Genomic DNA, 72,089 nt, shown 5'->3' with positions numbered 1-72,089 from the left:
TGTGCATAAATTACTTATACTTACTATCCATTAAAAGGAAGAAAAGAAACCTGTAGCTAATGCATGAAAGACCATTAAAAAATAGAACATCTGCATTGGAAAAAAGAAAGTATTGTTTGGATTTAAGAGTAAAACAATGCCATAGACATGTACATGTTCTTGTGAGTTTGTCTGGGAATAATATATACCTCAATATGTCTAATACCTTGTAATTATTTTAAATGTGACAGCAGCCCTCTTTATTCCAAGTCCCTTAATTTCTAAACTCTAAACTTCTAAATTCTAAACAATTCTAAACTATGTACCTTGTCTGGTAAATGTTTTCTGTCCTTGCTCATGTCAATATCTTTAAAAACATTAGTCATGACTGTGGACTGTCCAAGTTAATCATTCCAGGGTGTGGTAAGTCCTTTTTCAGTATCCCAGTTCAGTTAAGTCTAGTATATCAATGAACAGATTTTTTTTAATATATATGAAATCCCTGCAGGACTGAAAAAATATTGAATATTATAGGCAAATTTAAAAAGAATACAGGCTTGGGGACAGATCCTTGTTCTCATCTGAAAACCATCTGAATTGACAATCTTTCAATCTTTATTTTAAAATTCAAACAGTTTTAACTTCAAAGATATTATTAAAATCCTGTAAAATCCATAATCCCCCCAAATGAGCAATGGGTTCTGCTGATATGTTAGACAAGAGGTCTCTAGCACAAATATGCAGTGTTTCTTCCTGCAGAAACAGAAACCAGCAGTGACATTTTCACCAGATAAGGGAACATTCCATGAATGTAAGAGCATGTTCCAACAAGGGTTAACAAAGGACTGCTTACCAATCAAAATTTTAACAAGAATTCATTAATAATAACTTCTTGATGGCTATGGGAAAGATCTTTGATTTTTTTTTTTTCATCCTCTGAGCTTCAAGAACTAAGTTAGAAACCAGAAAGTATTACTTGTGAATTGGGTCTGCTAGGCCAGATTGCACTCTTTGATATTCTGGTCTACTCTATTTTACAATAGATTATTTACAATAGATTACTCTGAAGAATAATCAAGGGATAAATGTTAACACACAAACTTAACAACATAAAACTCATGACAGGCAAAGAGCAGATTTATTTTCTAGAATGTACAAGACCACTTTTTACTTTATTCTCATGAAATCCTTTACAATGCATTACAATGCCAAATAAATCACTTATATCATACCTGATAATATGAGTTTAAAAAGTGCAAATTACTTTCTTATTGTGCTTTAAGTTTCCACATTGATGTCACTTCTTTTGCCCATTTATAGACCTGGCCTATCTGCTCAGATTTAGAGATAATTACTGGAGTAATGTTGGTATATCCATACTAAATTGCTGTAAAATGCAGTTTGGTGTCTTCATATCGTCTCATCTCATGACTAACTCTAATTATAGTCACAAATTTTTATTGAGGTTCAGGCACATATTTGAAAATGAAAATGTCAAGATGGCCATGTAAATCAAAATTAGATGGACAATTATAGTTCTCCACTTGAAACACCACAAATCAACCAACCAACCAACCAAACAAACAAACAAATAATAAAAAGCCAACAAAACCAAAAAACCCAGCATTTCAGTGATGAGGGCTAGCATGTCAGTTCAGTTCTGCAAAACAAAAAAGCATGTTTCAAGATACACAGTACTTGGATAAAATTCATGTTTCAGGAAAGACTTTATTTAAATTTCCCAGACGTAAAAATATTCCTAACTGAACCAATTTTTTTAGTGAAACATAATTCACTTTTATTCTTCATATGGATTCACACTGAAGATCTGTCACTTGCTGTATCAACATAATCTATCACTAATTTGGACAATGAGTTATGGAGTTTTACTGTATTTTTAATAATGAAAAAAGTTTAAAAAAAGTAAATATTGAATAAAAATTGTGAGAACTTCTATCTTCATCTTAGTCTAGCCTTAGTCTGAAATTTTCTCAGACCAGTTAAAAGAAGGACTGAGGTGATCATATATATATATATAATTAAAATATATATTATATATATAAATATATATTATATATATATATATAGGCACATATACATATATCTGAAATAGTGCTATTTCAACAAGTCAGTTTTCTTCCTTGTTTCACTTTCTATGTGTGGACAATGACATTTTTTTCATTATTTTGAGATAACTACTGAAATGGACTAATATGTGGCAATTTTTAATAATGTCAGGTTTAAGAGATGAGAGATAATGGCAGATTAAAGATATACTGTACTGTGTGAATTTCACAATCATTCACTGGTGAATCTGCCATTTTTCCTACAAAGATTGAAGAATTAAAAAAATAATTCTTCATTAAATTGCCAAACAGAGTTTCTCATTTTTATTAATTGGATTATAGCATTCATTTATTGTATAGTACTAACACAGGAAACCTTAAGTATATTTGATATTCTGAAAGGTATGTGAAAGGTTTTTATGACAAACAACTGTCTTTGTCTTTTGTTGAGCAGGGTGGAAAGATAACCTGTAACAGAATCCCTAAAAGGACTAAAATTTAAAGGATTGGGCCTTTATTTTAATTTATTTCAGCTTTTCTCAAAATAAATAACATCTTCCATTTATGCTCAGTTAGTTTCCTCAATAAAAAAGGCTGAATACTTGAAGAAAAAGGGACTTATCCAGAATTATTAGGAACGCAACAAATAAGTTCTGTAAGATCTATTACTTTGGTAACTTGCTTCTTCTGTGTTATCACAGTCAGAAGGAACCTTTTGGATCTAAGTGCAGAAGAAAGGAATCGCTTTGTGAATGCCTTACACCAAGCCAAGGTGACAGTCCATCCTGACATCGTTATTGCCACACGAAGACGTGAAGAAATCTTTGGACCAGATGGCAACACACCTCAATTCGAGAATATCTCCATTTATAACTACTTTGTGTGGTCTCATTATTATTCTGTCAGGAAGACTTTCCTTGGTGCAGGGCAACAGAGTTTTGGAGGAGTTGATTTCTCTCATGAGGGACCAGCTTTTGTCACGTGGCATAGGTATCATCTATTGCAGCTTGAAAGAGACATGCAGGTGAAGTTCCTGTTAATGTTTATGGGTGTTCATGCTATGTTTTGTAGAGCTAAAAAATTTCACTCCATATAAAAATAGGCAAAAAATTATAGCAGCTTTTCCTACTTGTTGAAATGATTTTGCATCAATTTCAGTAACCCATTTTGTACACTAAATTTAATACGGTGCATTTGGGCTTCAGACTATCACTTTTATAGAGATGCTAAATATAATATTTTAATGAGAGCAATTGAAAATGCAAAATTTCCATTAAAATCTCTTGGAAAAAAGATCTATCCTAGATGTAAGACATTTTATTGGACCAACAATGTTATTTTCACTGGTGTGAAAGCTTTAAGCTTTCTTGAATAACATTAATCAAAGCAGCAGAAAGCAGCAAAAATTCTGAGGAAAGTGATAACAGAGATGGCTTTGGGATTCAGAATCATATTTGATTTGTGCAACAGCTAGAGAAATTAGTGTTTTGTTGTTATACTGTGTTCCATAAATCAATTATTCTCTTTTTTCCCTTCTCTTATGAGGACCTATTCATAAAATGGGTATAGTATTTTATGGACCATGATCTTCTTTAAAAAGCAAGAATTAAGTTTTCAATGTCAGGACTAAATAGTGTCTGAAATCACTTTAGTGTTTCCTCTAGCTTTAATTGCTTTACATCAGGCTGAGGCACAAACTCCCTTCCAAGACACACATTTGTCATCTGTGGCATTTCTCTTTGTGGAAGCCCTGATAAGTTCTATCTGTCTGTGATTTAATATATATTCCTATTCATGTCAATAGACTTGATCATTAGTCACAATAATTTTGCCTCACTAACTCCAGAACTGTTCAGCTCCAGCCCATACTAGAACCCAATAATACCAACTGGAAAAGCTGGTATCCCTGTTCTTTACATTTCCTTCAGTTCCACAGATGACCTAGTTATTATGTGAACTACAAACACTGTTCTTGCTGACAGCCATCAAAAATATTTGGAAAATGGGGCCTCAATTATATTTTATGTATTTATTTATTTATATATTTTTAAATGGATTTATATATTAAATGGGGTCTAATTTATGTTTCTTAGTGCTCACAATATGGTTTTATGGAAGAGGTGCTGTCTTATTAGTGGGGGAGATCCATGATTCAGTTCAGCTGTACAGCATTCTCTTCTGTTGAACAAAGGTATCAATACAAAAAGACTACCAAAAGCTTCTACATGAATTTTCCATAGAGTTCTTCTCGTCTATAAGGCAGGTTTTTGACTTTTACTAAGATGTATTCAGCTGTATTTTAGCATTCTCCCAGCAGTAAATATTATAGTTGTCTGTGTCACACACATAGTAACACTGTATTTGTGTGGTTTAGAACATGCTACAGGACCCCACTTTCGGACTGCCCTACTGGAACTTTGCAACTGGACAAAATACATGTGATATCTGTTCAGATGACTTGATGGGAGCTAGAAGCAATTTTGATGTCTCTCTTATAAGCCAGAATTCAATCTTCTCCCAGTGGCGAGTGCTATGTGAAAGTGTAGAAGATTATGAAACCTTGGGAACCATCTGTAACAGTAAGTATGAATGATGGAAAATATCTAGACAGAAAATTCTCTTAATAATAAACAAATATAATAGTTTACATTGCAGTGGCTCTTTCCAGCCAAAATGTCATAAAGTGATTTTTGAATATTCTTGATCCATGTTTCGTCAGTCTGTTGAGTAATACATACTCTCAGGACCTTATAGCAGAAGAAAGATTAAATGCTTTGCCTTCCCTCCTTACACAGTACCAATTCATCTCTTGCACCATAAATAAATATCCCAGTGTTATTTCTTAACTGAAACTTAACTTTTCTTCTGACTACTCCACTTACTACCTTCATGATATTCTGTTCCTAAAATGAGAACACCCAGCAAATCCCCATAATAACTATGTGAGTTTTGAATGTGAGTAATACCAGATTCTAACATACCTACCCAAATGAAAATAGTTTTTAAAATACCAGTAAGTTTCTTATGTATTCATATATCCATTGTCATGGATATGGCAAATGGCAAAAAAATAGAAACCCTCCAATATTGGATTAGTCATTTACATAATATTTTCCCCAGCTACTCTGTCAGGACATCGTCAGTAATCTCGGCCTAGATCTCATCAGGAAATCACATTGAAAATCTGCAGAAAATTTTCCTAAATCACTTAGAGTACAGCAAACTTCAGTAAGAAGCTTCTAGATGACTTTTTACATCCTGGAGCAGAGAATCCAGAACATAGGGCCCCATGAGAATTCTTTGCCCGACATAAGGAACTGACCAGTTAGTTCAGTGTAAATTTTGTTTGTGAGGGATTTTTTTTTCTCCATGATACAGTCATGTGAGTGCTTCATTCTGTGACCTACTGTTCTGCACCTTCTTTTCTCTCTTCCCTGTATTTCCAGGTACTGAGGGTGGTCCCATCCGAAGAAATCCTGCAGGGAATGTAGCAAGACCTATGGTACAGCGTCTTCCAGAGCCTGAGGATGTTGCTCAGTGTTTGGAAGTTGGTGTATTTGACACTCCTCCTTTCTATTCCAATTCTACAGACAGTTTCCGTAACACAGTAGAAGGTAAACATGGCAATTAGAAAGACCTGGATCAATTCCAAATAAGTCAGGGAGCAGACGTGCTACTTTTTCCTGTTGGAAATATGAGTCTTAAGATAGGCTATTGGACAAAAAACGAACATATTTTTCTTAGCATTAAGTATTAGCTCATTATTAAGCAGAAATAAACTCTAGGTAAATTATAGCTATAGCTTATGCCTCTTAAAATGCACAAAAGTCTCAAGAGTCTGCTGCTGGTATACTAAGTAGAAACTGATTTCAGGTCCTTGATGCATAGTTATTAAGTTCCCTTTGTTGAAAACACACTCCTTGCCTGTGGATTGATGCCACTGCAACCCTAAATGAAGCAAACAAGTGCTTCTAGCAGTTATTCTTGTATTTGAATTAAAACAAATAAAGGAAAATAAATTGAAAGCTTTGGTAGTACTTAGTGCAATGATATTGAAATAGTAATAGGATTTACTGCTAAACATGTTAGCCCTACTGTCTGTTCTTCTATAAGCTCTGCACATTTAGATTAAATTCTCAGTCACTGACACCAGAACACACATATACCCCCAACAGAGAAAGCCTAAAGATTTGATTTATACTGTTCAGACAGCATCCTAAGAACTTCTCCTATACCTTAATAATTCAGAGCTTTTAACATGAAAATATTAAACAGCAACAGTTCAAACTGCTGTCTATCAATAAATAAGTGTCCAAACACAGCTTTAGAAAATTAACTGTATGTATCCCTCCCTGGAACAATTGGCCAAAGCTTGAACACAGAAGGAGCTTTCATGGTGGTTCAGATCCTAACATCTGACTTGAAGGTTATGAGATTTTGTGCACAAGCAAAGCTACACTTTATCTTCACTGAAAAAATAAACAATATCAGACCATATGAAGCTTTCAGATAAGTGCTCCCATTAGCAAGTGATAGTAGTGATGTATAGAAATCTAACAGCTCATTAAAATAAGTGGCAGCATACACATGCTTTAGCAAGCAGTTAAAAAACTCATGCAACTATTCTAGTACAGCAAAAGATATGCAGGCCCTGAATAGATACCTCTATTTTCATGCTATGATGCTATTTTGGCCATTTTTGCAGCAGAACCCAGCAGCTTTTCAGTCCACATTCCCACCACTCTTTTATAAATGCTATTTTAATCTGAAAATTATGCATTCCAGAATATTTCTCAAATGTCTGTAGATAGAGAAGTAGCTACCCATTTGTTTTAAGCAAAGCAACATGAAAACATGAAAGCTTTTCACAGAAAACAACAACAACAAAGTATTCATCTGAGACTTCAGCTTCCAAACAAAATCTTCATTGGAATTTTTGTTTTCTTCTTTGTTTGCATATTCAGGGTACAGTGATCCTTCAGGAAAGTATGACCCAGCAGTTCGAAGTCTTCATAACTTGGCTCATCTATTTCTGAATGGGACAGGAGGGCAAACTCATTTATCACCAAATGACCCCATTTTTGTCCTCCTGCACACGTTTACAGATGCTCTTTTTGATGAGTGGCTGAGACGGCATTCTGCAGGTAAGATGTTCCCATGGACAGAGTTAGGATGGGCGGTTGTCAGTCTTTGTAGCCACAAGAACTCAACCCCTTCTTGTGGGACAGCAAGATGACCCTAAATTTAGGAGAGAGGATTGCAATTTTAAGAGTTAAGAGAGCAATCTCTCTCTTTTACCCCATTGACATGCAATTGCAGATCACTCTCTGTAAAGAGACCTGGTCAGAGACAACAGGCATGATTCAAGAAAACAGTATGTTGAAAAACACTGTCTCCATAGAGCAAAGACATTGTAACCCTGGAAGGACATTCCATTGCTGTGTGGAGTAAATAACTATTTCCTTCCTTTCCTTCCTTCCTTCCAGATGCCATACACATTCATTTTTTTGCCTTTGTGACATATTACCAGCATTCAATAAGCATCTCCATATACTTCTAAAGGATGGTTAATGTTTCTGCCTTGCTTTTTTAATTCCAAAAAGAACAGAAAAAGGTAATACAGGAGAAAGTGAAAAAGAGGGAGAAAGGATAAACAGAAGGAAGGATTTGAAAGTAATGTAGGAAAAGAAAAAATGAAAAGAGGAAAGAGACATTAGTGGACAAGGGGGAGGATTCAGTCTAACCCTTATGTCTATGCATCATGCAGCAACTGTATTCCTCCACACAAGGCAGCAACTGTATTCTCCTAGGATAATCTATACTCTTCCTTCTTCTACAGAAGACAGCTGTTGCTGCACAGCTGAGACTTCTTTGTGCAGCGTCACAACCTGCCTCACTGAATTTTTCCACATCAGCTCTCAGAGAGCAATTGTATCCCCTTGTGGTTCTTACATGATCTATCACAAGATTTGGTATCATCTTACCATGAAGTATTTTCTTTCTGTTGTGTTGCTGCTGTTGCTGGTTTAGTCTGGTTGGATTTGGGGATTTTCTGCTTTGTTTTTTTTTTTTTTTTTTAATTTCAGCTGACTTCCTTCTGATTTAGCATAATATTGCAAAAAAATTTCACTGGAATTTATATCAACTGTCATCCTGTACATCACTGCTACAATCAGGCAAAGCAAGAATATAGAAAAAAGTCCTTACCATATTTCTCCCTATGCAAGTGAGAAGAAAGAAAAAAGCCCAACACAGGCAGAATTTTTAAAAATTTACTGGTGGTTTCTATTCAAAACCAGAGATAACATTAGTGGCCTTGGTTCTGGACAACGCAGAGACTGCTTTGTATCTGTCATATTAGAAAATAAATCCTTCTAGAGGAACTGAACAAGAATTCAGGGGTACTCAAAACTCTGAGTGGGAAAAAAAAATGAAGTACTGCAAGTTATTTTGAATTTATTTATGGAAATGTGATTTGACTTTCAAATTTAGATATCTCAACATACCCACTGGAAAATGCCCCTATAGGACATAACCGACAGTACAACATGGTGCCTTTCTGGCCTCCAGTAACCAATAATGAAATGTTTGTTACCGCACCAGAAAACCTGGGATACAGCTATGAAGTCGAGTGGCCAGGTAAACTGTGAAGCCTAGATACTTAATCTCCTTGTTCCCTTTCTAATCTTTGTCTCTTGAAATTTATTCAAATTTCACCAACAATATTTTCTGTCTTTGTAAAGGCCTTTTTCTCCTTTCCTGCCTTACTTTCCCGATATTTGTTTGGGATTTGGTATAGTTACTGGTCAGAGATTGCTCCAGCATAAAGCTCCCAGTACCCACCCTAATTTTAGGGGAAGTTCTCAATTTGACCTTAACCTTGCAGAACATCCTTATTCCTATGTCAAATAGCTTCATTAACTCACTAGAGAGAATGCAAATCCTCACAAACAAGGTGGCAGAAAGGTTCAGAACAGATTTCAGAGTGGAGTAAGATAGACTAAATCTTCTCACATTTTTGAACAAGAGTTATCAAACAAAATTTTAATTACTTCTACTCCCCAACTCAGTGAATAACGACAAATGCTGAGTTTCAGTCTGAACCTCGGATATTTGACATTTACTTTTAATATCTTTGCCTTTTGTTTTCCTTGTTTTAGGTCGGGCTCTCCGTGTCACAGAGATGATAACTATTGCAATAGTGACTGCACTAGTTCTTGTTGCAATTATCTTTGTTGCTGCTGCGTGTATCGTACGTGTCAAGAAAAATAAGGATGAGTTGCATCAGCCTCTTCTTACTGACCAGTATCAGCACTACTCAGATGATTATGATGGCATTCCAACACCAAGCCAGTCTGTTGTTTGAAGAGATGGCACTTTTTTGCATCTGACTAAAACTGGGGATCTTTTTGCTTTATTTCATAAATGGTGGCCACCCACCTGCTTTAAAATAAAGAGCATAAACTTTCAGCTGTCTCAATATGTTTCCTTCAGGTTTCACTTCCACTTCAATCACACCTAGGCATCAATAAGTCATTTTTGCAATGCTAATTCTATATTGATTATAACAGAATCTTTCAAGGGTGACCTGCAAGCCTTTTCCATGCATATATCTGTAAAATCTCGAAAATATTAGGTAACTTGCCAATAGCCAATGTCATCTGACTTTATCTAACCTTTATACCCAGAATTCTTTTATGAGGTACTTTTGTGAAAAAAGCTGGAGAACAGGACAGGAAGAGAATATTAAATACAAGAGTAAACACATTGGCTAGATGAGCAGAATGTGTTTCAAAATAGGCATCATGCCAAACAGAGAGTGACAACGGAATCCTGAGAAGAGTATATTTGAAATCCAACTTTATTCACAAAATATAGTTATGAAGCAAATGCTGCTTTTAAGTGGATCTATGAAAAGAGATTCAACATCAAAGCCACTCCAGTATCTGGACACTTTTAACGGGTGTTCAAACACAGCTGCCTGGAAGACAATCAAGTTGAAAGCACAGCTGGCAGCAGCCTTTGCTTAATTTTTATTTCTATTTTTGATATTCTTGCTCCCTTCCTCTTTCCCACTATCCCCATGGCACAGCATTCTCCCCAGCAATGAGAGACTTTGCTTCAGCTGTCTCATGTTGGAATTTAAACCCACTCTTGTACTTTGAAAGAAGGCCCTAGGCATTAGGCTGTAGAAGAGACTTGGAAAAATAGCCTTAAGCAGCGGTTGTTGAATTGATTCAACATAAGCCAACAGGAGAGCAACAAACCAACACCTGCCTTTTCACCCTGAGGTAGGACTTGAGGAATTTGGCTTCAAGCCTCACCTCCTCTCTCATCCTAACTAGGTACCAATAAATCATCATATTGTCTTCCTGTGATGTGTTATTGAATCTAATTTAACATTCATTAGCTGACAACAGGTATGTTCCTGGTTTCAGGCTATCAAATCCCATACCATGTGCTCAACTTTAGCTGAATGTAACATCAAGATGTCTTTTGTCTCTCTTTCTGTCTAAGCCCAGCTTACAGAAATGGCAAGTGACTTGGACTGAGCTCCTTCAGTCTGAGGCAGCCCTCCTAGACACTACCTTACTAGGTAGAAGTAAGGGTCACATGCCATACTAACCTCAGGGATTTCAGTGGGTACCAGGTACACTCAAGGCATATGCACTTTTTGGCAAGGAGATACATTGAGAATGATGCAAACAGGAAGACAAGTGCTCTTGGCTAGGCAAGTGGAAGATGGGTTATCATTTCAATCTGCTTTACCAAGCATTGAGTTATGGAGAGCAACAAAAATTTACACACATAACTGATGATATTGAGAAAGAAAAATTTTACCTCTAGCACCCATGGCACAGTTAGTTGGAAACAGGAAATTTTTGTTGTCCTCTTGTTTTTACTTACAGTCTAGCTGCTAACTATTTCACATATACAAGCAGCAGCTTGTGTTCTATTTTAAATGTCTTTTCCTGACTTTTTTTTTGTACTGACTAGCAACTTAACAAGTCAACTACTTTATTGATTTCAATGGATTAATGTAGGGTGATCCAACATACTTTGGATTGGGGTCAAGAGACCTGGATTTTATTCTTAGCTGCTACTGATCTGATGAATGCTCTTAGCTTGCACATTTTTTTCCTCTGTGACTCATTTGACTCATTTATTATATATGAAAAAATAGAGTTTCCTTTCTAAAATTATTTTCCTTCAGTGGATGAAAAAAACATAGAAGCTTGACAGAAGAAGAAAAATACCAAGGCCAAATCAGACCTTGAGAAGAGGATGTTAGTCATTAAAGCTGTTCTTAAAGCAAAAGCATACAGTCATGCTTTGAGGAGGGCACAAGTCTTGAGGGTCAGAGACTGAAGACAGTTGCCTGCCAGTTACAGCTGCCACATCTAAATGAAAGAAGCAAAGCAAATTTTCATGACAGAGATAAAATAAAAGGGACAGCAAGCACAGGAATTGGAGAAGAAAAGTGGAGAACTTGTGTGCGTGACCCACTCTTGAAAATAGTCTCATAAGACCTTCCTTTGTTTACTATTTGCAGTACTTGAACTATGTCTGGGTGTGGAGAAGTTCCTGCCATTCATTGAAGTTGCCTGGTGCTTGTTTCTGAACTAATATGATTGGGAAAAAATAGCTTGTATTTGAAATCTGAGAGGGCCAGCACATTAAAAAAAAAAAGAAAAATAAATAAAAGCCAGAAAATTGATTGCGTCATAAGTATAGCCTTTAGCTTTTTACATGGAGACAAAAACAAGTAGGAAAGGTCACAGGAAGAGAGGAAGGGAAAATGTGGAAAATAAATACTAACTGAGAAGTCCTTGGTGCAGCAATTATGAAGCAAATTATATCATTTTCCCCCCCATGACTTTTCCTCCCCGTTCTTCTCCTGAAGGTTTATAGATGTAAGAGTTTAATAAAGCAAGTGTAAATTACACGTGGAAATGGTATACCTGGAAATGATGAGAACATAGAGCTAAGTTGTGAACTGATGACCATGGAAAAAGGAACTGTAACACAAATAGCAAAAAGTTGGCACCATTAAGGAAAAAGTGAAAGAGGTCTCAGTTTTGGATACAAGTACAGTTCTTCAAAGATTTGTCATGCAGGAACTCTCACACTAATTAGAATTGTGACGTTTATTTGAAGATTACTGAATAAGTATTGATAATGGTGCTAAGGGGAACAAAACCCAGGGAGGTAATTGCTGATAGATACTCTTCACACAAATAATTATTGGCCTAATTATATACAATATTATTATTTTTTTGAATTAAATTGCAGTGGCTGTATCACAAAACAAAAGAAAAGCACAAAAACCAACCAAACACACAAACAATTTAGGCCATTTATGCAACCCCTTCAACTGGGGATATTAATGAGTTTTACATTAATTTGACTTCTTAGCTCCCTAAGTTTGGTTTTCAAAATTTATTTCTCTTACAGAAAACCAAACTAGTAGACAGAAATTAGTGAATTAAAATAGTGAAACAGTAATTCAGGTTCTCTCCTGACAACATTAAATGAAAAGAAGTTTTGAAAATATTCAAGACAGACAAGAAACAAAGGTTGTGAATTTTAGCAACAAAAAGAAGACTGCCAAAGATGTATTTGACTTTGGAAAGGAAATATTGAAAATATTCTTTAACCGCATAAATTAAAATGCAATAAATGCAGAGTCAAGATTATCATCATACAGATATATTTTTCCTATGTCAATTATATTCTATCTCTGTTTCTGTAAGATGAACTATGTTTCTTGAACAGAAAGAGTTAAAAGGTAATGGAATGATAAACATAAACTGCCTAACAAGACAGGCACTAAACAATACATCTGCAACAAGACAGCAGGCAATTTTCATCCAAGAGACTAAAAATTACTTACAAAACTGTAAGCCCATCTGTAAGGTGCCTAAATATTTTTATCAGGTCACCTGTTATATTGTGTAATTGGGAATATAAATATTTTTTGAGTAATAGTAAAAATGCTACGTGCAATTACGAACTTAAATTACTCAAGAGCAGACAGTCCTCTAAACAAACCATAGGAATACAATTTGGATCTAACACAACAGATTTATCAAAGTTAGACCATGCTAGCCAGCTTAATACCTTTCTTGGATAAGATAAACCAAAGATTTTATTTATTATAGGAATTATATTGACTCAGGGGCTCATAAAATGCCACCTGCTTAAGCCTGAAAAGTTAGGAACTGAAAGAGGAAGTACATGGACTGGGAGGAGAATTAATGAGAGGAGAGGTAGTAATGCATTACTGAAGATGTACCAGGGCTACAGGTTTAGTTCCTGTAGCAGAATTACGAAGATTGAATCAACCTTATTTAGTCCTTCCAACAGAGATCTGATGCACAAAAATGTACTAAGTGGATGCTCATCCCCCTTAGGTCAGTACAAGAAGAAAACATACAGAGCCACAATGATAACCTGCAAAATACTTTGTGAACTTGATATTTGAAGAAAGGTGAGACAGAGTAAAGCAGCACAGCAATGATATCTCCTCTCCTTCCCTAGATTCCAGCACAATGAATTTCTATTCCCACATCCAAACTCTACCAGTAAGGAATGAAAGTATTGCAAACAAGCTTGCAACAGGAAACTTAATGCCACCAAAGTGATACTTGAGTTAAAACAGCAAAGGCAGTTGGTGCTAAGATTGTTCACTCAATACATATACAGTATACCCTGGAAGTTTAAAAGATTCTATGAATTGGCTGCCCACAATAAAGGCAACATCTGGGGAAAATTTTTCCTTACACATTGGTATTTCTTCATTAAAGAAAAGATTTTCAAAGGGAGATTAAAGAATTTAGTGGAAGCTGCCAGGTGATTAGGCTGTCCACTTAACTTCCTCTTAATGGTCGGCAGTAAAATCATAACTTTTGTAAACATTTGGTTTGGACACAAAGGTGAACTATTTTTGTAACTTAGAGAAACATTTCCAGAAGTCTCACCTCATCTATGTGTGCGAGGGTTAAGCAATCCTTATTAACAATAGCTTTATTGACAGAGAATTAGAATGACTCCCAAAACAAGATTTATTGCCGAAGTGTATTCTGATTGCCAGCTTAATATTTTTAGTGTTTGAAACATGCCTACCAGCTAAATATTTAACTATCAAAAGAGTAATTTGACAAGGGAGCCTGAGTAAAACTGAGATGTTTGCATCCAAAATGTTAATTTAAAAAAAAAAATGTATGGATCTCCTCTATAGAACTGAATTTTAACTTGATAAATCATTTAACCTTCAGTCCAGAATGACAGTGCTAGCTTTAGCAGGTGCTTTGTCCATGTGAAGGGAAATCACATTCATAATATTTGCTTCTTGGTGCTCACTGAAGAGAATTAAACAAGCACAATTTCAACAAAAATAAACCTTGGATTGATTTCTGTGTAGATCATTAAACATAGAGCATATTGTGCATTGCTTTGTGTCATCCTCCCAAACCCACCTTTAATACCCAGAGTATGCTTAGTTAAGATATTTCCAGTTCCAGTGCATCTCTGTTCCCTCTTCACCCCTCAACTGCTGGGGCCAAAGGACTGTATCTAAACAGTAATTTTACAGTATGTTAAGTTTTCAGGCACATAGAAAATAACTTCAAGACCTTTGGCAATCAGCCAAGAATGGATTTAGATTTTATAATTCATAACAGCTCTTCGACGAACACGAGTGGTATCTTGCTAAGTCTGTGCCCCTGATCAGTACAAGAGGGACCCATGCATCTTGCTTGTAGCTAAAAAACCTGCAAAGGAAGACAGAAGTGATGCTGTAGAGCCTACCAACCTTAATTTGAGGCTGACCTGGGGATAGGATGACTGCCTAAGAGAATTTTTAAGTTGACCATTCAACCTGTTGGTTTATCACCAATGTTAAGTTTTATTTTGCTTCAGTTCAGAATGTTTCAGAGAAAACTACTGCTATAGATAAAACGCCTTCTGTTGAAGAGAATTTCTCCAAACAAAACAACTCAAGGGAGAAGACAGAAGATTGATAAAGTGTTTGTATAGAAAGTTGTGCTGTAGCTAAAATGGACTCAGGGTATGAAGCGTGCAGCTTGCAGGAAGAACAATATTTCTCTTTAGAACAAAACTGAAAACTATGAAAAAAAACCCAAAAACTCTAAACCAAAAAAAAAAATCCTCCAAAAAATAACATTGCATCCAAGCCCCCAAGTCGAATCTCATATTCTTGTAACACCTTATAGGAATCAATATATAGGAATACTTCTCAGTATGAGCAGCATAGTTAAAGGCAAAGAATGAAATAAAATTAAATAGTATTGACTGATTGAACAATTATGTCTATAATCAAAAGCAGAGACGTTGGTTTCAGCTGGACTTTGAATGACAGGGATCATCCATACTTGTTTTTTAATTCAAGTGGGAGAAAACCATCACCCTTGCTAACAGCTACTAAGAAATTGCATTTAATAGGACCACAAAGCATGGGTGTAGTTTAAAATAAGGTGAATTTTGCTTACACCACGACTCTGAAACCCCACCACGCTGCTGCAGCCCCAGTGGGGAGCACACAGTGTAGGGTGCGCTGCTGGACACAAGGGACTGCTCCATCCAACAAGCCGGGTCCTCCTCTATTGAGGAACAGAAAAACACCCAAATATACAGGCACTTCAGGTCCTAAACACACTTTTCTGAACGGGTTCTATAATTTGTGTCCTTTCTCTTCCTATTCCAAGAGAAGTCTATCTTCTTTTTAATTGGGACATTATTTATATTGTTGCAGAGTCGCTATTTTAGGAACACAAGATAACAGAAATAAGTCATGCCCAAATATCTCATATCTGTAACTGCATTACTGGTTCACAACAGCAAGCAAGCACTGCCTACTCAGGAAATAAATTATTACTGTTTTTGTTGTTATTATAATTAATAATAATAATAAATTATTTTTTTGACAGGGGCAGAGAAGTGGTTGTCAGTGCCTTTCTTTTTTATCCCTGCATCTCAAGTGATAAGAAAATGGTGGCCTACCAAATACTGACATGATTTGATATTGGCAATTTATTATCTGAATTTGTTACTTTAATACTTATAATAGTTTTTTTTCCTGGCAGTCTTAGAAGACAAACCAGCAGCTGAAGCAGCAGGGCCTTCAAAGAGAGCATAAGTTCTTCAGGTGAATAAGAATTGTCCCCATTTGAGTAACTTTTTCAGATGTTCTGTCATCAGTCTCAGGCTTATTATCATTATCCTTAGTGACTCTTTAAAATGTCTTTTCTAGCTGCGTAGATTTGGGGTCAGAGAAAAGAGTACTTCAAATTTCAGCTTCCCACACACAGAAAATGTGTATTCTGTTCAAAATTACCCCAAAACTATTTCTGACTCAGAGTAAAATAGTCATAAATGTTAATTATGGCTCTTATCCTTCAGGTGTTAGTGAAGTGACAGGAAAAATAAGTCTATTCTCTTAGCTATGGAAGATAAGATAAGGCAAAATGACAGACAATGAAGGATAATGGCGTGGAAAGCAGAGTTCAAACACTGCTCTTGGCAATCAACCAGTAGTGGAAATCTGGAATTAATTCTGTGAATCTTAACATCTCAGGGTCATATCCTGTATCATCCTCAGGGGTTCAATTTTCTATGATTCTGTAATTTTACACCCCATGGAGAAGGAATCTTAGCTTTGACATTTGCTTGAGCCATGTAAGGCTGGAGAGGTTTCCTAGGCCTGACTGGTTGGTGACCAGTGGTTCACCTGCTTTCACTGGTTTGTTTTGTAGGGGTTTTTTTAATGCTTTGCTGCTTTTACTGTAAAGATCATTCTCGTTTTGCCTCATCTCTCAGCCTTTATTCAGGTGCAGCTCAGCAGCATTGAGGCTAATGGGTCAGACAACAGTAGCAGTGAGGGGTTGCTTTTCAAACCTGTCCCCATCTTGCACATTGGAAATCTGCAAAAAGTTACTGGTCATGTCAGTAACAGACAGATGGACAGATGAGAAGAACTCCATAAACAAGGGAGAGAGGAAGACAGTAATTATTTCTGGGGGGAAATTTCCTTCAGGCAGAAATTTATCTTTGTGCATGATGTCTGTTCACGACCTATGCCTTCAAAGGACTTGGGACAGCTGGCATCCAACCTTACTGAAAGCAGCCCCTTTGAATGTGGGTGAATGACACTTATTTGAGAGGACAAATTTGCCTTCTGAAAAAAAAAAAATCAACCAAAGTTTTCATTTAAAAATTTCTATCCATAGTACAATATTAAATGCTTTGCTGACCAATGAAGAAAAATACAGAAAACAAACAAAAAAAAAAAAGATGAAAAGAGGAAAAAAAGAAAATCAAGAAAAGACTATTAAGAAAGCTTGAGGGATGGGAAGCCAGAAAGAGGAACAAGAACTAAAACCTAAATGAGTGTTGCTTGTTTTAATCAAGATTTTGGATTATGTTTGATAAAGAATGAAAGATCATTCCATTATGGAAATACTTGCCTGTATTTAAACAGCTGTAGTTTTTCTCCCCTCTTGCATGGACCTTTCTCTCTAAGTAGCTCTTGCAATATCACTCTAGCACAGTCTTCTTTGCATGATAGCAAATAATCCTGCTCAGTATTTCATATCCATGTGTTTTATACAAAAAATAAATCCAAGCTGAAAAAACAGCCTCTTCTTGTCACCCCCTTCTGCAGGCAGTAGCCTCTCCTACATCCCCAGGAGAAGGCAGACAGGTAGCAGAGCACTGGATGTTCATGGTCATCCCCAGGAGCTGGATGAAGCAGCCTGTGCAGCTATTTTGTCCAAAGCTGCTTTCAGAGACACAGCCTCGGACTTTCCCAACCCTCTGAATCCTGTTGTACAGCCATTAACAAGCAGATAAACTCCAGCCTGTGTGCTCAGGCACTTCTGGGCACAGTTTCTGGTTTCCCAATTGCCTTGTGTTGCTTTTCCAGGCAGAGAAGAAAATGGAGGCCAAATAACATTGTGTTGATGTTCCAGGTATGCAGAGTCTGAAGAGAAGAGGGAAATTTTCATGATCTAAAACCAGATATTGGTGACATTGGAAATTCACCTGTAGCCACCTGGGGGATGTACTGGTGGGATGCCCCGAGAGATGAGCACATGATAGTTGGTATGTGTAGATAAGGCTCCTCCAGTATCTGGGGGAGTGAGACCAAGATACCAGTGTGAGATCATGACTGCAGCTTAGCCTCCTCCATAGGAACAGGGAGACATCTGCTAAGACATCTGTGACACCATAAAACTAGTCAGTGAAGTATCACATTTTTTTCTGGATTTGCACTTAATTCAGTGAGAAAGGTCTATAGATCAAAATCTGTATTTTAAAAATGAGACAGAATTTCAGAGTAACACTTTGAGGCCTCAGAAGCCAAATGCTTTCTTGACTATTTGTTTGATATCACCAAGTATTAACTGAATAGATACTTCCCTAAAGATTTGTTTGGGTTTTTTAAATTGCTTTATCATTGTATAAAGAATATGCCATTACTGTGTTAGACAAAGGACTTTCCTTATGTCTAAAGAGCACATAAGGCCAGCCTGTATAACCTTCAGATTTTCCCCAGGTTGTTTATTGGTATCAATCATGTGCCTGGACCTCTTCTCAGGAAGCATAGAGTATAACTTCCATACAAAATTCCTAAGTAGAATTAGAATTAGGTTACAATTTGGGCTGGCACATTCTTTGCCTATGACTAAGCATGGTGTCCTTCCATCTAAAATGAGTGTTCTCAGACACCACCTCCTAGATACAGGTTATCAGAGAAACAAACATAAGATTGAGAAGATTAGCTATAAGAAAGGTGTCAGGAGATTCTTCTATAACGGTATTTAGGGCTATCTCAAAGACAACAAAAGTATCTCACTTTATTTAAGACACTTAACTACCTGGGAAAATTTGTATCTGTTGGGGTATCATCTGGCTGCAATTAACCTGAGCCTGAACTCAAACCTGATCTTTAGGTTTGGTCACCTCCTGAGGCTGCAATTTGCCTCTTCTGAGGCAGGTAAAGTTTAGTAAGGACCAGGAAATACAAGGTTAGGTGATTCAGTTTACAATCTCTGTCATCAGTACCTGTTAATATTCTTACTTGCTGAACTAAAGCAAGCTATACATTAACCATTTCAATACAGTAGAAGGGTATCAACCAGAGTTGCAAAGTTGGGCATTGTAGGGGCTGCCCTGGAATTTAATGCTCAAAATGCCTTCTGTAAATGACACAATTTTAGGTCTAGGCTAAGGCAAAGCAGTGAGGATGATATCACAGTGCCTGTGTGTGTAATTGCAGATTACTGCTGATGAGCCAAATCCAGCTGGATTTAAATTTAGCTATATCTGCTCAGAAGTATGGGGGTGGACACTGGTAGGGGACTCCAGGAAATGAGGATTACCGGCTTGACCTGTACTGGAGACTTACTGCAGACTTCAGTAATTGTGCACAGTATTATAACTGGTTTGGAAGTCTTCATCCATGTTTTACCTCATTTTATAGAAAACCAGTGAGTTAACTTAATGATGGCATTGGGATTAATACTTGTTCCAGTAGGGAAGACAAGCAGCAAGAATTACTTTTTGAAGAGAAAAGTTTTCAATACTACATGTGTGCTTTGTAGAGACATACATGAGGAACTGTTTTGCTAGTACAGATTAAGGTTGACAGTTCAAAGAGAAAATATTAAACCAAATCAATATAAAAATTAATTAAGAAAATTATAAAAGCCATAGTTTACTTTGAGATCAGGTTTCAAAACCATCATGGACTGTTCCGCTGTTTTGGCAGTCAGAATTAGGTTTACTAGCTGAAAACATCCTATATGCTAAATTTACATTTTGTGTCTTTGGCTTCAGAGCAAATAACACTGCTGGACCCATATACTAAACAGCAGAGAAAATGGATCAGAGTGGTTTAGGGCTGACCATTGGGACTAGGGATCAGTCAAGGACCAAGGTTCAAATAAACACGTAAAATTGGTTATTGGAGGTTACTGGGGGTTACTGGAACAGATCCACAGACTATACTGCTTGAACTTGCTGGCTGGATGGAGAAGAGCAACTGGGAGGAATGGAGATGATGAGGTTGGAGATGTACTGCATGCTTACTTATATTCGGAATAGATCTCAAGTTCCTGCAAAACCAAAGAGCATCACTGACAGAAAATGGTATTTTGTTTGGCCTTAGTGGACATTGGTTATTACCATTAATTTTTTTTATACTTAATAAGGGAAAATTGAAAGTATTTGGATGAAAATTGTATGTAACCAATTTGGGAATAGGCTAGATTTTGTGTGCTTTACCAGTCTAGGCAGGAAATAAATCAGCCTAGGATTTTCAGGGTTTTTTTACCCCTGGCTCCCTACCTATAAAAGATGATATCATAAGTGCTAGTGAGGTTATTGTTAAAAGCTTGCAACAAGAGAGACTATTGATGTCACTGTGTTTATTCCATGTTAAATATTTTCCTGGTAGAACTGGGAGGGATGGAAAGCAATTCAAGACACTTAAAATAATGAGCTATTTCCTCTCCTTATAGCACTTAAAGTAATTGTCTTGGGGAGGGTGAAGAGTCATTCCTGGCAATAATTTAATGTGTTCTCTTCATATTATTCCTTTCAGTGATATCAAGGTTGTGTGTAATGAATGACTTCTACAGCTGACAGCTTTGATAACACTGTTCACTTCCCATAATAAATAAGATCAGCCTTCAGTGCCACTTTCATTGACATTTATCTTGTGACAATACAGGTTTTTCAATCAGTGCAAGGCCAAACACAGACCTTACTATGTTTGTGATGGGTCCTGAGCCTGACTGTATAGCTGCTATTGTAGTGAATAAACATCTGCCCCCTTTACCTAACAAGCAAAGACTAGCTGACATCAAGTGGTGTGCAAACGAAAGAAGAGGAGAAAAGTTGCATGAGCAACATCTTTAAGATGTCAGAAGTGAATCTTTCAACAGCAAGACAAAAAGTAGGACAGTAATCATGACCTGCTTTGCATGCACTTCCTGACCTCCCATGCTTTTCCACTGTCTGCCTGGGGACAATGAGAAGCTCTGTGCTTAGAATAATGAGTGTGGTATCATTCTAGGAGAAAAATTCAGAAAATCCATGCCAGATCTGGGTTTGAGTTACTGCCATTTCCCTTGGAGACACTATTTGCAAAACTCAGCACTGTCTGAAAAGCTATTATTAAGCTATAAACAAAAGGACTGCTGCTCAGAAGACAGAACCCTTCTGCTATTGTCTTGAAGAAATAAGGCTTGCCTTAGTGGAAAGCCACTACACCATTAATAGCAGTTAAAAACACAGTATGGAATTCGTAAATCCAAGCAAATATTTTAGCTTACATACTGAAAGAAATCTACTTCAAGGCCAGATTGGATGGGGTTTTGAGCAACCTATTCTAGAGGAGAGCATCCCTGCCTGTGGCAGGGGGAGTGGAACTAGATGTTCTTCCAGGTCACTTTCAATCCTAACCATTCTAGGAGTCTATGAATTCAAGTGAACTTATAAAAGACTAGAATCCAGAGGAATTAACAAATAAAAGAGTACAATATCTTGTCTCAAAAATCAAACAGTTTCATTCACTTATAATTGTAATGAAAAAATTAAGGTCCATTTTACTTGAAATAACTTCTTTTCAACAGAAATTTTTTGAGACCGGAAAGTGCACCTTTAGAAACTACAAATGAACTGATGTCAAAAGCCTTTGTTTTTAGCCATCCTCTACCACTTATCCCTCAACCACCCCACAGTGGATGGACACAGGAACAGTTGTTTTAGAAAATGGACCTATACCTTTGTTTTCTGCTGATGTTCAAGAAAATAGGAATTCTTCCTAGTAAAGTTAAACATGGAACAGAACAGACTCCCAAAGTTTTCAGCTATTATCCAGGAGCCATGGCCTTGCAAGAGCAACCAAATGTTGAGAGGACTGAAGATCATCAACAAGTCTAGAGATCTGTTGAGCTGCACTGCTCTGTGGAGGGCCCTCCTCCAAAGGAAGGGCTAAGTGGCAGAAGGAAGTAGTGTGAAAGTGATCAGCAGCTTCCTGGGGTACTGAGAAGGACTGACAAAAAGCAAAGGACAATACCTAATTTATGGAGTGCACAAGTTTTTACAGGGCACTTTGTGGGATGGGAACCAATCCTAAAAGAATTTAAACATGCTTAATGGGTGTCTTTGTCAAGCTACACAGTGTCTTCACCATGCTAGGAGTTTTAGTGCGTGGGCCTAAATATTTCGTTCATATACAAAGAACTGGGAAGCACCCTCTCTAGAGACTAAGTTAATGGATCCTTACAATAATACACCTTATCTCCTGCTGAAACTGTGTTGAGTTCTGGTGATATTTTGCCCTTTATTATTGTGATTCTTTTTCTTTGAATTATTTTTGCCTTGAATACATGACCAGATTCTCCTGTTGGTGAAAAAAGCTAATTTTTTAAAATAGCTTGAGGTTTTTTTTCAACAGCCTGATTTTTTTTTCATTGAAGTCTAGAAATATGCAGAATATTGATGATAAATATATAATTAAGAACAGTCCTATCTTCCATTCCTTAACATCATAGATGTGTAGAATACCTTACATCTATGCTGCTGGAACAACAAAAATAGATATGAGCAGTTTGTTCCCTGATATTTTGCTGAAAATGAAAATAGGCACCTTCACATTATTCATTTCTATAAGACAGGAAAATTTCAGAATCCTGAATATCTTCATGGCTCCAGGTACTAGTAATGCATTACAATTAGTTTACAAAGTCAGAAAGTTTAAGCTCACTGTCCAGGCTGAACAAAAATAAATTTGAATGGCTTTACAAGTCATGTGTTCCTTATGAATCAATCTAATAAAAGAATCTTACGCTACTATTTGTTTATTAGTTAGATTGGTACAATTGTTTGTGCTATTAGCATAGCTCTCCTTCACATTTATGCTGTCACTTCACAGGTTTTCCTCTTTTAATTTCTGTAATTTAATTTTTTTTAATTGCTGCTATTTTATGAACCAACAGAATTAATTTCATTTCAATATAATATTAAAAGATGCTTCCATTGTAAATGCTCAAGGGGAAGGTAGGGTGTGGTATCTACAGCCTACTGAGTAAACTGGACCTAACTGGCCTCTGCTTGAACATAATGCTATATAGATGTTTTGGCATTTCTCACACTTCTAGAATGGCTATGTTTCCAGGAATACTTAGTGACCATAAGAGTCCCTTTTAGCAATTCTCCAAGACTTGAATAGTCACACTTTCTGCACTCCAATTCTATGCCTAGCAGCAGTGCACTCTATGCCTGCAGCCTAGCATTCCTTTCTTAAAATTCAGCTTTTCTTTCACCTCAGTCCATCTTGGACAAAGATCTGAAAATTAATATATAAACTTGCAAGGCTAAAAATGGCTAAGGAAAATTAGTTGTTTGAACTTCTCAGCAACCTCCTATATCCCAGAGGTATAACTTCAGCCATTTAATCTTAGTTTGTCTCCAGGGTTAAACCACAGATCCTGAAGCCACAAAATGTTTTTTATTTCTATACATATATTAGAAATATTAAACTGTGAAACAATGAGAGCACCAGATGTCTGTCTATTTCCATTAGCAAGACTGAAACCTGGAACAATATTGGTATCACTAAAGGAGGAAGCTGGGGGTACAAGGGATATCTGAGGTGGCACAGGGGAATCAGTCAATCAGTCACTGACATTTGGCCTGTTGAGCACAGCAACTGTATGTAGCCTCACATGTAAAGTAGTAGATTTTCATGGCAGCTACTTAAATAAGGAAAGATTTAAAGGTTTGGGGTTTTCTCTCTCTTTTATTTTAGCAGAGACATGGAAGAGATTTGGAAACTCAGAAAAACGCTTTTTTACCATGGGATGGAAGTGGGAGACATACCAGGAAAAAAACCAAAACCAAACAAACAAACAAAAAACCTAACAAACTACAAATCTATTTGTGTTTTGTTTGGATATATACAATATTTTTTCTTATAAAGTATTGCTTCCCTTCTAGCAACCCTTGGCTTTCCAAATAAAATATGTGTGATATACCCAAAAATACTTGTAGATATGACTGTTTTTGAAAATATTACCTTACGCATGCTCATCTGTCTTTCTCCATCCTGAACTCCTAAAGCCCTCAATGACTTCTATACCCTCATGCAGCATGCTCCTTCAGTGATCAAAGGGTCTTTGCTATATCTCCTTACAACCACTTGTAATGAAAAGCTAGATGCATCTATCAAATCTGTCAGTAAGTGCTAGGCCAGTCCCTGATGTTTGCTTTTGACAAGTCCAACTGTGTAATCAGATGCCAGAACTCAAAGCAGAAAAGGATTCCTTTCTTCATTTTTACTGAGTCCTCCAAGTAAAACAACAAAACCAAACCAAAACAAAAAAAAAAACAAAAACAAAACAACAACAACAAACCACACAAAAACCCCCCCCCAAAACAGACAATAAGACAGCACCCCTCCAGTCAATCTCAGCCTCCCCTCAAAAAAAACCAAACCAAATAAAACACAAACCAAAACCCTAGAAGTCAGGTCTGGATTAAGGAGACTGAAAGAGACTGAGTGGAAGGGAAACAGGCAGACAGAAAAGGAGTGGAAAAGGTGTTATACAATGAGAAGTGAAGGAGGTTCTGAAGAATTCAGCAGGTAGAGTGAACTAGAAAGGGTCAAGAAAAGACAGATGGAAAATAAATTATTTGTTGGTCTTACGTGATGGTTCTTTATGTCTTGGAGTTATAATGGGGAGTTTTAACAGCTGAGTGAACTGTGAGAGAGGAGAAAGAGAAGAAATTAAACTTTAAATTTTTTTGGCAACCTATTCAGTGTAAGGTGTCCTTCCCCAAGGCAGAAGGAGTGGACTAGGTATTCTTTAAGGTCTTTTCCAAACCAAACCATTCAATGAGTCTGACATCATTGGACTTCAAATGGCACTTCGCTGACAGAATGTAAATTAGACATTCATTCATAAGCTCAGGACTAGCAGAGTAAGAAAAGTAAGACTGAAACAACAAAGCTTAAAAATTGGGAGGAGCTGAAAGACACAAGTGAGAGAAATTGAGTTGAGAGAAATATGTTGAGTCAGAAGGTAATTGAAAGTGAGAAAAAGCAAGATGTGGTTGAAACTAAAGCCTGTGATCACATAATTAAATGCAATATTGAAAAGACAGAGTAAGACAGTTTGAGCTGTGGTTCAAAGAGTTTCTTCTTGCAACACTGTTCAAACTTCTGAGTACTTAATTTCTCAGTTTATTATTGGAGTGAATACTTACTGTTTGCAGAAAAGGGTAATTTTGCTAACAAGGGAAGGGGCCTAAATCTTAACTGAATACTCCTTCTGCCTTCTGTCTGTCCTTTAATTGCAGGTGTTATAGCAGTAAATGCACATTTTCTCCAAAGACTTGAACCAAGGTTTAAAGCCACTGAGTTGCAGTGTTATAAGCCATGTGGTTAAGAATGTTTTCCTCATATGCTACAAAGCTTTAGCATTTTGTCATGTGTGCTAGTCGTGGAAATGGTAAGAAAAATTTGCAGGATTCATTTTCAAAAATATGTTTATTCCATTATTTACCTTCCCAGGTCTTTTTACAGAGAAGGACTGCTTATATACATAGTAGGAAGATATGAAGTTGCACTAAAAAACATAGTTTAGATAACTACTATTTTAAAAAGCAAAGTTCAAACAAAGGAACTGTTTTTCACAGTACAAGATTGTAGGATCATGGAATTGTTTAGGTTGGAAAAGACCTTCAGGATCATCAAGTCCAACAACTCACAGCAGGAACAGAAAGATGCTCAGTGATTGAGCCAAGTGCAAGGAATCTGCCCAACCAAAATTAAAAAATCATTGTAGAATAGCTGCTTTTCCCCACCAGTGATATCCATGTGGAGTGCACCAATGTTGGCAGAGACGCTACAGAGAAATCAAGACAGGACTGTACAACTGATCAGCTTCCTTGGGCTCTACCAGGTAAAGCTGAAGACTCCATAGGCACAGATGTACTTGTACTTCAGCAAATGACCAGGAAGTTTAAAGCACATAACAGAATGCATAAAAAACTTAGACTCTCTGGAAATCTCTGTCCTTGGCCCCCACAAAGCTTCATCGCATTCCTGAGCCAATAAGATTTATTACAGCATTTTTAACCCAACCATGTCCCATTCACTCAATTGAGCCAGGACATAGCACAGGCCTGCTCATGGCCAAGACTCAACTGAGTATGGCTGCATCTGAGTATGTAGTGGTTCTGACATACTCTGAAAAGAAAGGGAATTGGGAAAAGACGTATAAGGTGTAAGTATAGCATGCTCCTATGTGCCCAGGACAAGTTCTCCAAGATAATTTTTGCTTTGTGAATGGATAGTGCATTATTTCTGAGACCACCCTCTTGTATTGTCAGCCAATTCACTTGTTCCCTTTCTTTACAAGTTGTTAAGGAAATTTTAGAGAAACATGCTTATTTTACTGTTTATCTTGCTAGAAGGACTGAAAGTTGTACTCATAGAAACTAAATACAAACTGTTGCTGCATGGAAGAATATTTTTTAGTACTTGGGTGGCATACTTCTGATGCTTTTCTGAGGATACCATGAGCATTATATGAATAAAGACCCTGGTGTTTTGTGTCACAAAGGTGGTTGTGCTTTCATTCACAAGGAAAATCCTTCCCTGTGGACAGAGGTAAACACATTACATTTCGGAAGCAAAGTACCAGAAACCGAAGTAGGGATAACCTCTGATAATAAGAAAATAGTTTATAATTCTACATCTAGATAAGCAGAAATAAGGTTTGAAAGTTTCCAACTGAGAGACCAAGTTAAATTCACTCTAGAGACAGAAACATGATACATAAAGGCCTGAAGCAATTTTTCCGAGAGCCTCAGAATACCTGGAAAGAGAATTATGGCCTTCTAAACACTAATTCAGTATAGAGTATGTTGGTTGATGCACCCTGCTTTTCCCCCCCCGAGATTTCCTCCCCTCTTCAGGACAAGAAATTACCCTTATGCAACACTTCTACATCAATATGTAACAGACTAAAAACTGTCCCACAGATTTTCTCTGAGTTATGGGTAAAATATCTTTCACCTGAACTTTCTGCTGTGGATGCTATTTTCTCACTCAGGTTGAGCCTTTCAACATAATAAAACTACTTATACTTGTGTGTAGGTCTAACTCTGTCAGCAGTAAACATGAAAATGGCTCCAGAAAAGTGGTGACATTTGGAAGTGATGCCACAGTAAAATAACATTCAATTTCATAGCAAAACCCATCCCCATATTCAAGCTTTATGTTATGATGTATCAGTGATGATAGAAGGCCAGACAAATCAAAGAATTTATAAATATGACTAGGCAACTCTCACATTTCCTCCCGTAATGTGTCAGAACTGCAAAGGACGAGCATGACCCACAGGATGTTATTACTTTTCTCCTTCCTTATGTTTCAGATCTGACTGATTCTACAAGCTTAATTTGGGGATTTTTTTTTATGTAAATGTGATGTAGCCCAATGCTTGGGCCTGATGGTTTTGATACAAAAACACTGATGGTTGAAAATTTTTTTTCCCAAGAAAAAAAGCTTTTAAGTTTAGTTTGTTGCATTGAGTAACATTCTCTTGTTCACTTTATCTATAAAATTATTAATTTAAGAGCATTACATTATTAATTTAAGAGCGTCCAAAGGACTCTATTCTCTTGGTGCATTGGGATCACAGCTCAATGAAACAGTTTTTCAGTGTCTTGAAATCCTTGGGATATCTGTGGCCTGCTTCTCAGGCTTCCTTTACCAGCAGGTCTGTATGAACTGCTGTCAGCAGATGTCAAACTACTGTGCAGTGATGGAACTTTCTGCAGGCAAATATTATGAAGTTCACAACTGGGAAAAAAGATTAAACCAGGGAACTTGGAAGTTGTTGAGGTGGCTGCATGCTCTTGGATTTTGAACAGAATTCTACACACAGTGTTCAGTGTTGTTTACAGTCTTATGAAAATCAATATGACTGTAACTCTGAGATGAATGTGTACCACAGCCTTTAAGGTCCTTACACTAAACTTGACCTGTAGGTGCAGTACATTGTTCCATGTGTTTTTAAAGTAAAATCTGGATTGTATATATGGTATTTACAATGTCTTCTCAGGGACAGTAATGACTATGGAAATCATGTACGTACGTGGGTAAAGCAACAGAGAAAGAATATTAACACTTTAGATACATTTCTGTGTTCTCTGTGTGTAATGATTAATGCCTCTGAAGTCAGTGCATAGGCAGTTACTCTAAACACATTGAAAAACTGAACGTCTTCAGTTCTGATTCATCCAGGGTCTTGTACAAGCCTGTAAAACAGCAAATGCAGCAGTCTCATCTCCTCCCTTTAAACAAAGCCAAGAAAATAACAGTCAGTGTTTCTGAATGTTTTACCTGTATTCCTTCTTCCGCTCTCTTCTCCCACATCATGGCAAGGAGTTCCAGAATAGCATCAATATCTTTTAGATATCACTGAGATAGTGTGTCAAAACTGACAGAAGTAAAATGCCCTGCTACTTTCTCACCACCATGTTAATGTTCCACTGTTCACCAGATTTTGGACACTGGACAATTCACAGCAGTGGTATTCCTCCTGAGACTGCAGGGGTGATAACAGTCTGCCAGTGCAAGGTACCTCTGACAGCTATTTCAGACTTTCAGTTCTTTTTCTTACAGCTGCATACAGTCTCAAATTTGGGGAAAGCCTTCTTTGGAGTGAATTCCCTACACAGTGCCAGAGATGAAAGTTCTGAGTTTGGGGTTTATGACCCAAACTTCTCCAATTCTATAATAATGCACTAGGCTTCATTTTGTTAGTGGATTTGAGGAATAGTTACCTTGATGATGATTATTAATACTTCCTATTAGTCTACCTGACAATATTAACTTGCTTTAATTCTAGAGTATCTTCATTCCTCCTAAGGGAACACCTCTGGGTGTTGGTTTGAATAAACAAATAATAATTGCTTCCTAGAAGCGTCTGACAAAGAATACTGGCACTGTGAGTTAACTGGTTGAAAGCAGGAAAGGCAGGACTCCTGTCTACCACACCCTATGTTGTCATGTACTTGGAACTCTCTTAATGCTCCTGCAGCCTTTGAAGACAAGTCAAAGGTCCCTTTTCTGGAGCCCAAACTCCACAGGCAGTTTATTATGAGAAGTACATTACCACAAAATGAGAAATAACTCCCACAAAACTGGCTGTCCTCCAGGAAATTATTTTCCTTTAAAATCCTTAAATATTTACAGTGTGACTTGACATAACTGCAGGTGAAATATCAACCAAATTTTTGCTGCACTATTGGAATCTGCCTGACAGATTAAGGAAATAGAAAACTTCTATAGGCCTAAGGCACCCGATGTCTGCCTTTCTTCTTCCAGCACTAGTTTTATAAAGGTGAGACAGAAATGACAGTATCTGAGCAGTCATCTCAATATGGTGGAGCATTTTACATTGGCCAAAAGTTGAGATGTCTAATTGTCCAATGAGTCAACAGAAAACGTTGAGTAGTCTCTGGACTGGGTTAGTATTTCCCACATCACTGAGACAAATTCATCTTGGATGAATTCTAGCTGAGAGAGGGCCTGATTATAGGTGCCTGGCTTTGCATCTGGATTTGGGAAAATTCCAAAATTTCAGAATCCCATTACAACATTTTTAGTCCTCTAAGATATCCTAAGGACTGTATTCAATATAAATGAAAAATAAATGTATTATCAAGAGATACATTACTATCAAAATCAATTATATAAATTATTTGACCTGCTCTGCCTCATCCCTTAAATATAACATTGCTGTAAATAAATTTACATTTGTTTTGTTGTTTTTTTGTTTTTTGTTTCCATTTTGAAGTCTAGCACTCCTCAATAAACATTATCTTTTATGGAAAGAAAAAAAAAAAGGAATAAACTGAAAAGCCTCTAAGCCCCTTCCTTCTCAAGCTGTCCAATGTTCTGTTCCACAACTTTTGTCCTCTGATTTCCCATGTGATCAGCTTAAGCAATCATTTAAGAGCTAAATCTTATGAAGAACGGCCATTAAAGTAAAAGACCTCACCTTACAGGTTTCAAAATAGTTGCCTGATTAGACTACGTATCTGAAGCTCATAAAATCAAGCTGACAGCATGATCTTTGGAAATACAGAAGTGTTGAATGATGGCACTATAGGGTTTTTAAACAGCATTTTCACTTTCCTGGACAAAGACAGTACCGTGTTTCAGACCTCATGTGTTGAAGACATCAAAAAAGGCCCCAAAATAACAGTGCAACCATTTCAGTTTACTTTCAAAATGTTTAACACAACATCCACTCTATAATTTCTTATGCAAAATCACAGTTTGACCTAAGGCAAGTCTAAGGGTGTGCTTAGTAGAATAACATGAAGAAGATTTCATTCCTTTGGTCTTAAAACCCATGGGAGATGCAGATGATATCACATGACAGTCAATACAGAGCCTATCTAACAAGAGGCTATGCAGTATTGTCACTTATACAAGCATTCACATTTTGTTGGACTGAAATACCAAGACTTTCAGCTACAAAAATAATTGAATGGTTGATAGGAGCATTTAATAAGGCATTAAATTAATGAATATCTCTATCTGAATTAAAAAAAAAAGAAAGAAACAAGCTAGCAAACACTGATCTAAATTACCTTACTTAGCAATTCAAAGTAAGATATTCAAAAAGCTCTAAATCTCATCCAAACAATGGGTGGAGAGCACAGGGCTGAAGAATACAGAGTAATGCAGGAGGTCTACAGATTCAACACTATCACCAGTATTCAGAACTACCTATTCACCAGTAGAGGGAGTAAATTTATGCGACCAAAGCTCAGCTGAAGTCCAAACTGAGTGGTACTTTGAAGGACAATGAAAGTCCTTCTTTTTTAAATATGTTAACTTCAAAAGAACAACCAGAGATAATATTGGTCTAGTACTTGATTAGGTCAGTCACTTCAAAACCAGGACGCAGTCAAAGCAGAGGCATTTATTGCCTTTTTGCCTCTAACATCAGTGAGTCCTAAACCCTCTTTTGGAAGGCTGTGATTAAGGCAATGATAAACTCCCAGCTAGCTCTGAGCTTAAGACTTGCTGCTCCAGCTGGATGAACATAAATTAATGTGGCCCACTGCCACCTACCCCTGTAGTGTACTGAAAAATCTGACTAATGTCACTGCAGAAACTCTCCCCATTATTTCTTCAACAGTGTTTGGAGTCTGAAGAGGTCCCAGTCAACCAGAAGTACAGCAAATGTTCTCCCAGTTTTCCAGAAGTGTAGGAAAGGAAGACTCTAGTAACTAGAGGCTTGTAAGTCTCACTTCAGTGACTGGCAAAATTATGGATAAATTTATTCTGAGAGTTAGTGAAAAATACCTGAGACACAATATAGTTGTTTGTCATAACCAGCACTGGTTCATGAGGGATAAGTCCTACTTTACTGAATTAATTTCCTTTTATGACAAAGTCACCCATTATAGTTGTAGCAGTTGTCCAAGGAAAGGCAGTAATGTGGGTTCTTCGATTTAACAAAGCTTTTGATACTGTCTTTTACAGCGTTCTTCTGGATGAAATGTCCAGCACACAGATACTTAAGTTCATTATACGGTTGGGTGGGGCAATTGTCTGACTCAAAGAATTACAGTAAATGGGGTCATATCAGGCTGACAGCCAATTACCAGTGGGGTTCCCCAGGGCTCAATTTTAGGGCAGTACTCTTTGGTGTTTTTATAAATTATCTGGATGTGGGAATTAAATGTATATTAAGGAAGTTTGCCAGTCATGCTAAAATAGGCAGAACTGTTAACTCCCTCAAGGGTAGAGAGAATTTACAGAAAGGTGTGGATAAACTAGAAAGATGGCAATCACCAACTGCATGAAATTTAACAAGAGCAAGTTCCAGTTCTCAGCCTGGGACAAAGTAATTCTGGTTAAATATAATTGGATGAGAGACTGAAGAGAACCACCAAAGAAAGACATCTGAGGGTTTAGTTAGATGGCAAGTTGTGTATGAGTCAGCCCTGGTGGTCAAAAGACACAATGTGTCCTAGGGTCCAGTGCACTGGGGTAGCCTAGGTACAAGGCTATCAAAAATATTAGAGTGTGTCCACAGGAGGGTGACCAAGGTGGTGAAAGATCTTGAGGATAAGGAATTCAAGAGCAGCTGAGATCACTTTGTTCACCTTGGAAAAGGGAAGGTTGAGGGCTGTCCTTATCAGAGACCGTAACGTCCTCACAATGGGCAGTGGAGGAGGATACTCTTTTACCCTGGTGACAAGTAACAGGATGTGAGGAAATGGGATGAAGATTCATCAAGGGAAATCCATACTGGACATGAGGAAGGTGTTCTTTATCAAGAGTGGATGGTCACTGGAACAGGTTTCCCAGGGAACTGGTCATAGCACCAAGCCTGTCAGAGTCCAAGGAGTGTCTGGATCACACTCCTAATCATATGGTTGAGATTTAGGTAGTCCTGTAAGGAGCAGGGCATTGAATTAAATGATCCTTATGGACCTCTTACAAGCTAGGACACTTTATGATTCTAAAATGAAGATAGAGGACCTGTCCCATGAGACAAAAATGGAATTTACATACTGTTTACTGGTCTTGTTTATTTAAAGAAAAACCTGTTTCCTTGAAACACTTATTAGTTTAGCAAATCTGGTACTCTTGAAGATTTAACAAGGTGACTGCAACATACATGTATCTTTTAATCTTTGTAATTCAAAAGCATACCCATTGACTTGCTAACTGCTATACTAATGCAAGGCCAGTGGGAGGTACGAATCAGGCCATCAGATGGTAAAGCATGAATCCAACTACATTATGTAGCTTACTTTCTGAATGTTGCTTATCCAGAATAACAGAAAGGACTTATTTTTGTTACTTTTATATTATTTAGAGTAGGATTTGGGGACATTTTTTATCAGTGAAAAAACTTTTTTCAATCTAGCATAAATTCTTTGTATTATTTCTCTTCCATTTTCATTTTTAAAAGCTTGATAATACAGGTAATTTGAAATATTGAAAGAAAAATAATACTTCAGAATTTTTCTTAGGTTTCTTCAAGCAGAAGGTCTGAACACAGTTGAAACATGACCTTTTTTATAGGATTCTGCTTGTAGGACAAAGGAGTTCTACAGTTCAATGTTGTAACAACAGTCATGTAAACTTAACACCTTTACTTAACAAGGTGTTCATAGCTCACAGAGTGTGATGCCTACTAACTCACAGAATGGCATAAATCAATATTAACATGAGATTATACAGAAGCTAGTCTGTAAATATCAATATATTAAAATAGAACTCCAGGAAATATTTTGGGGTGGTGACAGTAAGAAAGAAGATTCTTATTTGGTGTGAACAGCTGGTTTTGGTTTTCTTTTCTGAGAAGAATATTAATGGAGTTTTTGTCATATGAACTAAACATATATGACAAATATGAGAGAAATAAATGTTTGGGGTTTTTTTCCATGTGTCTTTCACTCAGCATTTCCAGATGGTTACAGTGACAAAATAAGGGTCCTGGTCTAAATTCAATGCATCTTTAAGATATCAGATAGATCTGCAGATTTTTAACTTTACTGTACTAAACCCTTGCAAAGGTAATCATAATGAATCTTAGATTTTAAAGTACTGATGAAATTATTTCACCAAGAAGTATCCAGTTTGCTGTAAAAACATTTTGTTTTCCCAAGCTCACCATACTACATTTTGTGATTCTAGCTGTTAATAGAGGATCTGACACCTAGAGTTGCTGGCCTCACTTTCCACAACCCCCTTGACATAAGTCAGCTGTAGCTCCGCAGATGCAGCTATTCCTACTTCAGTACACCTAAATGTTTTTCAGTGCCACGGGACAAGGAGCATCGTGGTACAAGGATCAACAGGACACATCAAGCACTGCTATCTGCACAGCCAACATGTGTCTTGCTACCAGTTGGAGCAACGGACTCAGCTTGCAAGCTTTGCTTCTCAAAGAGGAGGAGGACAAAAAGTTATAGAAATAATAAAAGGGGGGTTGGGAGGAATGCACTTGCCTGCAATAAAACTTGCTTGATGAGTGGGATGACTACCATTCACAGCGTACCTATGCTCCTCTCCCTGTTAGAAGGAGTGACTCTTCTCATTTTTTTCCGTTTCTTTTCTTTTTCTATTCATTTTCCTAGTCTTTCCTTTCCTTTCCTTTCCTTTCCTTTCCTTTCCTTTCCTTTCCTTTCCTTTCCTTTCCTTTCCTTTCCTTTCCTTTCCTTTCCTTTCCTTTCCTTTCCTTTCCTTTCCTTTCCTTTCCCTTTCCTCCTCTTTTTTACTTTTCCCCTTTCTTTCCCCCTTTCCTCTACTTCGTCTCTCCCCGCCGCAGTCCCCGCAGAACACGGCGCTCCCCAGCCGCAGTCCCCGCCGTGCGGGGGCGCCCCGCGGCCGTGCCGCGCCCGGCGCACGGGGAGCGCGGTGGGAGGGCCGGGCCGCGCCTCTTCCACTTGCCCGCGGCTTTAAAGTTGCAGCGGGCCGGAGCGCATGATGACTCGGGTCGGGCTGTGCCGGCCGCAGCTGCCGGGGCGCGTTGCGGTCTCGTACGGGAAGCGGGGCCGTTTTGCCCCATCGCTCCCGCCCGGCCGCTCTTGCCTTTCCCCCGCGGCCGGGGAGGGGGCGGGAGGGGCTGGTGCGCCCGGGAGATGCCCGTGCCCGCCGCGGGTGCCCTTCGCGGCGCATCCGCCGGCGCTGCCGCGGTTCTTGGCGCTTCCGCGCTCCGGCAGCGGCCGGGCGGGCGCGGGTAGTGCCGCCGTTACCGCCTCGGGCCCCTGCAGGGCGAGGCATGGAGCCCGGCGCGCCCCCTGACCTCCGCGACGTCGAGCAGAAGCTGGGGCGCAGAGTGCCCGAGAGCCTGGCGCGGCCCCTGCGCGGGGAGGAGCTCCCGGCCCGCCCCGCCGCCGCGGCCCCAGGCCCCCGCCGCCGCCGCGCTGCCGCCCTGGCCCGTCTGGAGACGAAACTTCAGCTCCTGAGGCAGGAGATGGTAAGTAGCCGGGCGCCCGCCGTAGCCGTTCCGCACCGCCGCCTCCCGCTCGGCAGCACCGGCGGTAATCCCGGGACGGGGCCCCCGCTGCCTGCGCTCTGCCGGCCGGCCCGCCGCGGCAAGGAGGTGCTGCCTGCCCCGGGAGCAGCGGCCGCCGCAGTCCAGCCCCCGGCGGGCCGGGCGGCAGCGAGGGCTTTGCTGCCGGCCGGGAGAGCAAGAGGCCTTTCGTCGGTGCGGCGTAGAGCAAGGGAGTTGTCGGCTCTTTTCCTCGCAGCGGGGCAGTTCGCCAGGGAGTCGTAGTTGGCTTCTATTCCTGTCCGCTCGTTAGAAGTACTGGAAGCTGGAGCACCAATAAACGAAATAATGCGCTACTTTCCCGTTGTTGAAACTGCGTTTTCTGTATTGCACCTGTTTCCTGCTCACGGCTAACACCCAAAGACACACAGGATATTTTCGGGCTGGAAATTTAGCCTGGAATTCAGGCACTTGTTTGCTGACTTCAGTCTTCAGAGACGTAATTATTTCCAAAGAGGCTGGAGATAATGCAGGGTAATTCTTGAAAAAAACAACTATTTATACATTGGTTGAATGATACATTTTCTTTTGCCAGTGATATGTGATGGGGCTATGTTGTATGTAGTTCAGATCCTCTGACTTGTTTACTATCTTAGTGCAGGTGCTTGTCCTATTTTGTATGTCACCATCTCAATAAATCTATTTTGCCACAATGCCATAAAACTGGTTTAAATTTTCTAAGAGAAATCAAAAGCAAACTGTTTGCAAGCAAGTAACCAGGTGTTAGTGAGCACTCAAGCAGATATGATCTTGACAATGCAGCGCACCCCAGATGTACAGGCATAGATAACCTTCCATTCTTATTACTGTATTAGTGTGATGTGAGGTCCCAAAAGACACTTTTGAGTAGCAGTTCTTTCCACAGCTCCCGCCACTAAGATTATTTGAAAATTGTATGAAATTTGATCAGGTTGCAATGGGGATTTTTCTGGCAAAGTGTTGCAATAACTTTATGCAACAATTTTGGAACGCAGCCATTTACAGCAAATGGTATCATTCTGTGTGAACAAGTGCAATGCCATACCAGAAGTCCCTTCCTACATGTAGGTACACAAGTGTGTGGGTTTGCAAGGGTTATTCAAAGAATAAGTGTACTGGGCAAAAAGGGGAAGAGAATGGGTATTTTGAGTATTAATAGCCAACATGGTAACATTAATCTTGAGGTGTAACTTAAAAGTTTAAGCTGTTGTGGTATAACTTAAGCTGTTGTGTGGCTTCAATATTATTTTAGAGATCTCCACAAATCAAAATACCAGTATGTTCTGTGGAGATCTTTTAGCCACCTTTCAGTACCTAGACCAGGCCAAACGAGAAAGCTGGAGAGAAGGACTTTTGACAACAGTATGGAGTGACAGAATGAGGGGAAACAGCTTTAAAATGGAAGAGAGTAGGTTCAGAGATGTTGGGAAGGAGTTGTTTACTCAGAGGGCAATGGGACACTGGAACAGGTTGCCCAGAGATACTGTGAGTGCCTTTGTGCTTGTCATTTGGAAGGTATCCCTGCCCATGTCACGGAGGTTGGGACTAGATGATCTTTAATGTCCCTTCCAACCACAGTTACTCTGTGCTTTTATGGTTTTAGGGTAACAATCACTGGGAATTTCAGTTTCGATAGTGAGTAACACACTGCCTGCTTATCTCATGCTTATTTTTTTAATTTTAAGCTTGTGTAATGGTAGTGTGATGACCTGCAGGTAGCTTAAAATGTATGGGATGTCAGACTGCAAAGGAAGCAAATAAGGTGGCCAGAGTTTTTGGCATGATTCTTCCATGTCAAGACAGCTAGGTCTATTAAGGGAGGGTGGACCTGAGTGAATTGCCTGTATCACCTTTTCCTTTCAAGTTGCTCTCTTCACCTACTTGACACATGCAAATGTCATGTCACAATTTTTTTTTGCCTCTTCTTCATCCTGCCGTCCAGTTTTCCTCTTTTCTCTCCTTGCCCTAAGCACAAACATGTTTTAGTCCCAAAAGCCTTGACCTCTCCTGTTCTTTGTCACTTCAGTGACTGACTTTTCTGAACTGATTTCTCATGCTGAGTAAGAGAAGATCAGTTACAATGCTCTTTCCATTTGACTTCTGGTCTGTATATGCCCATTAAACCACCACTACAATGACTAATTGTGAAGTATTGGTATCGTGTCTCTACCTTTTTCATGCTGTCAGCTGTCTTCTGTAAGCCAGAGTGTGAATTCCTGGAACTTTACTGGATTTTTTTCTCTTAATCTCTAGCATCTTCAGAATTTTTCTCAACCTTAAGGGTCTGTTCAGCTTCTTAATCTGTCACTTGCCCCTTTGCAGTTTTCTTAGCACTCATATTTAAGAACAATATCAGGTAAAAATTGTGGTTCCTTTCTAGGTTTCTTTCCTCTTTTTTTGGTGCATATAATTTGTAAAATGGAGCCAAAACCTGTACTTTGTTATTTCACACCTCTTTCTAATGCATTATTCTTTGGCTTTGCTACAAGATATAGGAGGTCTAGAAAAGTAGTCTGTAGCTGCTGCAGTAGTAAATATGCAAAAAAATGAAAAAGACTAGAAGTTCAGAAAACCAAGTGTCATCCATTAAGCTTTTGTTTTCTAGTTGTACTGTGATGGCAGCTTCTACAGCCCACTCACTGAATTTTGGATAGAACTATCTCTGCTTTTTTTGCTTGCTTGTTCCGGACTTGAGACAAACTCTTTGTAAACATATAAAATCGAGGTTATTCAGGTCCTTCTTTTCTAGTTGTGTATATATATATATATAAAAGACAATATTTGATTTGGAAATTCTCAGTTTGACTCTGAGGTACAGGACCTGACAAATAGGTGGGGTGTATGTGGCAACTATCCATCTGCTGAGTGAAGGACTTGAGGCTTTCCCTTGCTTCTTCAGATTCTTTTGCTGTTCAGAATGGTTCTTCCTTACCTCAAGCCTGATTTTGCTAATGGTCACTGGAATCACCCACCGAGCACGCAGAGTATCATTCTTGAAATATGGACTTGCTTATTCTCCTTGCTTTATTTTCCCTTTTCTTATTCTCCACTTTCACATGAAGGCCCTGATGGAGACCACGTTGGATCCTGAAAACCTTTGAGTTACAAGGCTACAAATTCGAGGAGAAGGAGGATGCAATTGCCAGCATGAGTCAAAATACTGTGCTCTGCTCGAACTTGAGTGGAGTGAATACCTCCCACTGTCTGATCCTTGAATCAGTGTGAAATTTGTCAGTGTTATTGTTAAGATCTTTCTTCCCATGGCCTTTCAGTTGGAACATTCTGTTGGGGGGTTGAACATAAATGTTTAGAGCCACAGCCATACTCCATTCAACACATGCACCTTCACTGCAGTAAATAATTTATCTGTGAGGCTCATTCTGCAGCCTGAAATAATACTGCTTCTAAAGCCCCATTTCTCCTTCACAAGTTCTGGAGTTACTCAAAAGGAGATTTTCTTTAGCCCTCAAAGAAAGAGATTGGTTGGGTTTCTTTTTCCCTTTAATTCAAAAGTTTCCAAAATCAACTCTTTAATACCTCTTTGCAAGCTACAAATTTAAACACAGTATATCTTGCATTACACACAATAATAAAAATATTTTACATAAAAATATTTAAGACAGAAAAGATAAACTGTCTTGGGAGTGTGGAGTGGATGGCAGTGCTAGGACTTGTAATGAGATTCCTTCCAGTGAACACTATTGAGAATGAAATTTTGTTGGTGAGTCTGAACATCCAACTGGATATACTGAGTGCAGCGGTTTTTTGAGTGGAGGATAAAGTAATTGAAACAGTCCTATTTTCAAAGAGCTGGGCATGCCAGATTTAGGCTAAAGCCATTTGAGATAGAGGCATATTCCTATGCTAACTCATTAGCTGACTTCTCCTTTGTTCCCCTAGTTCAGTATTGGTACAACTATTTTATGAAGGCAATTAACATTGATCTGTTGCAAAGTGAAATTGGAATTAAGGCAAATGTGATCATTATGAAGGCAGTTCTTTGTTGTGTTTTTGATGGTTTGGTTTGTCTTGTTTCCTTTATGCTTTTTAAATTTGCTTTGGGTTTGTTTTTTTTTAACCATCCCTAGCACATCACTGAAGGTTCGTGTTGGAGGGCAGAGCTGTTGTAACCCTATTCTACCAGCTCTCTATTTGCTTAGATTTATTAGATCTACAGTTGCGGGAGATCTGCATTTATTAGTTTCTTTGAAGGACAGATTTTAAAAAGTGTACAACTATGACTTGAAATATCTCTTTAACACATGCTGTAGATGTAGGCTGCTATATTCACTGTTTTGTGTGGTAACACCAGTTTTTCTTAACTGAAGCCAAGATCTGGCTTCAGTGTACTTAGTCAGCAATGCAAACTGTATATCAGATGCTGGTTTTAGATCAGATTAATTGTAATTTTTGCTTAAAAACTTGACTGAAGATAAAATCTTAAATATAAACTTACTAGTGGCTAAGCCTCAAACCTGCACAGGCAAGTTTGATTAACCTGTTTCTTAGTGAGCCATTATTCAATGAATCCCTGAAGTGAGGCTCTTAGACATACAGCAAAGGCATACAAAAATAGAAGTTAACCTGTTTCCCCAAGTCCTCCTGAAGCTCACTGAAAAAGGAGTTAATCCTGTACCTTGCTAGTGAGTTCTCCCCATACCTTCCAATTTGCATGATGTAGTAGAGGAGTTTGTAATTTTTGCATATAATGCAGATTGGGCAGTGATCATAACAGTGAGTCATGTTAAAATGGAGTTGTAGGTTGATCCTTAGGGAAAATAATCAAATCCAATAAGGAAAAATTGCAACTTAATTATAGTGCCAGAATTTTGCCAAGTTTTCCATCTTTTCAGATCATCTTTGGAAGGATGAGGTGACCAAGGTTATTTAAATTAATGCATATTTAAACATATATTTTGACTGACAAATCTCACTCAGTGCCTGGCAGAAGAATTTGAATTCTGGAACATCTTGATGTTTTACTCGGTCAGAGTTTACGTCTTACTCAGCCGTAGCAGCTGCTGAAGGGTTTAAGTCCCCAGGAAGTACGGATGAATACGTGCTTACATTATTAGCTGCTGCATGGCGAAGTGTGTGTGAAGCATTGCTGGTACCTTAGTAAGCAGCGTCACTGTGAGGTCCTTTAGTGCACGTGCACCTGTGTGGTGTGAATCATCACAGCAGTGTCAGGGATGCTACTGTCAAGACTTCCAGTTAGACTGCCCATCTACCATGAGACTCTTGACAGCGTTTATTTCAGAGAATATGTCTTATAATTTCATGATTCCTTCCTGATTGCTTTTTCCAAGAGTAGAAGGATCACTGAAGTTGATTTTTGAAGTCTGATTCCTGACAATTTGTAATGAAACAACATGAATAGTAAACCACATTTGCACAGAGTTGTACAGTTTATGATAACTTTTAGCAAATAGATTATAACCTTTCTGATGAAATCAGCATAACAGTGTGGCTTTCATAGAATAGCGTGGGGTGGAAGGGCTATTCCATAAGGAATAGCTTAGGAAGACCATCTAGTTTCAAAGGAAAGGGAGTCTGGGTAACACTGTTGAGCACCCTGTCTTACCTTGAAAACCTCAGCCATCTAACTGGGGAGGTTGTTCTCATGACTGATCGCCTTCACTGAATAAAACTGAGCTTGTATTAAGATGAAATCTCTCCTAGTCCTCTTTGTATCAGCCCAAGTTACTGGAATGCTGTGATGAGAGACCTCTATTCCCAAGACTTCTCTAAGGAGAAAAGACCTACCTCCTTAAGCCTTTCCTCCTGTCAGATTTTCCAGCCCTTTGATCAACATAATTTTGTGTGAATACTTCCTTTTATGTGGTTACTTATGACAACAACAATCTAAAGTTACCTTTTTCATATGAGTGGGAAAAACTTGAAATGCACAGTATCAAATATATATATATTAAGCAGAAGTGATGGCAAATAAATGCATTTCTACTCTTCAGTAGTTTCTTTTTCCTAACAGTAAATAGTAAAAGACAAGAAATGCATTTTTAATTCACGTTTTCAATTTTACTAGATTATTTGTCTGTTATTTACCCTCAAGGTCAAAACCTAATAAACTTTCCACAGTGAACGTGTTTATTTTCCATGTGTTTCATTTCTGGCCAAGTCCTGAGGCTGGTTACTGAATCTGAAGCATATGAAGACAAAGTTACAGGAGTAAAATGACATAGGATCTGAGCTGTTGAAAAGCAATTGGAATTCAGTTAAATTGAGTGCAATTTATCTGATGGATTTAACTTTAATTTATAAACATGGCAGTTATACTTACTATATGTAAGCAGTTCCAAAAGATGGTTCTCAGTTTACTGTTTGTAAAGATGAAGAACTCGGATAATCTTGTAATAAAAGGGAAACTTTTTTTGTTGTGAAAACAGACTCAGAGCTTTTGTTATTTAGCTTTACTCCCATAAATGTGGCTTCTAATTATAAGCTTTTTCCCATGGTGGAAGTGTTCATGGTAAGCAACGAAAAGTGGCCCTAATGTGGAGGGTGACCAAAATGACTCTCTAAAACACACCCAGAAGGTCCGTAACACATCTTGTATTACATCTTTGTAAGATCTAAACAACATATTTCAAGCTTCCAAGCTTTTTCAAATCCAGAAGGATATTGGGACAATCATTTATTTCACAGATCACTTGTTCTGTGTTTCAGTGCTGAGCCCCTCTGTTGCCTGCCTCAGGTGAGTGTGTGGAATAAAATGTGTCTGAGGATCCCCCTCTTTGTAGCAGATCTCAAGGAGGTTTCTCTTCTTCTGTAGAAGATAAGGAAAGACGCTGGAGAGTATATACATGTCAGCTATATACATATATAAGGTCAGCTACTCTGCTTTGTCAGCATATGCAAACTCGCTAGAGCTCCCATAAACAGAGAAGATCATACTGGCACACCAAGGCAACCCTGGCCTCAGCAATCCTATCCTTGTCTTTCCCCACCAACATAGCCTTTCTTAACACAGTTTGTCAAGAGAATGGTATGGCACACTTCTTAATTAACTGTAAACAGAAACTTGCTAAACTGCCAGAGAAGTTACCCGAATGTTTCATTTGCCATGCTATGCAATAAACTCTTAGTGCTGTATGGCCCTGCTGGGTGCAGTGCCAGATGAAATGAAAACATTTAGTGATATTAAAGCAATGGTAAATTGCTATTTAACTATTGGGGGTTTCAGATTCTGTAAACGCTTTACTGGCTTAATTTGTGATTTTGTTTGCTGCTCTTAGATATCAGCTGCATTCATTACTCAAATGCTTCCAGAAGAAGAGATACTTTACTGAATTCTGGTTTGGCTATGGAACCTGTCTCTCTTTAGCTACAGAAGGAAACATTTCCAAGACCTGTAATGCAGTGAGTGTTTCCAAGCTCACACATTTTTACCCCAAGGTAGAAATAAAAATAAGAGCAGCTTGGTTGCTTTGCATTTTTCTTTTTGTCTTCCTACAGAATTTCCATTGGTTTAAAGAAGTGTTGTATTTGAGACAGTTGCACTGCTTTTGTTAAATCAGACACCTGCTTATGAGATACAACAAACATTGTACATGATTTTTTTAATATTCAGTTTAAAATACTTTTTAATTTAAAAAACTTCAGACTCAGACCTTGATCTTTTCAATAATTATGAGACTAGAACAAAATGGTCCTGACATCAAGGAGGAAACTGAGCAATTCTGTGGAAGGAGGAATAGGATCTGTAGTATTTAGCCATCTGCTTAGAGAACTAGTGAAAATTGTGTACACACCCTGCCTTTACTCAGCCCTGGTAAGGCCATGTCTAGAGTGCTGTTTGGGGATCTGTTTTGGGTTTTCCAGTTTATGGCAGATGAAGAGCCGCTCTAGCAGAGGGCTATAAACATGAGTAGGGGTCTGGAGCATCATCTCTCGTATGAGGAAGGGTTGAAGAAACTGGGCCAGTTTAGCCTGGATTAAAGACAGCTGAATGGGGTTCTTGCCAATGTGTATAAATATCTTAGGAGTGGCTGTCAAGGAGATGGGACCAGACTCTCTTTAGTGGGGCCCAGTGACAGGACAAGGGACAACAAGCACAAACTGAAATACAGGAGGAAATATAAGGAAGAACTTTTTTACTTTGAGGGTGACTGGAACATGGTGCCCAGAGAGGTTGTGGAGTCTACCTTTCCTGAAATTTTAAAAACCTGCCTGGACTTAATCCTCTCCAACTTGCCATAGGTGTGATGTGGGATTAGATGATCTTCAGACGTCACTTCCAACCCCAACTCTTCTGTGATTTTCTGATTCTGAGTATCTAGTGTTCTTCCTGGAGTGAGATTAATATGTACCTTTATAAGAGTGCCTGGAGAAGGCCTGTTCCAGCCACACTGAAATAGCCTTTCGAGTTTGGCAGGTAATACAGACCATTTTCTTTGTTAGACAAAGGCAAACAGTGCATGTTTAGAGCAAAGTGCTTAATAATAAAGCAGTGGCAGTGGTTTATGTCGGTTTTGGTGTTGAAGAATCTTTTTTATGGGCAGAAAGGTTTTCTGACTAATGGAATTTAAATGGATTTACACAAAAATGTGACAATTTGGAGAAGTCATTGAGAGAGTCATTGTAAACTTTATGCTATTTTTCTAGTCTTCTTCAAACTATACAGCTATGAGAGTTACAAATATGAAGCCAGAATAACTTTCACAGGACTTTTCGTGCTGTCACTTCAACTACATTTTGCCTTCACAGGGCTATTTCAACCACTGTGAATGTTAATGGTTTGTCCACGTGTCCTGGCAGAATTGTGCAGTGCATGGAAATATTTTTATTTCAAGTGGTTTTGTGTGGCAGGGTTCTGGTGTTAAGGGTTTGTAGGAGAGAATTGTAAATCCTGCTACAGCAGAGAGAGGAGGGAGCCTCTTAGCAAGAGAAGAGCAGTACTACTAGCATACCAAAGCAATAGTGATGTTCTTCAAATGCCTGTGGAATTTACATCCTCCTTTGTTAGCACCTGCCACTGGTTGCTGTGACTGAGGCAGGAGAGTGAGGGCATGGTTGCTGTTCACGCCATAGCCAGATGAGGTAGCCATCTGTGATGATAACTTCGTAAAGCTACTTAAGCATTCACCAGTGCGGAGCATCAGTCCACCCATTTCAGGCAAGAAAGAGAATGCAACCAAAGCAATGCTATGATCTTTAATCTTCTGTGATTTCTCTCCTTCATTTTTACTAACTCCTGCTCTGGTGAAGTTTAATAACAAATTTACTTCAGAAGAACTGTTACAAGCCCTTTTCAAGTACAACCAAACTACTCCAAATCTGCTGTGTTCTCCTTGACTAGTTCTCTCTTTTCCCAGGTTATCTTTGATTATTCAGAAAGGCCATATTTGTCATTTCCTAGCCGTGTTTTGCATGTCTTGAACCTCATTTTTCCTCCCCAACTAGCTTAGTAGCTAGTACTTCCTCAGTAGCAGAAAGGAATGGGAGATGTAAGCAGTGACCTTCATTCCTTCTAAAGCTACTCATACATCTGATAATTGCATTGATAATTACAATTGATATTCTTTGCTGAAGTAGAATCACACTACAATGCCCCAGTGCTCTTCTATGTAGAAATCTTCACTAAGAACAGGTTTAAGTGTAAAAAGAGCAATGTGACATGAGTTAGAGTGGTGTAGGAGAAGCTGAGGACTGCAATATATGGTGTGGATAATAGTTATTGATCAGAGAAGGGATCAAATAAAGTGGAAAGATAATGTTACCTAGAGTGCCTGGTTTTTCCTTGAAGTTTATATTTCATGACTGATTACTTTTATTTCCTTCTCACATCCTTGCCTGGAAGCACAGGATGTGTCTTTGTTTAATCGTTAATTCACAGTGATAATCATACCTTATGACCTCCAGACTGAATTGCTATGGTGTGTTCTGTGGGAATCAAAGGGGTCTATGGGTTTTTGAGCCTAAAGGACTCAAATTTGCAGCTGGTGTAGTTCTCAACAGCTTGCTTGGGTTGTTGTTCTGGCCAATTTCAGTATTTCAGCTTGCTAGAAATGGTTGTAGCCTGCTGTTTGCTCCTAGATTTTTAATGTATAGATGCCAGATGCAGGTTGGCTGCTAGCTGTTTGGTACCTTCCTAGTGGATAAGAAAGAACTAAATTATTTAATTTTTCATAGATACCTGGAAGTTTGAAAGGGTGTTTTTGTTAAAAAAGACTCAGAATAGGCAGCTTGATGTTATCTGAAAGACCTCAAATTTGCTAGTACTTTCAGAGAGATTTAAAGACTGTGTAGGCACCATATTTTAGGAGACCAGTGAGGAAATTTGGGTGAAGTTTTGTATTAAAAAGAAAAATTTAAGCTGAATTTGAAAGAAATGGAACTTCAAAATAGGTCACAAAGTAAACATGAAGAATAAACCAAAAACCCTTATTTTTTAAGATACTGACTAATTTTTATTTAAAAATTTACCATGGTAACATAATGCTCATAAATGTTTTAATAGGGGAAGCATCCCAGTGATCAGCAAATCAGTTTCTAGGACTGCTAAAGCATTTTTAGGAGCACCTGTGATGATTTATAATACCAAAGCTGTCTTGAAGTTCTTTCTTATTCTTATCCAGATAAACCTTCAGTAAATAGTACTTTTGTAGTACTTTTTTCTATTAAAGGTTGCCTTTACTAGAGATTTGATTGTTAGATTAAAAATATTATTTCAAAAGGATATACCCCATCCCCAGGAACACAGAATTGTTTCAAACAGAATTCTGATTTGAATTCTGGGGAGATTCAGACAAATATTTAATTTTTTAAATTGTATGTGTCTCTCCAGTGGTCTTGTGAAAGCAGACTGGAATTTCAAGAGATTTCTGATTTCTCCCAAGTATTAATGTTACTGTGTCTCAGTTGTGATATTTAATTAAATAAGTTGGGTGTTCTGACAAGGTTTTGTTAGGGTTTTTTTTTTTCTTTTTAAAGTTTTAAAATATTTTCAAACTTTGCTGTTATCTCAATTAAGGTATCTTCATAAATATCTTTATACAATATTTTCAAAATTTGGATATACCTGTAAGAAAACCCCATTATCTTCTTTTATTGTAGTTATACGTTTCCAAGTATACTTCCACAATACTTGTATTAAAAATAATTCGTTTTGAAGGGATGAACAGGTATATGGAGTGGCTATTATATTTTTTCATTTTTTTGCATAGTGTTTCTTAAGCTGTGTTTTGTTCAAGACAAACATAAATAAGGCAGAGAGTGAAATCCCACCAAAAAAAATAGATATGTTTTTTAGCCCCAGTGCTGTCTCATGTTGGTCAGAAGACACATGCAGCCTTGCATTGTGGCTGGTGTCCAGAACACTTTATAATGATGCCCTGATTACCCATCTGCTGTAACACTTTCTGACACCCACAGCCAAATGTTGCAGCTTCATATTGACCTGAATGCTTGCAGTGGATTTATCTTGTCTGTCAACAAATGTGGGTCCATATTATGGATTGTTCTGGACATGTGCACCTTTGTCATAGTAGATACATTTCTAAGGTCAGATGATGGTTTTTTGACAATATTGGAAGCATTCAGTAAAACCTTCAGCAGCATTAGAAGTTCTTCCTTTTTGCAAATATCTACATTTTGTCACTGCTTCCTTTCATGTTAATTCAACTAAACTTTAAAAGAGTCAGGATTTTCCTTTCGTATTTTTCATTCTTCTGAGATTGGATGTTTCTCTGCTTGATTTCTGTGATGCTTTCATTTAGTTAGCTCATTTAACATTTGTTTTACTTGGACAGGAGGTGAGGAAATAAGAACCTAGCTAATTAACTTTTTTTTTTCCTTCTACTTGCTCTCAGTTGTACTTCATGTTTCTTTTTGGCAATCATCATCATATCTACTTAGGACATGCTTAAATAGTTTCTTCTATTTCACAAAAAAATAGAGATGGCCAAAAAAATAAAACAAACAAATAAAAATGTACTTCTTCCCCCCCGAGAATTTTTTATTACATTTAAGTATACAAGATACCTCAAATGGTATAATTTTATAAGAAAAAATGTACTCTACTGATCAAATGATTCATCCTAATCATTGATGTTTTATTATCAAAGGTATTAAGGCACTTGGCAGGCTGCCCACACATACTCTCCAGACAAGGACCATGCATATTTCAAGGCAGTGAAAAAAGGCCTTGAGATTCACCTTTTTTTCCCTTTTTTTTTCAGATATAATATGGCTAAATAATTGCACAGTTTGGTGGTATATATTTTCCCATCGAGTATAAGGGAAACAATTAGTATGCATAGAACTAAAATAATAAAATAGGGTGTTATAAGGGAAATGTAAATGGCCAATACTGTAATTTCCTGTATCAGATGATAACCATATTAGCATAATATTTTGCTTGTATATTTGCAAGAAATATCCTTGGAACCTGCTCATTGAATTATTACTCTCATTGCTTACTGAACTAACATACTCTCTCATGAAGCTGCTCTGCTTCCTAATTATTCTGGTGTATTCTACATTATTCTGGTGGTGGCTCAGACCTGACCTGCCCACTTCCTTGCTTTAGCTAATGGGTTGGTAAGTGCTCCTTACAGTAAAATCCTTTTGTGGCTGATGTGGAATCACAAGGTCTCACTTTCTCTTTCCTAGTTAAAAGTCACTGCTCTCAAAGCTGTGTTATGTGACTGCCAAATTTTACAGGTAGACATGCAGAAATATTTATTGCAAGAACTTGGTGAAGGATTACAGTGGAAATGCAGGAATCTGAAGCAGGACAATGATCAGGCTAGAGCCTCTGTTTAAAGTAAGAAAGGGTGCAGACAGAAACTGAAAACCCAGTGACTACTCACTTTATGAGCAGCTGTGAGTTCAGCGATTGTAATGAATGCTACCTAAAAAATCTGATATGAGAGTTTCAACAATTTTGGAGTCTTCAAGAGTTGCAAAAGTATAAGCAATCTATTGCAAAAGAAGTCAAAAATTAAGTGATCAAAAATTCCAGTCTGCCACAGTATTTCTATTGTGACTCATTATGAAAGTATAGCTGAGAAAGGTCAGTGTAACTTTCTCCCTTTGCAGAAAGAAAGTAGATTAGCAAACCATAACTACACAGCAACAATGGATCCCATAAATCTAGTTACATCACATATGTAGCTTTTGTATTTGCTCCATCATTGTCTGAAGCTCACCACAATCCTAAAAATCAGGAGAAAATATATGGGAAAATGGTACAGCAATAAATTATAACACAAGACCATGCTGAAGGAAACCAGTTGCAGAAAAGGCTGTTGACCTACATTTATCGCTGCTGATCTACCTTTATCACTGTTGACTGAAATTTAATTTAGCTAAATCACTGTGAGGTAAATCACAGAGACACAAGGCATAATGATGAACATTGCAGCACCTACCTCAACTCTGTCAGTCTCATTCTCTGCCGGGCTTTGGTCCACACCTCCATTGCTTTGAGAGAGCTCATACAGAGTTTCAGTCAGGTAGGTTGGGTTAGCTTGAATTATTTTGGCATCTGAATTTACCACAGTTAGTTTGCTTTGCTGTGGAGTGCATGTGGCACATTCCCACAAGCAATTACTGTTTCATTGATGCATAGAAGATGCCTTCCAGTTAATGACAGTAAACTTACTCTCTGTCGTATAGAACTCCCTGCATTTTTAACAGGAGATGCTGAAGATTCAAATACAGGAGAAGCTGAAATTCAGAGGTCAGCCTAGACATTATAATTTTTTCTTGATCCTGAAATACTGTTGCCTAAAGCAGCATAATTATATGAAGAAACCACTGCAAACACCTTGAATCAGCGGGACAATTTAGAAGCAGGCAAGAAGTTTACAGTCATACACGTTTTAGTTTAAGTACAATGTAGGTCTGCACAGCCTATTAATCATCCTGTTGGTTAAAGGAGAAGACTTTATCTCTTATTTGTGGTTTTATTTTATTGTAGACTTGATAAATGGGGCGGGAGGGAAAGAGCATCTCTTTTACTCACTGGTGTTGAGAAGCTGTTATAGTATCACTTTGAGCTTGCTCACCTTCAGATGGCATACTTCACACTTTGAGGTGTTGGCTTAATAAACAAATCGTATGTGTCACCAGACTTATCCCTGTTGTAAAAATTTTAGCTTGGTGACTCCAATTAAATAACACTTGAATTCACACATTCTGAATTTTGGATTTTGAATAAGTTGCTTACAGTATTTTAGCTTGTAATGGTCGCTCAGAATTAGTTGATGAGGTTTTACTGACCAGAGTTTTAATCTTATATATCTTCTTACTACATTTTTATCTTCATAAGACTTGAGTAATTAAAACCACTGTTTTATTTTCCTCACCTTCATATTTTGCCTTATAAATTAATTTCCTTAGTTACTTTAGAAGTTATTCAATGTTTGTAACAGTAAAACAACAGGAGGAAGTGGAATAAAGTTAGCTTTTTTGAAAAAGAGAAATCTCAGAATGCAAAAAAAAAATTATTTGGACATGGATCATTAGAGGTTTTGTTTTTTATTATATCTTGTATTAATTGATGGAATTTACTATTTTATGAAAAGCTGTGGTAATCTGAGGTAATCTGCAAGATTTCCCAGGCCTGAACTTCTGAGGGACTTTCCCAGGAATACTGTACTTTGCTACTTTTTCCATACACTTCCACTTACCATGGGATTTGTGTCCAGACTCAAGATATTTTAGAACACAGATTCCAGAGCAACCAACCCGAGATGCATCTTGATATTCTGTGCAGAGCAGAGCATGTGATCTGACTGACATGAATAGGTCCCTGAATCCATTAAGTTATAAGATTTTGTCTATTGCAAGGACATAACTCACTGTGCTCTGGCTAAAAGACTTATCCTGAAAAAATAACTTATTATTTAGGTTCACTCACTTCTTTTCCTTCTACTAGTAGATTCCTTACAGAACAGGACATAAAAGTGTTGAGAAAAAAATGAAACTGAAATTATTTAAATTATTTAGGCATATCTTCAAACCACATTTTATGGTTGCCATTAATATATCTGCAGAGTTCCTGAAGTTAGAAGAAGCAGCATGTGAATCCAGGAATTTAAAAGAATGTAATCTACAGGAAGAAACTAGAGTTTCAAACAGCTTTTGCAGATTAGAATGGTATATTTAACATTTTAGCTTTGCCTATTCTGAAGGGGAAGGTAACCCACTGTGTTTGGAACTAACTGGAAGCTATGTCTGCAGAACATGCAGCAGCAAAACGTGAGGCCATTTTACCCAAATTGTGATTACATGTGTGACTGCTAAGTGATCAGGCTAGGGACAGCTAATGTGCTACTTTGAGTGACTGACCAGAAGTGATAATTTCCTTGTTTAGCAGTCCTGGTCACTAAGAGTTTTATTCTAAAAGCACTAACCTAGTCAAGTTGTTTCTCAAAAACACTGAATTCTATATAAAAATAGCATAAATATTTGTGTGTCTCTCTGAATATATATAGACACAAAAGTCCTTATGTTTGTACATATAGCAGTTCTCTTGAATAAATTATGACAGTGTTGTCCATATTATTATGGAAGACCAAAAGAGGAAGAAATACTTGGTTAGAACAACAAGTATGAGAGGGAGGCACAGACAGGTGCATTTAGTCCATCTTTTTGTTTCAGATTAAGGCTCTGGTTCTCTCTGAATGCTGATCTGTGCACTTATGCTACCAGAACGTGTTACTTGAGAGATGCTGTCACTTCAATTTCAATATTTTCTTTGGCTGTGACTAGCTCTTAATGTTAAACATTTAGTATCCTTCCTGTGATAAGCACTATTGCAAATACACAGAGCAAAACTAAGTAAAAATGTATAAAAGTTAACTTGTAACAGGAAATTAGTTTTTACTCTCTTGTTGTTTTCTTTATACACCATACGTTTTTGCTGAGGACTGATCTGTAATAACATACACTTTCCCTATGGTGATGCTGTGCTCTAGCTTCAACTCTAAGGACAGCTACAAAAACTGTTCTGAAACTCCTGTATAAGCTATGATACACTGTTTAGGTTATTCCTGAAATGTACCTGTTACTGTGCTCCATAACAAATGGAGCTGTGAAGCATGGTGAGATTTTATTGTGTTAACTCTTGTTAGCAGAATCGTCTTGGACTGACTTGTTTACTCCAAAAACACTTCAACTTGTATACTCCAACAACTTCCAAGATAAATGGGTTGCAGCTACATAAGTGAGTAAAAGCTTGTGTGATTGTGTCTGTGCTAAAGCACTTAAGGGGCAAAAAATGTCATTTTGACATTTTTGTGTTACCGAGCAGATGATGAAGTAAACCATATTAAAGAAAGATGACTCGTTAATATTTGCTTTGGGAAAAGCGCATTCTTGATATGGGAGGCTTGGAATGACATGGTAGCTAGGAGGAAGACAACTCTGGTATTCAGGAATGCAAAGAATTGCTTGCAGTAAAGTTGTTCCACAAAAATTCTGAAGCTGTTGCTGTTTTTAGGGAAAAAAAATTATTGCCTGTGAACTGAATCTGAAATACATGAGATGTCTACTTTATCTAAAAGGGACTGTTTCACTTGAGTCATGTTGGTGCTAGTTCTGTGAAACATTTCCTTAATCAGCCTTTTGGGAAACTTGTCTCCGAGCATGTTTATATTCAAGTTGCTGAAGTCTGTATTGCATTTGAGAAGTTGGGTAATTTACTGCTTTCATGATAGCCTGGTTGCTGAGCAAATGGTGTATAGTGATTTATTGGTTAGAGTAGAGGAATTGGCTTGAGCAGTAGAACTACAAAATGGTCAATCTGTTTTCATAACCTCACTTCTGAAACAATGATAGATGGGCAGTATTGTTAAAACTGTGAATGGTAGGCAGAACTGTTTCGCACAGTACCAGGTTAGCTGTGTTAAATGTTCTGATACTGGACTGAGAATAATTCAGAAGTCATTCTGAAGTCCCCAGGGGACTGGGGAAGGAAGCTGGGAGTACATATGACAGTTACACAGGTAGACTGGCAAAGCCTGAAATAGCTTTGCATTGGGTTGACCAGTTACCCTGACCAGTAACTAAGCACCCACCAGCTGTTCATTCATTCATTCCCATCTCTTTCACTGGGACTGGGGAAAAGAACTAGAAGAACAAAAGTGATAAAAACTTAGATTGTAATAAAAGCAGTTTATAAAATGAAGGAAATAAATGAACAAGTGATGCAAAATGAGTGACACACCATCTCCCACCAGTAGCCCAAACCAACCCCAAGCAACAGCTGTATAGGGAAGATCAAATACACAGGTTTTATTGCTGGGCACAACATTGTATGGCAAGAAATATCTGTTTGATGATTTATAGTCAACTGTCCCATATCTGTCCAGTCCAAACATCTTTCTCAGTTCCAGTCTACTTGCTGAGAGTGCAGAATGAAAAAAAGAAAAGGCCTTGATTGCACTCACTGCTCAGCAAGAGCTGAAACACTGAAATGCTACCAACATGGTTTGGTCACAGGTATTGAGAAAAAAACATACTGGCTGCTAGGAAGAGTTCTCAGCTGGATCCACTCAATCTTCTGCAGTATCTAAGAGAATAAAAATACATTAAAATAATTTTTGAGCAACTGTTTCAGGTCAGTGAAATTCAGGATACTGAGAAGATGGCATTTGAGTATGGAAAGGATCATGTTCAGATTATACTCTTTGCAAAACAAGATACAGGCTTGCTTCCTGAGAATACTGATTCTGTTCCAGTCCATTGTGTATGAACAATACAGGTGCTATTTTTCTGTACAACAACTGTGGACTTGGAGAATTATATAAAATATCTATTGTCTGATGCGATAGATCTTGCTTGTTTTTTCTTTATTTTTCTTTATTTTGAGTGAAGGCTTCCAAATTTTCCATATGGCACATAAAACAGGGTCACAGACTTTTTTTCCTAGTACCTATGACGTTTCAGTTGAAGAGAAAGAAGCAATGAATATAAACCTTAGGTCTCATCTTTATTTGTCAGCTGAAGTGTCTTAAAAAGTGGCTTATGTAGTTTGCCTGTTACAAAAAACATTAAGGTGGTTAACTCAAATATATCTATGAAATGCAACCCTTCAATATTCCACTGTGCATTACTATTAATGCTTCTGTGTGTTTGCATCAATCACCACAACTAAGTGAGAAAATAGGAGTTCATTCTTAATGTCTACTTTCTGTTTAGTTAGCTGTGGCAAATGCTTACACCGTGTCTATAATACGTGGTTAATTCTGAATTTCATCAGCTTCATGTAACATGGGTTTAAATAACCAAAAGCTACAATTTTAACAAGTTAAATATTTCAGCTCTCAGACATTTATGTAGCAGATTTTCATGTCTACTCAGGAGTAGTCTAAGTTAAATATATCCACAAGCTTTTTTCCAAATTATGCTCACTGAAAATTTTAGGTCGCCCAAGTAGCCATAGTAAAGATAACTTGGGTGAATGCCTAGATGTCTGTAGCTGTAAGTAGTTTAGAGTAATGGTGAATAGAAATGGCTTTGTGTCTTGCTTCTCTGATTAGTGAAAGGCTGTCCCTGGGAGTTGTCATAGCAGCTGTGTTTCTCATCTAAACGTCATTGTACTAGTGTGCGTACATGTGTTGTCACTGACTAGCAGTCCTGTTAATACAGTGCTTAGGGAGGCTGACCAGGTTCCCACCTGACTTCACTGAAAGTATAGCTATGCTTTCAGGGTTTTTTATTTGTTTGCTTGTGTGCTTTTTTACTAGTTACTGAAATAGATTCGTCCTAGGAAATATCCTGGAGAGCTGGAAATTTTTTGTGTGTTTTCTTTTAACCCATTCAAGACTGCTGTTTGGCTTGATTATGAAAAGAGTAATTTTTTAAATCACTTTTGCCTTGTAGGTTAATCTCCGAGCCACTGATGTGAAGCTTATGCGCCAGCTCCTCCTCATCAATGAAAGTATTGAATCAATCAAGTGGATGATTGAAGAGAAAGCCATTGCCAGCAGAGGCAGCAGTTTGAGTGGAAGCCTGTGCAGCTTGCTAGAAAGTCAAGAAACATCCCTCCATGGCAGCTGTAACAGTTTACAGGACTGTAGTGATGGACTGGATGGAATATCAGTGGGGAGTTATTTGGACACCTTAGCGGATGATGTCCCTGGTCACCAAACTCCTTCAGATATGGACAAGTTCAGTGATTCTTCTGTCACAGAGGACTCACAGTCTTCACATAAGCATCCCAAAATTGATTCTGATGAGTACTACTGTTTTGGTTAGTAAGAACACGTTTAAGTTGGACACAAATGCACTTGTACTTATCCTTTTTCCTTGCTGCTATTTTTATTTAATGTGCAAAATCCCCAAAGTTCTCTTGGAAGGAGAATACTATATGATACTTCTATTGCATAACTTTTCTGTTGCTTCTGATGCATTTTCTCCTTGATGGGTTGGACTTTTCTCCTCCTCCTCACATTTTCTTAATTTATTATCACTTTTATTTTTTGTTTTAATTTTTTACAATGCTTTATTTACAAGTCTGTAAAAGTGGTGAAGGAAAAGCTTTATCTTTAAAATGAAACATCAGGGAATGAGAGTAATAATTTTGTATTTGTTGTCAATAAAATATCTTCTGATAAATATATGTTGTCATAAATTTTCTTAACTACCAGGTCTGGCCTTTGCAAAGATGCTGTTCTTATTGAGCCTTAAATCTGATCTTGAAAATACTTCTACAAAATAGCTTTCTTTTTCTAAGCAATGAAATTTGATTCTGTTAAGGTGTCTTCATTGGAAATATAAAGTATTCTAAACTTTTCTGTGTGGGGTTTTTTTTTTTATTTTTCAATGTTCTCTTGTGTAATTTTGATGTGATATTCCGATTCTAAATTGTTGGGGTTTTTTATATGGCAGTGTTGCCCTGCTGTCTTTTTCTTTCCTGTTTTGCAGGTAAGAGTTTCCCTTAACTTTTTTGTGCCTGCTGATGCAGTTGAGAGATGCAGCTAATGTTATATTGGAAGTAGCTGAGAAGTAAAATAACTGTTGTATGTAGTCTTTGGATTTGAGGCTGCCCTGGTCATTGCAGATTAGGAGGTAGATTTTTCTTTTAAGTGCTTCAGAATCATAGGAAACCCCCCCAAGATTTTATTTTTCTACAGTAAGAAAGAAACTAGAATAAAAGAACTAAAATTGAACTAGACACTCTAACAGTTGGTGAGTGTATATTTCCAGCATACAGACAGTGAAAGAGGTGTTGGTACTTACACATCATTTAAAAGTATTCTGTTTCACCAAGTTTACAGTATTCCTATTACCAGTGAAGGCATAAAATACCCTCATTAAAGTAATTTTTACTAAATATAAGGCAAGCTCCCATCTAAAAGCTATTTCACACATTCTGAAAGAATACAAGTACATGCAGCATTTGATATATGTGGGTTTGGTTCATTCTGAGATTGTCCAATAAGGTGATGCTCCTACGAGCCATGTTTCCAGGGATCCATCTTATCCAGTCTTGAGCAACATCAAGTGTGAAGAAAAGGGAAAAATAAATCATGAAATTGAAAGTGGTAATTGGTGCTTTGTGACCAATTCCATCACTTCTCTGTACAGAAGATGTCTGTGTCTCTCAGAATTAAAAAACAAGATGGTTATTTTGCTTTGATCATCATGGTTTATCAGAGAGATAGTGAAGAACTGTTTGGTTATTAAAAATGAGCCTTTTCATTTGTACTTCTGAGATCAACCTGGATATTGTAGGTATCTTGAAGAAAAATGAGGCAAGCCTACAAATAGCAGTGCCATGCTGGTTTAACTTTTCTAGGGTTTATTTTAATTCCTACTTTAGCTTATGACTGCTGCTTAAAAAAAAATAGAAGTTTGAAGAAAAAAATCTTGGCAAAAAGTTCTCCTCAGGGTGATATTAAGTAGAATATTGATTGGGAATTCAAAACAGATTTTATTATTTTCAGGTATTTTAATCTAAGGAACAAAACTAACTTCCTGACATAAAACTGTGGCTCTCTTGAAATATTTTCTGCCTTTATTTCTTGACATGGAAGTTGAACATCAAGATGTATACTCTCTCTAAATCAAATGTGAATGTGCAATATACAGTCTTTCCTTATCCAACTGAGATTTTGGGCAGTAGGCCAACAACTACATACATTTTTTTCACTATGAAGAAAATTAAAGAATATTATTAGCATACCTTCTAAAATATCAAGCTGTGCTGAAATTACTTGAAGGAAAATACAGGCTGTAGCTGTCACCTGCTCACTCAGAAGTGTAAAACAGGATAAAGAGTAATTTAATCAGTGATAGATTTATCACATTATGATTTAAAAGCTCATTTAAATGGGAATCAAAGATGGGGAAACAAAATAGCCTACTAGAAGCAGTGAAGTAAGAGCTGTACATGATTAGAAGCTTTTGTTCCTCCATATCTCTTGACTGGAAGTCGGGGAAGAGTACAAGTGCCAAAATAAAAGATGTCAGAAGACTGCTAGAAGGAAACAAGTGTTTCCAGGTGTTGTGTTTCTGATATCCAAGAGCATGAACACCTTGGTTTTCATTTTTGGAACATAAAAGTTTCAGTGCTTTAGGGTGACGTGTATTTCTTGACTAGAATTAACAGGATTTCATAGTCAAAAGATAATGATACAGTCATCGGTTGCCACTTAAAAACAGAGAATGAAATTTGATCCTCTCCTAAAATTAATAACTTAAAACTGAGCTACAACTTGACTGTTTAGACAATGGAAAATTCAGTGCTCATTAAAAAACTATTCCTATTGGCTTGTTAATTTTGCTTTTAAACAATTTACTTTTTTTTTTTTTCCCAGCATCTTCTTTATGTGGTTTACTTTAGTCCTGAAAAATCCTTAATGTGGCATAAAGGAAAATTAATGCCCTCTTCCAGCATGGACTTCCTTTTAACTTTTGATCTGATTTTCAGAACCAAAAAATAAAAAATTGGGTAGAATAGGGCAAAATATCTGAAAGAACTTTACAAAGCTATGTTTGTTTCAAATGGATAAAAACAATTAAAAAAAACCCATGGATAAACAGAAAATATTATTCATTTATTCTGTGTTATTTTCTATTACCTTAGCTCCTTTGAGATTTAGCTTGCTTTTGGGAATGACAGTTTCAAGACACTGTAAAATCACAGGTGATGAGCAACACTGAGTCCATTCCTGTTTCTGAAGTTTTGTTTTTGGAAGACATTCTGTGGTATAAACTGTGTAATTCAGAGATAATAAGAGACACTCAAAAATAAGGTAAATTTAGTTCACTTTCTGTTTTAGGATGATTGTTTTCTGCTAATGGGAGTGAGCTAGTAAATGGATGTGCTCTGCTCCACAAAAAAAGTATTGAAGAAGGGGAAAAAAAAGCTAACCTTTTCACATCTGAAAACCAGGACTTTAATGATTCTGCCAAGACAGTCTAGTTACGATGTTTTGAGGCATTTTTAAAAGAGTAATTAAAATTCTTTGAAATACCCTTGTCAGCTGCCAAGTCCAGTATTGATCTCAAGGTTGGATTGGCTCATGAAGAACCAAGCAGGAACTCTTGAACCATCCATCAGGAGATCAGAGATATTGCAGTAGGACACCAAAGACAGAATAGAATCTTGCCTTTGGATGGTGACCTACCATTACCCTATAATAGAAACAAGATGCTTAGAAAATACAGAAATTTGGTGTATCTTCTTAAAAAGAACCCTGGCTTTTGGATGAAGTGGTAAAATGCTGGAAGTGCTGTTGAATCATTTGAGGCTTAAAAAACCTTTCTCTGCATTTCTCTTTGAAAAAGAGAACTGGTTAGTCAAGGTGGGTGAAGTGAAGTCTGAAATAATGTGTGTTAGCTGCATCTCATATAACCCTATGTAATCGACTGAGAAACTGTGGAGGTTTTGTTTAATAATCTTAAGCAGTTACTAAGCTGTCAAAAAAACCTGTGCTAGTGTTTTTCATCTTGCCAACACTTCTGAACCAAGTCTAAAGGATGTGTCTTTGATATAAAGAATTAACATATATCAAATAAACATGAGATCAGTAGAAAGCATCAATCACCTTACAGAAAAGGAGGCTTTGTTTTGCTTTAAATGCACTTAGAGCGAGTTTGTCTTTCTCAGAATACCTATGAATTTACTATAGAAACAGTTTAAGAGCATCCTACCCTGAAACAAACAGAAGTTCTACCCTTACATAAATTAAAAAGAGATTAATGCTTCCTACACTTGACCTTCTCATTGGCCAGAAATTAAATTTTCCTGCTAAGTATGTCTGGAGGGAAAATAAAACTATTTCTTTTCCTTCACCGTGGAATTTTTTTATGCTGTGGCATACCATCACTTGGGTCAACAATCTTTATGAAGTCCTTTTAAAAGCCTACTCTTTCAGCAAATATGTCTGGTCTTCCAAACTGATACTTCTTTATAATCTTGCTTGGTTATGTTGGCTGGATCTCAAAAAAAAAAAAGATGTTGGATAAAGTATGTCCTAGAGTTACTATTAGGGGACCACATGATACAAATACGTGATAATGAAAACCAGTAACAGAATTTTTGTTTAGGACAGGGAGGGAAGGGTTGGTCTTGGTTCGTTGATGGGGCTTTTTCTTGGTTTGTTGGTTTGGGTTTTTTTCCCCCCAAAATCTGGCTGCAAAAAACAAATTAGTCTTCCTGAGCACTTTTAAAACTTTTCCTCCATTTTTGAAATTAATATGGAAAGAGAGCAGCAAGCTTGAGACCAGAGGTTTGAGATCATGCTTTTAGCTGTGAACACTTATCCTCAGAGCAAATTTGTCAAATTTGTCAGCATTGCTGGGTCCAAAATTTTATAGCTAACAGATACAATATTACAATACTTTTAAACCCTTTCCCATGACGACTTCGTTGCTCATTTCTGGAAAACTGTAAGACCATGGAAATCTTTCAAATTTAGAAAGGATACTGCTTTGATTTTTTTGAAGGAAAGTGTTTTGGTTAGTATACACTAAATTATGGATTATGAATTATGAACTCTAAAGTACAGAACAAAAATGTTTGTGTTCTATCTGTATTTTAGTACCCTTTGTTTCTCTTCCATGTTGTTGGAGACTGTTTATCTTCCATGCACGTTATATCCCTAAAAAATATAATAATTTACTTTTTTCAGACGATATTATGTGAGGGTTTTTCAGAACTATTTAAAGTTGTAAAAGCATTAAAACAATGCATGAAATACTGAATTAAAAATAGGTTTTAATATTTATAAATTATAACTTTATTGTTGGTAACATGGCTGTTGGTACTAGTTTCATTTTAAAGAAAGAAAACCTCTTTTTTACTCTAAAAATATAATTTTATTTGCATTCCAAGTAAATTTCCTAGAACCAACACAGCAATGAATGCTATCTGTGAGATAACTTCTACAAAATGACTTGGATTAATTCTTTGTTCAAGCTTTACTGTCAGAAGTGTTCCCGTCATCTGAACAGATGAATGTCTATAGCATATATCCTATCAGACAGATCAGAATTAAGCAATACATCGTAAATAAGTATTTGTAATAAAGTGATAGAGCTGCCTTCTTAGGGGAAAAAATGCAAAACAAACCACACACAGAAAAAAAAAGGCAAACCAAAGACATTTCTCTAGGAAAAGAAGAGACAATAGCAGAGTAGTTATCAATACATCCAATCCTCTCTGCATTGAAATGTTTGGGGATCTTTAATTCAGTATGGACAGATCTGACCTTATGGCCAGACTTGCAGGAGGCAGCCTAAATAGAAATATTATATACTATTTAATAATATAATCTTTATACATAGAAAACAAATCTCAATGCTTCCTCTGCATTTTCAATTTACTGAATTCTACCTAAAAGTGTTTGTTATACCAAGGGGAAAAAAATACGAACCTGGTGTTTGGGAGTCTGGCTTTCCAGATTGCTTATTCTGTCCTTAAGACACACCGATTTCCAGGGAACTCTTCACATGTTTGAAGAAAAACTGCTGCAGTTATATTAAAGTAGTGCACGAATATAAAAAGTTATTTAATAGTAGATCATATTTATTTTTCTCCTTTTTGTTTTCTGAGAGCCACTTCTTTCCTAAAAGGCAGGCTTTTCCAGTGGATATGAGAGGACTTTCACAATATGTATATATTTTGCAATCCAATTATTTAAGCAAAGTTATTAACTGCCCAGTTGATACACAAGCAATCAGATTAGGGAGAACTTCTTCACTTTTTGTGCACATCTGAAAATTTTGATTGCTCAGACCATTTCTTTCAGCAATACAGTGCCCTTTGTTCCTGAGAACTGGCTATCACAGTTTGCACAGTTAAGTAATCCTTAAAATATTTTGATGAGAGGGGAGGAGAAGGGCAATTAAAATGCTCCTCACTTTTGGCACAGAGAACCTGTGTTTGGAACAGTGACATAAGTCAGGACAAATATGGCTTTCATTGTGCCACCCCACTTCCCTGTTGTCTGAATTAATGTAAATATTTGCTTCAGTCCATGAAGCTATCCAGAGTCACTGCTGGGTCACTTTCTTTCTGGTTTTCAACATGCTGATATGAGCACAGAGATTTTCAGAATGATTCACAGGGCTATATGGGAAGCTACCAACTTGTTTAATCTTCACATAGTACTGATTGCTCTTCAGCACACCATCATCAGGAAAGGTAGAGTTGAAAAAGGCTTTCAGACAGTAATTACGTTTTAAAAAAAAAAAATAATAAAAACCTAGGGTGTTCAGTCTTACCATTCCATTTGTCTTACACTAGTTTAAATTACTCTGGCCACTGATGAAAGCTGAAGGGTGTGTTTCAATTTGTAAGAGGGAAGACTGATTTGCTGATGACCTTTTACACTGAAATTAATATAAAAGAGAAAGATACCACCAAAAACGTTATGAAAATATTATTATAGTTTTTGCTCTGAAATGAATTAAAATTTAGAATTTTCCCCTGGATTTGCTGAAGGACAATTTTTTTCATTCTTTTTATCTCAGAGAAAGCTATGCATGAAGTGCAGTTTCTTGGTGAAATGAAGAACAGTGATGAGGGAATTACTGAATATGGACAGAGTACTTGAATAAACCATTGATACCAGTTAAGCATGCACTAGTAAAGGTCCTGGAAGACAATTACAATCTGATCAGTTTCCAGAGGTGAATCTTACAAACAACAGGGAATTTGAAACAGTATTTGTGGAGTCTTCCTTATGGGCAAATGTTTGGTGGATGCAACTTTTGGGGATTTGGTTGGAGGATGGGGTTCGATTGTTTGGGTGGTTCTTTTCCACCCTGTACAACTGTAAGGTTAAAAACTTATATTTGTACTAATCTATGGTTTAAAAAATCAAATACCTTCCCTTTTTCTATCTGTGCTTTCAAGTGTTTGGCAATTAGAACCACCAAGACATTCACTGAATAATGCTAACTCCATGCCTGGAGTTGGACTTTCTGTTAAAATGCTGGCATTTCTGTACCTTTAAATAAGCATGCATGAAATACTTTAGAATGCATTTGAATTTCAGTGGTAGGAAATCAACTTGAAGCAGTTTACTAAGGAAATCAATCCTGGACCAAGGTTTCCTCACATTTCTAGACAATATAAATTTATTGATTATTTTATAGTTTTCTTTTCCATAATGTAATAAATCCAGGATATAGTACATTATAAGGGGGGAGCTCCCTTTTTCATTTGGGCCATCAAAATTCTAGCAAGGCTTTTAAAGCTTTGTTGTTATTTCTTAAAGATATTGAAGTTATTTAGAAAGACAGATTTATTATATATTTTTTCAAAGAGCTAAAAAATTCTATAGGACTCAGCAAGGCAACATTCACATTTTCAGACCCTTTACCATAGCGGTCAGGACAGGAAAAGAAACAAGTTTGGTTTCTTCCACATTTCTAAATGGATGCTAATCTTGACATTATGACATGAATATTTAAAGCCTGAATTGCCAGTTTTGCCATGATATCAGGCTGATAAAACACTGACAAGGTAAACACAGCCTATTGGCATGATTTAAGACTAGGTAGCATATGACCTAGCCTGGGAAATGCCTCCAGTGAGGTATCCTGGGAATGGCTGATTTGTGCTGCAAGTCCCAAATTGAGTTTTATGCTTCTATACTGATGAATATTCATTAGTAGGACCTGAGGTGGTATCTCGAATGTACAGTACACAGTAGAGTCTGCCATTAGAGACTGTCATGAACAATGTACAATTCATTAAATGTATTAATGCTTTGTTACCCCTTCAGGCAAATTATTTCACCACTGTGTGATAATAAAGGGCTTCAGTCAAACAATTTTGACAAACTCGGCATGTTTTTGAACAGAAGCCATGTTCTCAACTAAAAAAACCACAGTTTACTTTGTTGGTTTTCTCACAACCAGCCCTGGAAAAGGAACACACATTTCCATCAGCACCAGGTTATTTGAAGCGAAACTTAAAGCTGGCATTTGTATGATATTGAAGAGGACTGTTTAGTGAGAAAGATTAGGAACTGGAGAGAGAGGAGAGAAAGGATTATAACACAGCCAATGTCAAAAGATGCTGGTGTCATGTAGGTTCCAGATGCTGGTTACTAAGCACAATCACAGCAGGATCAGTCATTAAAGACAGGAACTGGCAAAACTATGGTGTCTCATCAGTGCACTCTTATCTCCACTGCAGATCTCATGTACACTCACAAGATATCATTCCTTTTCACCGGCTTTTTCTAGACATAGAGGGGACAATTTCACAAACCACTAAAAATGCTACATCTTGCTTTACTCTTCCATCTCTTGTCCCAGGCTACTTTCTTTTTCACCTTGGAAAGAGCCTGGGGAAAAAAAGCCTAATCTCTCTCTACCTTTTAATACTCAGGCAAGGAATCCTGGCAGAGAAAGAGCTGGCCACTACTCAACCCATCTTTCACTCTCAAAACTGCACTCCAGGCTTTGCTAGCTGCTGATTTGTGTTAATCAGTACAGTAAGCAGAACTTTATTAGCCAAAAAGTGGTGAAGGACAAAATTTAAAGGTTTATGATTCCTTAATTCAGCAACAGACTGCATTCTGCTTTTGTTTCAGCACCTTGTATACAAAATGGGGCTTTATTGTGTCAAAACCTCAAAATAGGCCAGAAAGTCTAGCCTTTTCTGCAAATAAATTAAAAATAAATTTAAAAACAAACAAACAGAAGACTTCCTGATTTTTTAATATGAAGCAATAAGGTACAAAGGTTTGTCACATTTCCTTGATAGTGAGGGAAGTTCAAAGTAGAGTTTGGAATAAAGCCCAGAGTACATAAGTCACATAACTTTATCAAGGACTACCTCTTTATTTTGACAAAATACTGTTCTCTGCTATATGTATCTCATCTTCAAACATGGCTGCTGGCTTTCAGCCTGTAAGGAAAAGAATTTATACTGTATATATCTTCATGTTCTTTCTATGTACTTTATGCTTTATATGTAGAATTCTTGGACAGTTAGCCTCATATTAGAAATATTTAGTTATATTAAGCAGCTGCTGTTTACATTTTAAAACTGTTTAAAATTATTTTAAATGAAGGATTTATCTATTTTTGTTTCTAATTTTCTAAGTTTCTAATATTCATAACCTTAAAGCACGGACACTTGTTTCTCCCTTTCATGGAGCTAATTTAATGTAGATAGCATGACTATTATGATATTCCCTTTTAGCTTAATTTTCTTTTCAAATGAGAGCACTCGTTTTTCATGGTGGTAGGAGACTTCCTTTCAAACTTTTGGAGCAATGCTGTTGGGGTATCTTTGCCTCTTTGACAAAAATAACGCATGAATAATATTTAGCAAATCTTGCAAATCAATCAACACTTTAATTTCATTTTAGAAGTGCTTCCCAGGAGGAACATTTGCTACAGTAATAAGCTCACTCATTAAGACACAAATACGAGAAAATCTAGTCTGGAGAACAACTGGCTTTTTTGACACACTAGACAAACTGGGAAGAGCTGCATAATCTTCTTAAAGAACAGGGTAAAGGACTATTTCATCTGTTTTACCTACTTGCCCCTAGCTATCCTGGCAGTTCATCAGGGTAGAAGAAGGTACCTATTCATGGGAAAATTCTGACAGACTTTCCAAACAAATATTACAGAGGTGATTTGAAGCCAGTCTCTGGCAAACCAGTTTCCTACAACTGGTCTGCAAGTGTCGGCATTCATTAGGCTTTCATTTCAGAAAGATACTTAAGTATGTGGTTAACTTCAAGTGAGTGAGTAATCTCCTTGATTTCAGTGGGACTATTCATGTCCTTAAATGCCCGTCTGAATCAGGAACTAATTCCTTCTGGTTATCCTTTGAGCCTGCACAGAGACAACTCAACTCTGTGCAGACACAGAATGTCTCCAAATGAAAGTTTGCCAAATGTTCTTCACTTAGAATCCAGAGCTCATTGTTATCACTGCCTCTAGAATGCCTCTGTTATCACCACTGACAGATGATTCACCTTTCAGTTGTTTTCTTCTTTACAGATATCATCACGTAGCAATATTCTGTGATGATGGTATAATTGAAATGGTGATCATACCAGGCTTCAGTCAAAATGTAGGGGGGTTATTAGTCAGAATATGAGTTAGTTTTCCATTTTTAAATGTCAGTACTTGTTTTAAGGTGTCTTGTAATACAGGACAGCTTTTCAGTCAGTCTTTCAAGAAGGGAAAATATGTATTGTGACAGGGAGTAGGGAAAATATTAATAATTCATAATTCACTCAGTACTACTGTATATCATGGCACCTACTTAAGATGTTTAAAATTCCTGATTTCTTTGTCAACTTGCCAGAAATCTTCAAATTATGCTGGGGTGGGGGAGATTGAAAACAAACAAAGAAACAAAACCCAAACCAAAAGAAGCCTACAAATGGCTTCCCCCCCCCCCCATTTTTGTTAAGGATTTGGGAAATGTTTCATCTTACTGAGTAAAGATAGCACTTCTCAGTTCTTTCCCTGAAGGTCACTCCTGAAAATTGCTAGCATGTACCCCTCTGAGTTGTGTACTAGCATGCTGTAGTGTTCTCTCTGAAGACAATGTGTTATTCAAATATGGAAGAGTGAGATCAGGAAGACGAAGGGTAAATCCATTTGTAATTCTCTGTGTGTTCTGTATGGATACTCTTCCTAGGTCCCAGTAGTATTTTTTAGTGAAATCCTCATTCCATGTATTGTCAGCTGGTTGTGATTAAATTCAGACTCTAGGCAAAGGTTGGATTTTCTTCTTGCTAATGCTTCTCTTACACTGGAGTTACACTGTTGCATTTTAATAAAAAACAACCAACAACTTTTTCTTCAACTACAAGCAACTCCTTTTTTTTGTTTCCTCCTATGGAGCCATTGGACTATCACAGAAAAAGGGAGGTAAATGCTCCAGAAAATATCCTTCTGACTGGTGGTATGTAAGTGTACATGGTATCATTGTGGAGCACAGTTTGTGTCTTCTGATCAACAAGTTCAGATATATTAACCATTTTTTCATAGTGTCTCTGGAGTTGGATATGGATTAGCTAAAAGAGATTCTTTTTTCTCTTAAAATGAATAAAAAAGTTAAATGTGGCCTATCTATAGCCATACTTTCTCACAGACAGCAGTAGCAGAAAATGCAGACTTTCTTGTTCTAGTGATGAAAAAACAGAAATGTATAGAAATAGCTCACATTTAGAATGAAAATAAAACAATAAGATCTTAGCATTAACAAAACCCTTTAAAAATAATGAAGACTAACCCTCTTTCTGCCAAAAGCTACACACACTTAATGAGGTTTATTTATCCAAACTGTCCCAGGAATTTTGCCAGAATTACTTGTGTGACAATGAAGGACACACAGACACATAAATACTAAATATTAATGCCTCACAGTATGACCTATGTAATTTATTCTTTTCTAACTGACATTGCTGTCTTCTTCTCACATGTGTCTCACATGTGACTTCTAAATAACCTAGACCTGGTAGGGAGAATCATACTCTAGTGTGAGGCCATAAATAGCATAAATGCAGAAGGTAGGTAGGCTTGGAACAAGCAGTCTTGCAAAAGAGGAGAGCCAAACCCTCATTTTACAGATCAAATCTATTTCTATTGTGCTCTGATGAGAGTTTTTGTTATTTCAAATGAAAAACTGTCTTGCAAGAAAATTTCCATGTATTTATCCCTTATTTCTTTAATATAATTTATATTTTAATTGTAAAAGTAATTCGTGCTTATCAGAATCTGCACCTTGTTGTTGTTGTTGTTGTTGGAAATGCAGGATTGTTTAGGAAATGATCATTTGATTCACTGTGAAGCTCAAGGACATTCAGACAAATGGTTGGCTGGATCACATTTAATGGGTCATTCCAAATAGAATGCAAGAACCAAGAAATCTGTATAATAGGCTGTGGAATTAAGTAAGTATTGACCAGTGCAGAAGAATCAATGTCTGTTGAAAAAAGAATGATTACAGTATATTGTGTCTTCAGGGTATAAGCATGTAAATAGACACAAGTGTTTTAACTTTCAAAGCTTTGTTCTGTTTAGGCAATGGAAAGATTTGAGCTCCTATCTAATCTAGTTTCTTTCACTGAGAGGGAGAAGCAGTACAGGGACAATGATTCTTGTCAAAATATGACAATAGCTTTGTGGCAAAAAACACAGGTGGAATAAATGCTTTCAGAATTGTCTAAATGTTTAGAAGGGCCCAGTATAGTCTGACAAGAGCTGGAATATTTGTAACTGCATAAGGAGTAAACCATCAATTTATACTCACTTCACAGCTCTGTAAAGCTGTGTAGCAAAATAGTTCCATGCTGATTACATGGGTAAAGCTTACACATTGCTGTGGAAGATATTGGACAAATATTTTGGGCAAGCATCTCACAGAAGTGTTAAACTCAATAAAGAACAGTATAGGTTTACATAAACAAAACACAAATTTATTGCCCAAAAAGGTGAAAACAGAATTATCAAACTCTCTCAAACAATCTGGAAATTGAAATGTCCTTGAAATCTTTCAATTGCTTTTTGGATATATTTCCATATGTGAGGCTCATATTTATGTTTTCCCTACAGAAGTATGTAGCCTGGTGCTTTTAAAAGTTTATGCAGCTACAACAAATTATTTTTCAATGTGAATCTCCTATATGGTGAATTGACTTCTTCTGTCAACAGAAATAGATGAATATTGATTTTCTTACCAATATTATAATACAGTTTAGCTACTTTTAACAATAACTACTTTTGAATTCAGTAAGAGTTTCATCTTTTGACTTGAATAAGTTGTTCTGAAATCAATGGCAACAGCTTAAAAATTTATTGCCTGAAACTCATTTAGGTAAAATGGAATTGGTGCAGTATCGCACAGAACCATGGAACTACATGTTCATCACATTTATGCTTTCTACTTGGCAGAAGGTATTGACAACAGCTTAGCAGAAAGGTATTAACATCTTCAATTCTGTATTTGTGTATTAAATGTGTGAATTTGTGTCTGTATTTCTGTCTGTAAATGTGTAGTAAGTGCACAAATGAAGTGCACATCACAAAGTTCTTTAATTCAAGAAAGCAGGCCAAAATGATTGATCTTCCCAGTAAGCTTGAAGACTTTGGCTCTACTGTGTTTATTAGGAGTCCTACCAAGATGACTCTGGCTACTGATTTAATTGTGGCTTGTTTCTTGACTCATACCCAGATCGAACTTCTTTCCACTAAGAAAGACTAATTTTACCAGCTCCAAGTCCCCAGTGGTGAAGCTAAATTCAGTATACCCATTAACTTCATATTAGTCAATTAAATGTGCACATGAGTGAACACTTCCAATAATTATTTAGCTCCATCAAATTCAAAATTGAGTTAGACCTTATGAGCATCAGTTAAGCTATGGATATTGGTTGAATAAACAGATCTGCACAGGAAGTATTTACAGCCTAATGAGTTCTAAGGTAGAGAACTATTTTTGTTTCATGTTTCTTTTAATAACTGTCTTGGATGAAAAATGCCAACTTTGCCACATGAAAACTATTTATAAATCCAGCCCTTATTCAGTTAGTGGTTTAGATTGAGCAGAATGGAGAATTAGTTTTGAGATAGCAAGAAATTTAATTTTGACTTTTTGTGAATATACTATTTCAAATTTCCTCTCCAACTTTAGAAAGGGGGCCAAACCCTGTCTTCCAAATGAATAAGATGGAAGTTATTTTTCTTCTTGAAGCCTGTTATTCAGTCTACCATTTAGATATGAAAATCCTGATTCAGATCCATTCTACCCCTAATTTCCATTTCTTTCCCTCTAGATATTTCCACATTCAGTCATATGGTTTATAGTTTAAATCACTCTCCTAGGAACTGACACATCTGAGTTTCAGTCCTGCTGTCAATAAGGTTTTATATGTATTTTGTACAAAACAGGACCACATCATCAGGAAAATTTGAAGGGCTCGTCTTCTATGAAAGAGCTAACCTTTTTTCTAATGTCACCTAAAAATCAAGCTAAAAGGGACATAAAATTAAAACAGTATTTTAAGTTCAATATTTTTTTTTAGTTTTACATAGAACAACTTTTTTTTTTTTCACTTTGACCTCTACACTGATACATCCATTTTTGAGAGACATTTGATGTAAGAAGAAAGAGTTAATCTGGAAGACAATACAGAAGTTGTTTTCAAGCACACGAACATTTTGAAAGTAGATGTAGGGCCAGATCTTCTATGCATCCTATTTATCTTCTTCCTTGATTATAACAGTCCTGAAGTGTTTGAAGCATGTAATCATATTCCTTCCTAGTAACTATTTTGTCCAATCAAAGTATTTATTTGATTTGAACTTTCCTCATAAAATAATCCCTACAAACACATGTTTATTTCTGTTGCTTTCTCTGAAATGCCTCCAGCATGCTGAAATTCCTTGGCACAGAGGTGCCTGTTCCCATGAGCTGGATGTATGGTGTGGTCTCTTTCATGCTACACAGACTAGAACAATCTTTTCCCTAGGCCAAAGCATTGTGCCTCTACACGTACAGCCTAAATTTACACTGGCGGTTTTTTGTTGCTGTGTTTCTTTGCAAGATGCCTTATAATTTGCTATCTGGAGTCACCCCGAGGGATTTTGGCTGAATCATTCTTCTGATATTTGTTTCAGGTTATTCTTCCCACCAGAGTAACCTGCATCTTTTCCAAATAAGACATAGTTTTCTTTTTCTCTGACCAAATTTCTAACTTTTCCCATTCCTTGTCTAGTTTTGGTGAACTTCTTTTATGAGATTAAATCTTATAATATGTAAAATTCATATTCGATTTCTTATTGCTTTTAGTTCATCAGTTATCAAAATAAAAGAAACAAAAGTTGAGGTGGATCTCTTTGGCATCTCTGTTACCAATTGTTTTGCTACTTAAAGCATTATTTTTTATTAATATTTTTACTACAACTCTTAGTGTAATCTGTATATGTGCTCTCTGATATAATTTTTTTTTTTTGCCCTGTTTTCTTCCTGGGGTAATTGGCAAAAACAAGGGCTCAGATTAGTAAAATTAGTTTGGAACTTAAAGGCATACCTGTGTCAATGCCTTTGTCTTTGGAATTTATTTGTACATATTGTTTTTACAGTTTCAAATGTAATTAACTTGCCATTATTACTGTTCTAATGTAAATGCAGGACTGAAGTACAAAGGGCTGAAGTTATGACTAAGAGGAAATTTAGGTTTGTTATGCCTGGACCCTAAACATTACATCATATTAAGTCCTGGTCCTAAGTAACCCTTGCAGAATTTTAAAGTATTAGAAACAAAGGAAAATATTATTTTATAAAACCTAAATAATAAAATAATTGAGAAAGGTGTCCTGTAAAATGCAGGAATGAAGCTTCAACCTGGTTATAGAGAGTTGTTCCAATGATGTAAAATCTATGTTCGGCTGTAGAAAGAAAAGTATTGTTAGATTTAATTTGCCCATAGGAAGACTAATTCCAAGGCTGCTTCAAAATATTCACTCTTTATCACAACGTTGTTGAAAAGGGACTGGGACAATGCAAAATCACCACTTTCTGAATTGTTCTGAGCAAGTATTAAAAGGAATTTAATAGCAGTTCTTGGAAAGAGTTCATATGTGAAGAATAGCCTTGAAAAGATTTGTTTCTTAAGAAATGAGAAAATGCTTAAGACGCCTTTCTATGAAAAGTAGGAAGGCATCAGTTTTATCAAGCATAGGTCTGGACTCCACTTTCTTGTTAATGAAGGCACACTGAACACAGGATCATGGTCATTATGAACTGAAGAGGAAATAGTATTTTGCTTGACATTGTACTACAACTAGAATGTAGAAATATTCCCACAAAGGTTTTCAAATTTTTTCAATGCTTACAACATACCAAATGGTTTCCATAACAAAAGAAAAAAAAATAGGATAATGCTATAAAGTTTCAAAGTTTATATTTATTGGATAAGGGGGTTTGGCTTGGGATATTTTTTCCTTTTAAGGAAAAAAACAAGCCAAACCAAACCAAGCAAAAAAGCCACAAAAAAAAGCCACCAAAAAAAAAAAAAAAGCCACAACCCTTCCCCCCCCAAAAACAGAGAAAGCCTTGGAAGGTTAAAATGATACTTCTGAAAACTGTTGCTCTGAAACCTTTCATAGCCTTCTAACATGGAGTTCGATCCAAGCTGTCATGAATTTTGACAAAGGCTTATCCTATGTCAAAAAAGGACTACAAGAAAGTGAAGACTTCTTTTCTGGAAAGACATTGCTCCTAGGCAGTTAGATGCCAGTATATGTTTGGTACATACACAGTACCTACAGGTATTGTTGAAGGCATTCACACCTTCGTGTTTGGTGGAAAAGGCTAGGCTCCTCCTTGTGCAGCAGCAAATTGCTGTATACTATTTATCCAGTCATCATATGTCCTCTTTTTTTGAGAGCTATGTGGAGAATTCCATTCGTGAGGCAGTCTGGAAGCAGAATGTTTCAAAATTCACCAGCCCTGCAAAACCTTGTGGAGAAGAAGAAACATCATGACAGGTGCCTGAAATCCTTTCTGGCTCATTTGCCAGGCCCTGCTGCTTTGGGCTGCAATCTGGCACATAGCTGGGAGCAAGGTGACTTTGAACCCTACTTTAGAAAACAGGTAAATGAAACCCTGCTGTTTCTGCAGCAAGAATTCACAGAACAAAAACATTTACTTTTTTTTTTTAAAAGGTCTTTTCTAACCTAGCCAATCAAGAGAAAGTGTTTGAGCAGACCAAATAATAAATAGCACTGAAACATACTTCGCTGGGTCTGATTCTGTAATGAGACAGAGTAGGGGACTGTGCAAGATTCAGACCAATTTTTCTGTGATTTCACTGAATTATTCATTGCTCTGGAGAAAAGGTTTGCATGATTTACAGTCATAGATTTTTGGGTGTTCACTAGAAAACCCAAATATAATGATTCTTTTGTCAAAATGTGTTAGCTGCTTTTTCAAATATCCCAGAGCAATGGCCTTATCCCAAGGGTTTAAATATTGGTAATTTACATTTTCAATTACAGCTCTCAAAGGAAGTTACAGAACCTTGAATGCTTGTGAAACCCGCTCAGCCTTAAACTCTTTCAGACCTTGGACAAGTAGTTCCATCTCCAGAGCTTCAGTTTGGTGATGTAAGATATCTATAAACCATTATGGGGTAAACTTCAAAAAGCACTTTTTATTATGTTTCCATATGGGTTGCCTCACTTTTTTATTCTCACGGCCTCAAAAAGCCACGTGTGTTTGGTTCAGCATAGTTATACCCGTACAGTGGGGCACTACCTATTGCTACTGCAATATATACAGCAAGAAGCTTTTGTCCTACAAGCAGATACAACCTCTGTCACATGCTTTTACCTCTACCCTTCCCATTCATAGGGCAAATGGGGTCACTTTTCTTCTCCTTTCATTTTCAAATGAAAGGGAAGTGCAATCTGTTTTTCACACTGTTTCAACAAAGTGCCATGTGTAAAATTTCAGACT

At 37.2% G+C, this 72,089-nt stretch overlaps 2 protein-coding genes across 2 annotated transcripts in view; both read left to right on the top strand.

Moving 5' to 3' along the window:
* TYRP1 (tyrosinase related protein 1) overlaps positions 1-9,411 on the top strand; it is a 9,962-nt gene extending 551 nt beyond the window's left edge. The window contains exons 2-7 of the mRNA XM_062513199.1: positions 2,747-3,069; positions 4,420-4,624; positions 5,492-5,659; positions 7,010-7,189; positions 8,538-8,684; positions 9,206-9,411. Of these exons, the coding sequence (XP_062369183.1) occupies positions 2,747-3,069; positions 4,420-4,624; positions 5,492-5,659; positions 7,010-7,189; positions 8,538-8,684; positions 9,206-9,411 (1,229 nt within the window). The remainder of the gene's footprint in view (positions 1-2,746; positions 3,070-4,419; positions 4,625-5,491; positions 5,660-7,009; positions 7,190-8,537; positions 8,685-9,205) is intronic.
* A 25,495-nt stretch (positions 9,412-34,906) lies between these two features.
* Positions 34,907-54,388, top strand: LURAP1L (leucine rich adaptor protein 1 like). Its single transcript, XM_062513300.1, has 2 exons — positions 34,907-35,104; positions 54,014-54,388. The coding sequence occupies exons 1-2, from the start codon at positions 34,907-34,909 to the stop codon at positions 54,386-54,388; spliced, it is 573 nt and encodes a 190-aa protein (XP_062369284.1).
* The last annotated feature ends 17,701 nt before the right edge of the window (positions 54,389-72,089 follow it).

Source organism: Cinclus cinclus, chromosome Z (assembly GCF_963662255.1).
Source record: "Cinclus cinclus chromosome Z, bCinCin1.1, whole genome shotgun sequence".
Classification (NCBI taxonomy): domain Eukaryota; kingdom Metazoa; phylum Chordata; class Aves; order Passeriformes; family Cinclidae; genus Cinclus; species Cinclus cinclus.
Note: the sequence above shows the minus strand (reverse complement) of the source record. Positions and strands in the feature narration are given on the sequence as shown.

What these genes read in the sequence shown, in the direction of transcription:
- LURAP1L (XM_062513300.1), top strand. Translation starts at nt 34,907, where the DNA reads ATGGAGCCCGGCGCGCCCCCTGACCTCCGCGACGTCGAGCAGAAGCTG. An exon ending in AGCTCCTGAGGCAGGAGATG is followed by an intron (nt 35,105 to 54,013) that starts GTAAGTAGCCGG and finishes TTTGCCTTGTAG; the next exon opens with GTTAATCTCCGAGCCACTGA.